At 44.6% G+C, this 59610-nt stretch overlaps 8 protein-coding genes across 8 annotated transcripts; 4 read left to right on the forward strand and 4 right to left on the reverse strand.

Annotated features, from left to right (window-relative positions):
* Positions 1-4557: 4557 nt before the first annotated feature.
* HOO65_070038 (uncharacterized protein) lies at positions 4558-5614 on the reverse strand (the record flags this gene model as incomplete). Its single annotated transcript, XM_071005104.1, has 2 exons — positions 4558-5112; positions 5321-5614. 2 exons carry the CDS (start codon positions 5612-5614, stop codon positions 4558-4560), a joined length of 849 nt encoding a protein of 282 aa, XP_070856756.1.
* Positions 5615-9982: 4368 nt separating this feature from the next.
* HOO65_070039 (uncharacterized protein) lies at positions 9983-10201 on the forward strand (the record flags this gene model as incomplete). The annotated part of the gene is made up of 1 exon (XM_071001229.1): positions 9983-10201. One exon carries the CDS (start codon positions 9983-9985, stop codon positions 10199-10201), a length of 219 nt encoding a protein of 72 aa, XP_070856757.1.
* A 7638-nt stretch (positions 10202-17839) lies between these two features.
* Positions 17840-21262, reverse strand: HOO65_070040 (putative retroelement pol poly protein; the record flags this gene model as incomplete). The annotated part of the gene is made up of 2 exons (XM_071004846.1): positions 17840-20514; positions 20587-21262. The coding sequence occupies 2 exons, from the start codon at positions 21260-21262 to the stop codon at positions 17840-17842; spliced, it is 3351 nt and encodes a 1116-aa protein (XP_070856758.1).
* Positions 21263-22307: 1045 nt separating this feature from the next.
* HOO65_070041 (uncharacterized protein) lies at positions 22308-22976 on the forward strand (the record flags this gene model as incomplete). The annotated part of the gene is made up of 1 exon (XM_071001230.1): positions 22308-22976. One exon carries the CDS (start codon positions 22308-22310, stop codon positions 22974-22976), a length of 669 nt encoding a protein of 222 aa, XP_070856759.1.
* Positions 22977-23642: 666 nt separating this feature from the next.
* Positions 23643-24605, reverse strand: HOO65_070042 (uncharacterized protein; the record flags this gene model as incomplete). The annotated part of the gene is made up of 2 exons (XM_071005123.1): positions 23643-24436; positions 24518-24605. The coding sequence occupies 2 exons, from the start codon at positions 24603-24605 to the stop codon at positions 23643-23645; spliced, it is 882 nt and encodes a 293-aa protein (XP_070856760.1).
* A 1813-nt stretch (positions 24606-26418) lies between these two features.
* HOO65_070043 (uncharacterized protein) lies at positions 26419-26640 on the reverse strand (the record flags this gene model as incomplete). The annotated part of the gene is made up of 1 exon (XM_071001231.1): positions 26419-26640. One exon carries the CDS (start codon positions 26638-26640, stop codon positions 26419-26421), a length of 222 nt encoding a protein of 73 aa, XP_070856761.1.
* A 14122-nt stretch (positions 26641-40762) lies between these two features.
* HOO65_070044 (uncharacterized protein) lies at positions 40763-41368 on the forward strand (the record flags this gene model as incomplete). The annotated part of the gene is made up of 1 exon (XM_071001232.1): positions 40763-41368. The coding sequence occupies one exon, from the start codon at positions 40763-40765 to the stop codon at positions 41366-41368; it is 606 nt and encodes a 201-aa protein (XP_070856762.1).
* A 12660-nt stretch (positions 41369-54028) lies between these two features.
* On the forward strand, positions 54029-54247 carry HOO65_070045 (uncharacterized protein; the record flags this gene model as incomplete). Its single annotated transcript, XM_071001233.1, has 1 exon — positions 54029-54247. The coding sequence occupies one exon, from the start codon at positions 54029-54031 to the stop codon at positions 54245-54247; it is 219 nt and encodes a 72-aa protein (XP_070856763.1).
* Positions 54248-59610: the final 5363 nt, after the last annotated feature.

A 59610-nucleotide genomic window follows, 5' to 3' on the forward strand; every position in this document is an offset into this window, starting at 1 on the left:
CCAAGTATAAGTAATACATGGCCTGCCGCACAATCAATGCATCACTATGGATGTTTGTGAATGTCCAGTTGATCGATGGTCACACACGCTGTGTGCATCACTATCTACACATGTCAGTAACCCAAGTCAGGGTTACCAAGATTGCTGACCCTGATCCAGTTCGCCCAAACGTTAGGGTTAGTATCAGACATCAAGGGTATTCATCCAAGGCCCAAGCGCTCGACCCAGAACATGGTAGTAATGGATATACAAACCGGCCTAGATCCGTCCCTCGGACTAGACTTAGACAGACATAGAATAACATCATTAATCACTCATTCTCCCTCTTTCTCTTCTTCACAGGACATTCAGTACGTCCTCATAATATCTACTGTTATCATGCAACAGGTGGTAACTTAGCCGCTGAAGAAATCATTCAAGAAGCAAACTATCAATAATAATACATGGTAGCTCCTGTTCTCAAAAATGCCCGTGGCTCCCCTTTTTACAATGACCCTTGCAGCTCCTACTTCGGCTCCCGCTTCGGCCTCCGCTACAGCTCCCGACTCGACTTTCGCTTCGGCTCCCGCTTACGCTTCCGTTTACACGTCCGCTTCGATTTGCATCCTCCATCACATCTGGCCACTTGAGGCTCTCGCATGTAGATAGACTTTCTCCAGAGCAGGGGAACTATAGGCCTACTAGAGAGAAAGCGCTGTTGCTCAGTTGCGAGGCTCTGGTGTCTGGAATTCTTTTCTCTTATCGAAACGTAGGTAGATATTCGCCTCGACCTCCCATGTACTTCATAAGTGTGTGAAACAAAAGTGTCTCAACTTGCACCTTCTCAATTTGATGAATTGATTCCCGGCCGATCAGTGTATCATAGATCAGATATGAGACTAGAGCGCCTTTTACCCCTGAGGCCTGTCAACCAATTTAGAATTAAAGCTCTGGCATGCTGTAGCGATCTATACAGTCAACCTCACACCACCATGGCACAAACAGAAAGACATCCAAGCCCAGGCCAATATAATGCCTAAATCATGCAAGTTATCTGATCTAGAGGAATAGATCCTGGGAGCGCAAGATCATCAGGCTTTACTTACCACCTCATTGATCTCATCTGCTTCAGGTGCTTTGGTGTGCATAAGAATGCTTACAGTAGAGACATAGAGCATGTGCTTAGATGCTCTGTGTCATAAAATGACTAAGCAGACATGCAGGACAGGACACGTAACCAGAAACCCAGGTATAAATATCTCATAGTCGAAGTAGTCAAGCGTTGACGAAGGAGACAGTGAAGAATCAATACAAGTAATCCAACAAAAGCTTACTCCTGTTGAGCGGGAACGTATGGCCTCGAAGCTTGGATTACAACTACAGACTCCGACGCCATCTAAGGAGTAGGTTGAACACTTGACCCCTTCGGTCTCAGGATCTAAATACTACGCTCGAGGTGCAAGCCCAGTCAGATTCTCCCTAGAGATGAGTTACAAGACATAAAGGTTGCTCTCCCAAGTCAATTCTAGATGTTATAAGGTCTCCTTCTAGAGAAATAAAGATGACCTCTTGAAAGGTTACGTTACGGCAGGCCAGAGGCAAGGTCTCTGAACAGATGGATCAGATGCTAAGCCAGTCCCAAAAAGCTAAAATTGCCTGACTACATGGAAGAGGGTCAATGACAGTAGAGGATGGAAATCAAGCAACTCATCATTACCACTATGAGGCAGAGCAAACCTAACTTGTTGTGGCTTCGTACCTTTGCACTAGGGAATCTATACTCCGTGTGACACTATAAACTGCTTCTCTGCAGCTTTACATATAGGTCACTAGACTGAGGATTGGCTATATACTACATTACTACTTCAGCTACTTCAGATGCGTTGGATCCTACAGGAAGTCCTTCGTCGTGGTGTATCTGAGCTATGGAGTCTTTCAATCCATATTAGTAATGACTATAACCCACCCAAACTATGATGCTAAGACCAGGGTAACAGATGATAAGGGTAAGTTGAACGTCTTGGTAAGTAGAGAAAGGGTTGCATTACGAGAGATAAAGATCATGACGAAAGTAAAGAATATGTCATAGTAAATACCAGACATGAGAAATTTACTTCACGTTGCATGTGATGATAATACTGACACTGTCGGATTAATCTACTGAATTCAGTTATTCACTTGGGAAGTCACTTGTGATCCTGTACAGCCGCACGTAGAACCGTGCTGATATACAGATTGATCGAATTGGTGAAGCTTGTCTCTTTGTTGCCTTTTCTAAAGCGTGAAGTTCTTCTATCATGCATAACTAAGCTGAGGTATTCATTCTTTGGTTTACTCGGGGTTAATCCTACTGAAGGTGGATTGCCCACAATACTTATCCTCCATGTAGTTCATCCAACAGACACCATATATACATAACATAGGTTCACTAGCATTTTATGATGCGTCATATTTGCTAGTTAACAGTATTCCTGGACTATTCATAAGCTAGTACGATATCTATAAAAGGGCAACGACATGTCCTTTTGTTCAGAAAAGCTGGTGTCTGTCAATAACCAGTCCACATTGGCATTCATACGTCAAATGTATGTACAGTCTTTCTTAAGATATCAAGTCTATGACTACCTGATGAGATTCACATTATTTCCAATCCTTCTACTGGCCGCTTTCCATTTCTTTGCCCATTTTAACTGTTCAAGTGTATGATACCCTTCCGATATTATCCCAGCAACATCAAGTTCTAACACAGTAATTAGCAGTTGACAATAATGCACGCTTGGTCTATTGCTCGTACCTTTGCCTTTACTGCAAGACTATTGCAGCTGCTATCGGAGACGATGTCGAGTGTGTCAAAACACACTCCAACCTTGTCAGAGGTCTTAAGTGATGGTGGAATGGGGGGGGGGGGTAAATTTGCTATTAAGATTTTGGTGGCGAAATAAGCATGTGTGAAAATTCGGCTTCCGTCGGCAGTATTTCTTCGGCTCTGCTGCAAGCACTCGGACCGCAGGGACGGCGCTAAGTGCAAACCACCCATGTCGCATCTTTCCCTCGTGACTACTCTTCATACGTCACAATCGTATTCTCCAACTACTAACCGTGAACTAATGGTTGGAGATTCAGTCACAAGGACAGGTATGGTTTGGAGAAGGGGTTCATTTCCAGGTATTTAAGTAGCTCGTACAATCACTCGTTAGAAGATAGAAGAGAGACAATACAAGATCAACTTTCTACACGCTCTCGCACCTAAGTCTTCACTAAGGACTCAGACTACTCGCTAAGTTGGTTCTAACAGCATGTATTATAGTGAGAACTGCGACGGATAATAATGGGGTTAGTTAGTCGTAACCTTGGTCATTTCCGATTAAATACTGTGGGTGTTACGCCTGCGTCTATGATACGGTAGTTGTAACCCTGCAGCTATTGACCACAGTAAACAAGCGCTATAATCACCCACGTTGATGCGTATAGATACGTGAGTCTCGTACGTATAGCTATCCTAGAAATGTATGTCCATTCTTATGATTCTTAAAGCTTGATGAAGAAGCAAGCCAACTCTGTGACAGACTTCCGAAGCTAGCGCTTCGTAAGTCTATCTCAGAGCAGAGTCAGTGTCAGATTGTTATGTGACTATGAACCCTAAAACCTACAATACTACAAGGATCGGGTGAAGTAGAAAAATAGAATTGAAAAGACTGAAGGATGTGTCCAGCATTAGTGATAACACTTCGACAGAGTCAGGGTTATTCACGGCCTGGCAGTTTAGGAGTTGACAGAGTACCAGCGTGTAACGTGGAAGATGAAAAGATGCAGTTACGTTTGTTTATATTATTCAATGTCTATCTTGTCACGGCACACCGGTGCCTCCTGCCCCGACTACTGCCCCAGCCCTGTGCTACACTGCTAATGGCTCTGTGTTACTATGTCCAGTGCCATAGCCTTGTGCTACCTTGACCACTGCAATAGCCTTGTGTGACCATGCTCACCGCTAGCCTTGTCTACTAGGATCATCGCTGTAGCTCCTATTCACTATTTCAGCTACAATTTACCACGTTCTTAAATTATAACTTTGTTGGATGAATGTTGGATAAACTACATGGAGGATGGGTATTGTGTGGAATTTGCCTTCGGTCGAGTTAACCCTGGGTAAACCCGAGCCTGAATACTTCAGCTTAGTTGTCCATGATGGAAGAACTTAACACCTTAGAGAATGAATAGAAAACAAGCTTCACCATAACGATCAATCTGTATACCAGCACGGTTCCACGTGCGGTTGTACAGGATCACGAGTGACTTCTAAAGTGATAAAATCTGAATTCAGTAGATTGTTCCGACAAACTTCCTATATCACAATCTTCCATATTGCCTTTCACTCGCCACTGCTGAACTCCCCTAACCCTCAGCTTTCAATAATTCAGCACTCACCTGTGCATCAACATATTCCCCCTCTTTGCAGCCAGATTCTTTTGGCTCTGCGTTGCTTACTAAGGATCTCATTTGCCTACCAAAGCTTTTGAATCTCAGACTCTGATAACGTTTTCTTATGCATTACCACTTTTGTTCCCTTACTTGATGACATCAGGGCTTCAAAAGTAGACACAGGTGAGCTGATCTTGTCACTTTTGATTTGTTTTTCAAGTTATCCAAATTGAGGGCTATCTTAAACCATTGTGTTTGGAGTCCTGGAAACACAGGGGCTAGCAAGAGACCGGCCTTCTCCTCAGCCGGCGTTCGAGTCCGTAGCTGCACATTGAGCTTGGATATCCCATTTTCCACATCCAAAGGAGTAATCCTACCCTCTCTGAAACCCCCGTTGATATTGCTCTCTGTCGTAGCTGCTTGGTGGGCAGCATAAACGGCCAGAAAGAAATCAGTCTTGGAAACATGGCTAATCGGGCACTTGATAAAATGCCCAATTTCTCGACCATAGGCCCTCTTGAGTGGTCTAAAGCACCCGACATCAATAGGCTGAAGTAGGTGAGAAGAAAGAGCTGGCATACAAAGTGTGATGATGCAGTTGTTTTCGCAATATTTCTTAAAGTCGACGGAGTGGCGGCTGGCATACCAGTCAAGGATAAGAAGGCGATAGTAACTGTTTGATAGGGCCCTTGTGTAGTGACCGAAGTGTTCGAGCTACTTGAGACGTGTATCATTGTCGGTCCATGTCACGGGTTGGATACAAGATCATGATTATAACCCGTTCGGAGATAGTCAAAGAACATGCATTAAGGAGGACAGGGAATACCTAGCTAGACTGTACTGGCAGGAGAGGGGCTCTTTACAGGTTAAGTCTGTGTGGTGGGGTCTCGCATGGACCAGTGGGCATCGCCCCAACACATACAGGCGCAGCCCTAACAGTCCGTCCATTTTGAGTCGTGGCAATAGCCCAGTCTCCCGGCAGGCTACCTTCGTAGTACGAGTCAGCGGGGTGATATTGGCCTGCTACCACGATAAATGGTGCAACTGCCCGGCCTTCAGCATTAATCGCCTGAATAACGATGACCCATTCCCAGCTTCCAAGCGGAACCGATCTAGCCTCACCAGGTCTTGCTGTACCTGTGACGACAATTTCGCTTTCAATGACATCCATCACAAAGCTAGGCTCGTCAAAGTTGTAGATATCAGCAGTAACCATCTATGGATCATGTGTGGCTCTGATCCGCCCTCACCAAAAAGCCATATCATGTACTAACTACAAGCCCCTTAACCTGGCCGTAGCTTTAGTCCACAAAGAAGATCATTTCGGAAACCGTAGAAGAATGCCTGGTTTCCGATTCACATCAAGGTCCTTACCCAACTGTGAATAATGGCTGGATCTTCGTATTTGGTCCTCTTGTGATCACATCAAGGACTAAAATGCGTCTCGATGTCTGGCTGACACTTGACAAGGTTGAAAGCCTGGGCTTGTTGACGGGTGACGCATGGCGGTTGATGAGTAGTCAGTTGGCGTTTCTTCCTTCAACCCCACGAAGTTGCAGGGGAGACCCTCACGAACACAGGTCGAGAACGGACATGACAACGACCTGCTCCTCTACATTGGATAGTGTAGAATAGCTCTTAATGTTTGTATCAGTTGATTTATTAAAGGTATTACTTCTGTGAAAATTCGCCTCCCGTCGGCAGTATTTCTTCGACTCCGTTGCAAGCACTGGGACCGCAGGGACGGCGGCAAGTAGAAACTACCGGCGTCTCATTTTTCACTTGTGACTACTTTTCATATATCGCAATCTCATTCTCCAAATAGTACCGTCTCACCGTCAATTAGGTTTGGGATTCAGTCACGAGGACAGATATGGTTTGGAGAAGGTGTTCACCTTCAGATATTCATGTAGCTCGTAGAAGCACTCGTTAGGAGACAGAAAATACAAGATCAACTTCATACACGTTCTCGCACCCAAGTGTTCACTAAGACTTTGATTTCTCGCTAGTTGATTCTTTCAACTTCAACACTACGTCCTTGAACTTCTTTACTTTTATAGTGCTGATGAGGGTTCATGGGGATTCATGATAGGGTTGTCAACCCTATCGTGGATCTTCAGCCACAAGGGATGTGAATAAGTGGGGCATGTATGCGACGCCACTTAACCTGGATAGTGCGCCACGCAACCGATAGTCTTAGTAAGATAGGAATGGTATTCCGCGGGACGATGAATGCGATTTTGTGGGCGCCGAAGAGTGTGATGATTTGTGTGGTAAAATCTTCCGGGAGGTCATCGGAGACTTGATTCCGGGTTGCTTTGGACCTTTGGACAGCCTGAAGACGTAGATTACTATTAGCCCCATTTTTTTATTGTGCCGTGGCTTTTAGTCGATAAATGGTGGTTTAATTGCAAAAAGGAGAGATCGGTGGGTTTTTGGTGCGTTCGCTTACCAAGCACGGCACGTTAAAAAGGAAAATAAAAATATCAAACATAATACACCATAACCCCTGTTATAACAAGCGGCTATTAACTCTACTTGTAAAAGTGGCCCTTGCGGCTCACGTTTGGGCGTCTATTCCCTCCTCAGCGTCCATATCTACTTCGGCGTTGAGTTCTGCATCAGTGTCCGTTTCCGTTTCACTATAAGTTTCCGCTTCCGCACTAGTCGGCATTTTTTATCACACCAGGGATCACTTGAGGCTCTACCCACATGGTCGAGATAGACCTTCATTAGAGGAGTGAAAGTTTGCGCTTACTAAATAGTGGGTGCTGTAGCTCAGTTACTCAGTTCTGGTGTCTGAACTTCTGTTCTCTCATCGAGACCCAGGTAGACAATAGCCTACCTAGCCGGGAAGTGGAAAGCCGCAGCTAGCCAAGTTTGCTATGTTTCGATGTGGTAATGATGACGTGCTTGATTTCCTTCCCCGATTGTCATTACTCCTCTTCTCTGTAGTCAGATCCTTTCTGCTGTCTGGCACTGGCTTAGTATCTCATCCACCTGTCCAAGGTCCTTGGCCCCGACCTACTGTAACGTAACCTTACAGAAACATATGTTTATTCTCTTAGAAGAAGATCTGACAGCGTCTAGCATTGGCTTTGGAGATCAAGTTTTATGTCTAGTAAGTTATCTCTCGGGGGAATCTGACCGACATTGAGCTTCAAGCATGGTATTTGGATTCTGAAACCAAAGAGGCTAGGGGTCGTCAGTCGTCTACTCCTCAGGTGGTGTTGGAGTCTGTAGCTGTACATCACGCCTTAACGCGACATTTTCCAGGTCAAGAGGAACAAGTCCAACCCCTCCAAGGGCCGATTTGATGTTTCCTGCCATAGTAGGATTAAATGCACTGCAGAAGGCCGAACGCAACTCAGTCTTGGAAGCGTAGGTTACAGAATATCTAACTAAATGCTCCATTCATCGACCATAGGTATTCACAAGCACACCAAAGCACCTGTTGTCAAGGGGCTGAAACAAACGAAATGAATAAGGCAGTATAAAAAGCCTGATAATTTTGTTCCCCCCGTAGTATCCCTCGAATTCGATCAAGTAGTGACTGTGGTGGCCATGAACGATTATGAGATGATAGACACCAACTCATCTATTGGTTGAGCACTGGTCAAAGTGCTTGAGCCACTGGTCACTTGTCTCATTACTAGTCCAGCCATTTCAGATCACCACAACAGCTCGATAGTTAGAAACGTTACTTCGTCAGAGCTATTTAGCAGGGTGATATTGGCCTATACGGATCATAGATGGCACGATTGGTTAGTCTTCTGCATTGATCTCCTGGACGATGATAATCGTTTTCTAGTCCACACTTATCTCTGCCTATAACGACTAATCAGCTCTGAATCAAAAGCCAGTGTTGTGACAATTATAGATATCGCCTGATTAAATGCCACACTTCGGGATAATGGTTACTACAAGTTTAAACCAGCTATGGATAATAGCTGGGTCTTCACACTTAGTTCTCTGCTGGTTGTGCTTCTGAAAAAACAATCTTGAGCTGCAGGTGTTGCGTGATGAAGTTTGAAGCCCAATATGTGCTGACTGGTGGCAAATGACAGTCTATAAGCAACTGATGAGTTATTTCTCTACACCAGACAGCCAGGGTGGAAAGTCTTATGAATATGGGCCAAGAACGACTTGAACAAGTTTCTTCACCTCTAGATCACATAGCTTGCACGATTTAGGGATAATATTGGCCTGGGCTAACATGCCCTTCTGTTGATGGTATGGTGGTGTTAGGCTGACTGCATAAATTGCAATAGCACATCAGAGGGTCAATTTTACATTTTTTTTTGACAGCCGTAAAGGGTCAGAAGTATTCTAGCCTCATATCTAGACAGTAGCATGCTATGTGGTTGAGGATCAATTGATCAAGGAGAGAAGGTCTAGGTTGAAGGACTCTTCTTTCACCTACTTATCACGTACATGAGCGGTAGTATCAATGATGTGTGTAAGTCTATGACTTGCTTCCATGCAGCATTACATAAAGGTTACTACATTGAGGCTAGGTCATACACTACATTACTACATCGGTTACTTCAGATGGACCGGATTTCACGAGGAGCAGCTCATTGTAGCTTATCGGAGTTAATGATATTTTTACTACGTATTAATAATCGCAACAACCCGCGAAGCTATGGTACCAAGACCAGGATGATAGATGACAAGGGCAAGTTGAACATTTTAGTAATACAGAAAGACGTGCGTGTGAAGAGAAAAGTATAGTTCAGGGTATTCCACATTAATTACCGAGTGACTTCTTTGTAATATAGACTGCTTCATAAAATGTGTTAAATCAAGAAGCCAGTGGGTAGTTCTTCTATCGCCTTTTAGACAATGGGAGTATCAGGGTGCAACTTTCCATACTAATTTATGAACCAGTGGAAATCATGAACCCTACGTGCATCTATTTCGATGGCTAGGAAGAATGAACATTGTCATACGAAACAGAACGTTATGTAGTGATGATCAGATATTAAATAGTCTCCTAAATTCCTGAGCAGACAATCATTCATTTAGATATCTAGAAAAGAGTTCTTGACGAAGGCTGCTAAGGTAAAGAGCAGTGTATTGGGGGCTGTACAATGTACTCTACCTTGATTAAATATGGACGGCACTGAAATATGATAGATTCATTTTAAAGCAAAAGTTATCTATTGTGGTGAATACTCGGCATGACAAATTTATTTGCCATTGTATTTGGTGATAATATCAAGTGGATATCTATAACGTAGGTTCAATAGCATTTTGTCATCGGTGGTATTTTGTAATTAGCAGCATTGCCAATGTTTAGAAGCCACCGAGATCTGTATAAAAGGCATCGACATCGCCTTTTGTCGAGAAAAGTTAGTATCTCTCCCCCCATAGTCTACATCGGCATTCATAGATCACATCTATCTACAGACCTTTTTAAGACATCCGGTCTCAGACTACCTCACAAGATTCACATCATTTCAAGCATTTTGTCGGCCTCTTTCCATTACTCGCCTCATTTTAACCCTTCAAGTGTACGATTCCCTCCCTATATTATGTCTACAATGTCAGGTTCTAACACACAAATCAGCAGTTCGCAAAGATGCACCCTAGCTCTATTGCCCTTATTTTTGCCCTTACCGGCAACGCTATTGCAGCTGCCATTGGAAACGATGTCGTGTCTGCTAAAGCAGACTCTAAGCTGGTTGCAAGAGGTGATTCGAGGTGCTGGTGGGATGGTCCCAGCTGCTGGTGTGAGTTCATTCCGGGTGAACCAAGCATTTACGATGATGAAAACTGCGAAGGAATTCCCAAGAATTAGATAGTCAGGATTTCAATGATTTCTGATTCGCTATTACAATTGTGTCCTGAAGTAGGCTTATAAAATTAACAAGATTGTGTCAAGCATGAAATTGAGTCAGGGTCAATGCTACTGAAGGCCAGGTAAACGATCACTTGACCATGATAGTCTTAGCATGTAACTTTAAGAATAAAAGGTAAAGCGTACCTGTCTAGCATACGTTGCACTTCTACCTCCCAAGTGTACCTTTTCATTTGCTCAACTGATTCTTCAGCCGTTCAATATGTCAGTCACAAATACTGAGCCTAAATTGCTTTCTACATTTTACGAGCCTCACCATGGCCCAAAACTAATCATTTGAAGCGTCGCAAATCTCTTTGTAAAGTCTCGAGATAGGCTTCATCGCCAGCAGAAGGGCTTTTGATTGCGACATAATTGGATCCCCTAATCCCATCGGGTATCAAATCATGACCAGGGGATCGCTGCTCAGTTTTTTGAGATCTCCATTGCTGAGGATCTCCTTCCTGGCTGTGTGGTGAAAAAGCAATGGATGGTCAATTGCTTGCTGACTGCGACACGCTACCACTTGGCACGCATTGGGCTTCAGACTTTGTAAGGCAACCACCAGGCCTCAAGAGACGCTTTTCTTTTCGCAAATGTGGTGACTAGAGAGCCAAGTCTGAACATCTAGCCGTGATCCATAACTGGCGTTTGCTTGTGTAGAACACAGTTGTAAAGTATAGCAAATGGTTAGATGAATTCTGCAATGTTGGTGAGATTGGTTCTATCATGGGTGTATTTCAGAATGGAATGGTTGTCACAGGCATAGATAGGCCTTGAAAGCCATAGTCAGTGCATCCTAGAAAAGAATAAACTAATTACACTATCTGGTGGCTAGAAACAGTGGACCACAGCACACAGTGGGCAGGGCACAGATGATAGTATAGACCTAGGCATATTAGACACATCAAAGAGTCATCCAAGTCTACCAGGTCCCAGGGCATATGTGTATATCAAGATGAAATGAGTGCAGAAATAATGTCACGCAGAAGGAACAAGGTCTCATTGTATCACCCATACCCTGATATGCTCAATAGGGATCAGGTGGTTTTCTCGTGCAGTTATTCAGCTTCCATCTGTCAGTAACCTAAGTCTGGGATACCCTGATCCAGTTCGCCAAAACGTTAGGGTTACCGTCAGACATGAAGGGTCTTCTTCCAAGACCCAGGATGTATAAACCGCCTGAGATCAGCTCTTCACACAAGACTTGGATAGACACAGGAAAACTTCAATAATCACTTATTCCTCCTTCTCTTCTTAACAGGACATTCAGTACGTCCTCCCAATATCTACTGTTACTAGCTCATGTTAACTTGGATAGAATTATTGGATTAACAGTTTAACAGTTTATTCGTGAAAAATGTGTTGTGTTAGTTAGCCTTAAACACCAAGCATAAATACCTCATAGTCGAACTACTCAGCGGTTGACGAAGGAGAGAGGGGAGAATAAAACACGAGCAATTGTAAAACAGTATCCAACACTCCCATGTCTGCACTAAACACATGGTCTTGGAATGGACCCTAGTGTCTGATATTAACACAGCAACTCTAACGTTTGGCGGCATATGGCCAGGGTCAGGAATTCTAGTAATCCCGACTCCGGTTACCAGTGTCTATTCTGCGGACATTTCAACTCTAATTTCCCTTGTTCTTGAATTATAACGGCCCATATCACAATAACCACAATGCCTTTACTCTCCCCCTAACCCTCAACTTTGAATACCTCCGCCCTCACCTGTCTGTCAACATCTTCCCTCCTTTGCAGCTGGACCTTTTTTTGGCTCTGCATTACTTGCTAAAGATCTCATTTGCCTGTCAAAGGTTTTGAATCTCATACCCTAATAATGTCTTCTCATGCATTACCACTTCTTTTCCCTTAATGGCATCAAGGCTTCAAAAAGAGACACACGTGAACTGCTCTTGTAACTTTTGATTTGTTTTTCAAGGTATTCAAACTGGGGTCTACCTTCAAGCACTGTTTTTGGCACGCTAGGGGCCCAAGGGCTAAGGAGATCGACCAGCCTCCTCCTCTGTCGGCGTTGAAGTCCGTATCTGCACATTATGCCGGATATCACACTTTCCAGATTGAAAGGAATAATCCTCGCGGCTCTGAAGCCCCCATTGGTCAATCGAGCATCTGATTGGATGCTCGATTTCTTTACCATAGCCTCTCTTGACTGGTGCAACGCACACCTGACATCAAGAGGTTGAAGTAGACGAGAAGAATGAGCTGGCATATTTAGCCTGACAGGCTATTTTCTTAGTACGAGTGAGACGGGTGATATTGCCCTGCTGCCACGACAAATGGTGCAACTCCCTAGCCTTCAGCATGAATCGCCCGAATAACGACGACCCATGCCTAGTTTTCAAGCTGAACTGATCTAGCCTCTCCACGCCTTTCTGTACCTGTGATGGCAATTTCACTTTCAATGACATCCATCATAAAGCTAGCCTCGTCAAAGTTGTAGATATCAGCAGGAACAATGTATGGATCAAGTGTGGCTTGGAATCAGGAATGAACTCCAAGGACATAGTGTTGGAGTACAACCTTTAATAAATTAACTGATTCAAACAACAAGATCTATTCTACAGTTTCTTCAACGCCATGTAGTTGCAGGGGAAACCCCCCTTGCGAACTCTGGTCGAAAACAGACGCGACAGTGACCTCCTCCTCTCGATTGGATAGTCTTCATGAGTTGTGGATGGTATTCCACAGGCATTGAATGCCATTCTGTCGGCGACGAAGGGCATTATGATCTGTGTGGTGCAATCTTGTCAGAGGCCACTGAAGACTTTATTCCGGATGGTTTTGAACAGCCTGAAGACGGAGATTACTATTAGCCCCATTTGTTGATTGTGCCATGGCTTTTAGTTGATAAATGGTGGATTAAGTGCAAAAAGGAGAGATCGGTAGCTTTTTGGTGTGTTCAGGTGGTTGGTCCGTTCGCTAACCATACACGTTGAAAAAGAAAAAGAAAAATATCAAGCATAATACACGATAACCCCGGCTATAACGCGCGCCTATTAACTCTACTTGTAAAAGTGGCCCTTGCGGCTCACACTTTGGCGTCTATTTCTGCTTCAGCGTCTACATCCACTTCAGCATTGAATTCTCCATCAGTGTCCGTTTCCGTTTCACTATAAGTTTCCGCTTCCGCTCCAGCCTCCACTTTTGATCACATCAGGGATCGCGTGAGGCTCCCACACCAACTGCAAGCTTCAGATAGACTGTCTTTAGAGGAGGGAAACTATGGGCTTACTAGATAGTTGGTGCTGTTGCTCGGTTACTCGGTTCTGGTGTCTGAACTTCGTTTCTCTTATTGAGATCCATGTAGACAATAGCCTACCTAGCAGGGAAGTGCAAAGCCAAAGCTAGCTAAGTTTGCCATGTTTCAATGTGGTAATGATGAAGTGCTTGATTTCCTTCCTCTCCTGTCATCACCCCTCTTCTCTGTAGTCAGATCCTTTTTGCTGTCTGGCACTGGCTTAGTATCTCATCCACCTGTTCAAGGTCCTTGGCCCTGACCTGCTGTAACGTAACCTTACAGAAAACATCTTTATTCTGCTAGAAGAACATTTGATAATGTCTAGAATTGGCTTTGGAGATGAACTTTTATGGCTTGTACCTCATTTCTCAGGGTAATCTGACTGACATTGAGTTCCAAGCATGGTAATTCGGGTCCGAGATCGAGGAGGCTAGGGGGTCAGTCGTCTCCTCCTCAGGTGGTGTTGGAGTCCGTAGATGCACATCAAGCCTGGAGGCCACATTTTCCAGCTCAAAAGGAACAAGTACAGCCCCTCCAAGGGCCGATTTGATATCTCTTGTCATAGTAGCCTTAAATGCATAGCAGAAGGGCCGAAAGCAACTCAGTCTGGCAAGCGCAGGCTACCGAGTATTTAATTTAATGCTCCATATGTCGACTGTAAGCATCCTCAAGCACACCAACGCACATGATGTCAAGGAGCTGAAACAGATGAGATGAATGAGGCGGTGAATAAAACCTGATGATCTTGTTGTCCTCATCACATCTCTCGAATTCGATCAAGTCGTGAATTTCATGGCTATTAACGATCAAGAGATAGTAGACACCAACTGATCTATTGCTTGTGCATTGGTCAAAGTGCTTGAGCCACTCGAGACTGGTCTCATTACTCCTCCAGCCATTTCAGATCACCACAATAGCCTGATAGCCAGGAACGTTACTTCCTCTGTACCAGCTGACGAAGTGATATTGGCCTACACGAATGATAAATGGCATGATTGACTAGCCTTCCGCATTGATCCCCTCAATGATGATAATCTATTTCTAGTTTCTAGGCTATACTACTTTCGTCTATCCGCACTTATCTATCCTTATAACAACTATTCTGCTCCGTATCAAATGCTAGTGTCGTGAGCATTATAGACATTATCTGATTAAATGTCACACTCCAAGTCTGTAAGCAACTAATCAGCTATTTCTCTCACACCACGCAGCCAGGGTGGAAATTCTTATCAATATAGGCCAAGAATGACTTCAACAAAGCCCCCAGCCTCTAGATCCCAGAGATTGCACGATCGAAAGACTATACCAGTATAGGCTTAGATGCCGTTCTGTTGATGCCATGGTGTTGCTATGTTGACTGCATAAATCGTTACAGCATATTAGAAGCTCAGTTTTTCGTGTTTTTAAATAGTTTAAAGACTGAGAAGTATTGTAGTCTCATCATTGGACTATAGCATGCTAGTTGGTTGAGACTGAATTTATCAAATAGAGAAAGTGTAGGTTCAGGAACTTTTGTTTCATCCCCTCCTCACAGCATCAATGATCTGTGTAACACTGTCACCTGTTTCTGTCCAGTATTACATAAAGGTTACTACATTCAGGCTAGGTTATGCACTATAATACTACTTCGGTCACTTCAGATGCACTGAATTCTACAGGAAGCAGTTCATTGGAGCTTATCGGAGTTGACGATATTGTTAATCTATATTAATAATGACAATAGCCCCTAAAGCTATGATGCTAAGACGGGGATAATAGATTACAAGGGCAAATTGAACATTTTATTAAGATGCAAAGACTTCCATTTGAAGAGAGAAGTATATTTCAAGTTATTCCCTATTAATTAGCTAATAATATATTTGCAAGATTGACTGCTTCGTAAATCAGGTTAAATTGGAAGCCAGCGGATAATTCCTCTACCACCTATCAGACAATGAGACGATCAAGGTATATCTTTCCATACTGATTTATGAACAAGTGCCAACTATTTACCCTATGTAAATTTACTTAGCTAGCCAGTAGGAATAAAGCTCTTCATACAAACAGAGTATCATTTAGTGAAGACTGTGTATTAACTAGACCTCTAGATGCCTAAGCAGACAATCATTCGTTTAGATATCCATGTAGGTATTCTTCAAGATTGCTCTCAAGATGAACAACAGTGTATTGAGAGGCTATATAATGTACTCTACCTTTAGTCAATATGGAAATCACTCAAATATGATAGATTCATTTCAAAGCAAACGTATGGTGCCTATCGTGGTAGATACACGGGTTGAGAAATTTACTTGTCATTGCTTGCGATGATAATATCAAGTGGATATCTATAACATAGGTTTAGTAGCATTTTATGACAGGTGATAGTATTTAATTGGCAGTGTGTTTGATGCATTCACAGGCCACTATGATTTGTATAAAAGGGCGCCAACATCTCTTCTTGTTGAAAAAAAGCCAGTATCTGTCCTCCCACAGTCTACATTGGCATTCATAGATCAAATCTATCTACAGACTTTGTCAAGATATCCAGTCTCAGACTACTTCACAAGATTGTCATTCTTTCCAAGCCTTCTACTGGCCCCCTTCCATTACTTTTTTCATCTCAACTTTTCAAGTGTACGATTGCCTCCCTATATCATGTATTCAATGTCACGTTCTAACACAGCCATCAGCAGTTCGCAAAGATGCACCCTAGGTCCATTGTCCTTATTTTTGCCTTGACCGGCAACGCTATTGCAGCTGTTGTTGGAAATGATGTCGAGTCTGCCAAGACAGATTCTAAGCTGATTGCAAGAGAGCCTGATGACAGGTGCTGGTGGCACCGTATGTGTTGCTGGTGCGAGTTTATTCCCGGTGAACCCACTATTTACGACGATGAAAACTGCGAAGGACCTCCTCAAGACTAGATAGTTAGGATTTATATCATTTCTGATTCAATATTACCATTGTGTCTCGAAGCAGAGTTATATAATGAACGAGATTGTGTCAAGCATGAAATTGAGTCAGGCTCAAGGCTACCCAAGGCCAGGCAGACGATTAGCTGACTTTGATAGTCTTACTATGCAACTTGGAGGATAAAACGGTAAAACGTACATGTCTAGTATGCGTTGCACTTGTTCCTCTCAAGTGTACCCTCTCATTTGATCAACTGATTCTTCAGCCATTAAATACGCCAACTGTCGGAATAATCTACTGAATTCCGTTTTGTCACTCATGTAGTCACCCATGATCCCGTACAACCGCACGTGGAGCCATGCTGGTATACACATTGATCGAATTGGTGAAACTTGTCTCTCTATTCCTTTTGCTAAAGTGTTGAGTTCTGTCAGTAACCTAAGTCACGGCTACCCTGATCCAGTTCGCCCTGACGTTAGGGTTAGCATTAGACATTAAGGGTCTTCATCCAAGGCCCAAGCGCTCGACCCAGAACATGGTAGTAATGGATGTATAAACCGGCCGAGATCCGCCCCTCGGACTAGAATTAGATAGAAACAACATAACATCAATAATCACTCATTCTCCTTCTTTCTCTTCTACACAGGACATTCAGTACGTCCTCCTAATATTTACTGTTAAGTTCTTCTGTTGCGTGGCGCGGTATATATGTTAAGTTGGCGTCCCATACGTGCCCCACTTATCCGAACCTATTATGGCTGATCACGTGACATGGTTGACACCACAATACATAAGGTGTAAAAATTGGTCCTTAAAGTTTATGTATTAAGTTAGGTAAAAAATCGTTTACCCCTCTCTCCATTTATCTTCGTCTCCTTTCCACAGATAAGAACCCAGTCTTATCTATTTACCCGAACTTTCTCCGGAGCACTCGTGGACGTTTTCTCAACATCCCCCCCACTTTCCCGGAGCTCCGGAGAAGTGGGTACGTCTGGCCATTGTATTTGTGGATCTCGTACTCCGATCATCAATCTGAATTCCGGCATTTTCTGAGGACCAAGCGGTTTTGTCAACCCGTCTGCCGCCATTTTCGCTGTTGGAATATATCCGATCTTAATCCGACCTTCCTTAATCCATTGCTTGATGGCATGGTGCTGTATGTCGATGTGCTTAGTCGCCTTCTTCACACCCAGGGATTTTGCAATTTTGATTGCCGCTTGGTTATCTCCTAGAACTAGGGTCTCGTCTTTCAAACACAGTGTCTGACTATTCCTAGTTCCAGTTTCAAAAGTTTCCAGGATTTTATTGAGTATCCTTCGAAGATGGATCCCTTCCTTGGCGCATGGAGTTAGTCCGATATATTCGGCCTCCGTGGTTGATGTTGCGATCGCTGCTTGTTTCTTAGAACTCCAGCTTATCGCTCCCCCGAGCCCAACGAAAATTAATCCGCTGACAGACTTCCGATCATTTGCGTTCGCATAGTCGGCATCGCTGTATCCAACGATATCCATCCCCCTCGGCGTGCTTCGAAGCAAATAGAGAATTCGGCAGTATCACGCAAATAGCGTAACACCCTCTTTACTCCACCAAGGTGTCTGGGTGTTGGTCTCGCAGATGCCTGTGCAAGGCTTGACACTGCAAATGCTATGTCCGGTCTCGTCATCATGGCTGGGTACATTATCTTTCCCAGGATTGACTGGTAACTCTTCGAGTCCAAGATCTTCTCGTCCTCATGTGCTGGCTCAATGTCCCCCCAATCTCCCACTGGCGTACGAATGGGTGACCTCCGGTGTTCATCGAACCTCGCTTCCTCCACCATCCTCCGGATGTACTGCCTCTGATTTATCCAGAGTCTTCTCTGTGGCCTGTCTCGTGATACTTGTATCCCGATAATCTGAGTTGTTTGGCCCAAATCCTTGATGACAAATCTCTTCGAAAATAACTGCTTGAACCATTTTATCGATTTGTCGTCCATCGCTGCTATAGTTATGTCGTCCACATAAAGCAAAACCAGCATTTTTCGTCCTGCATGATACAACAAACACGGCTCTGTGACTATGTTCTCAAATCCCAAAGATTTAAGGTACCCTGTGCAGTCCTCATTCCACTGGTATGCTGCCTGTTTCAACCCATATAGACAGCGATCCAGTTTTGCCACCATTCCATTGGGGCATTCAACATTCGCTGGAAGTTCAATGAAGACTTCCTCTTTTATCTTGGATTGCGCAAACGCATTGCACGCATCCACTTGATGGCATTCCATGTTGTACTGGCATACGGTCGCCAAAAACAATCTCAATGTCGCGCTGCTGGGAGTCGGTGCAAAGCTCTCAAAGAAATTCACTCCGTATTCTTGTCGAAAGCCTCTCACCACCAGTCTGGCTTTGTATTTCTCAAGTTTTCCATCGAGGTCATACTTCTTTGCAAACACAAATCGCGTATCGATCGGGACACACCCCTCTGGTTTAGGGACGAAATGCCAGGTTCTGAAGTCCATCAGCGCCTTCAACTCCTTCTGGATCGCTCCTTTCCATCCCTCACTCTCAGTTGGATGTCTAATCGCGTCGTCCAGTGTCATGGAAGGTTCAGACAGCGCTATCATGGCCCTCTGTTGCGTTTCATTCTCTTCGTGTATTCTGATCCTCTGCCTTGGCGGTTGATCCTCCTTCACGTCACCATCTCGGCTCAGTCTTCTCTTTGGTGCTTTCAGATTCATTGACTCGATTATGAACTTCAACCTTGCGTTGACCGCGTCAAGTTGTGTTGTGTCCGTGCCCGTTATAGCTTTTGTTTCCGAAAATGGTTTTAAGGATTGCTCCTCTCCACCATGGTCCTCGACTTGGCCTTGACACACCTCGTTCTCGTCAGTCATCTGGCCCGTGAGTTCTTCCTCTCGCAAACCTCTTGGATTGGATAATCCAGGTTCTTCGGACATATTGCCACTGTCCTGTCCTCCAAGCTCTTCCTTTTCTTGCTGCTTCTTGGGTTTCATTTTCTCGTAGAAATGCACTGATTCCGTGACCCGGACCTTCTCAGCATCAATATCCCACAGAATGTACCGACCGTCGACGTTTTCATCATATCCTAGTAGTAGGGATTCACTCCCCCTAGGACCATGCTTGGTCGTCGCCAAATGCCTAATAACTCGGCATCCCCATCTTCTCATATGGTCGGTTCTAGGCTCAATTCCGAAAAAGAGCGTATATGGGACACCTTGCGTGCTCAATGTCCTGTTTGCAATATACACCGTTGTCATTGCAGCTTCCACCCAGAATCTACTTCCCAAGCCTGTTTCCGATAACATCGTCCTGACGCCATCGTTTACCGTCCTAATAGCTCTCTCTGCTATCCCATTCTGGCTTGAAGAATCCGTAAGCGTATAGGTTGGTTCCGTCCCATTAGCCTTTCTCCATTTCTCGAAGATTTGCTTAAGTTCTGGTGCGTTATCGCTTCTTGTCCTCTTAATGGTTTTACCCATCTTGAGTTCAATCCCTTTTCGCCATTCGTCCAGAGCTCCTTGAACTTCACTCTTCTTCTTCAACGGCAGTAGCCATTTGAATCTGGAAAAGCTATCAACGACTATCGCGTACCACCGATGACCTCTTCTCCCAGTCTCGTGTGGACCAGACACATCCACTGATATGCTGTCGAGAGGTTCCTCTGCAGCTATCGACATTGTCGGACTCCCATGACTCCTTGTCATTTTTCCTTTTGAGCAGTCCTCACACGCGAAATCCTCTGGTCTCGGGGGTGTTTTGTCTGGGTTGATCGCCCTCAGCCTCTTGTCACCAACATGACCAAATCTTCGATGCAAATCGTCGTATGCAAGCAAACATGTACTGGTAACTGTGTCTTCCTTTCTCAATGGAATAGTGATTTTCTCTTTCCCATCGTCAATAATAACTTTCATGTCCTTGAACAAGACTGATTTCCCTTCCTTGAGCAAGGCCATTACTGATATCAAATTTTCGGACAATTCTGGCACATATAAGACTTTGGATAAATTGAGCTTCTCCTTCCCAACTCGAATATCTACTGAACCCATCTTGGATGCCCCAATGCAGCTCCCATCCGCCAACTTAACTGTCTCCTGTGTTCCCTTTGCGTTTTTCAACACTGTTAGCTCTTTCGTCATATGACACGAGCACCCGGAATCAATCACCCAGTTATGGCGTTTGGAACACTTACCGCATTGGTTCTCCTTGACAGCCAGCTTCGCTTTTTGTTGAGAATCGTCTTTCTTCTTAGCCCAACAATCCATTGCCTTGTGTCCTTCCTTGTTGCAGTTAAAACATTTCGGCCTCGACTTCTTGGTCGATTCTTCGTATTTTCTGATGGCCGACTTTTGCTCTAAGCGCTTAACAGCATCCTCTGCTTTTAACTCTTCTCGGTAGCATTCCTTTGCCACCTCTCGGTACTCCTTCGGGAGTCCGATCAAGAACATCTTGAGCACCATCTTTTCGCTCAATTGCTCCTCCGTGTAAAACTCCAAAATCGTCATTTTGTGGTAGTACCAATTCTGGAGCATGTTCATTTCCTTTCGAAGTTGGGTCCGAAATAGCTTCCCCAATCTCTCGAATTCCTGGTCGACGGTATTTGGTTCGCAAACCTTCTTCAGCAACTCATATGCTTCTTTGACCGTACTCTTGTTGACCATCCTGACGAACCCCTCGCCCAATGAAAGTTTTAGCGAACGCATCGCTTGTTCTTCATCAGTCTTTCGCTTTCCTAGACCTCCTCCATCTCTTTCCACACCCTCCATCGGACTCTCGTCGAGTAGGTAATACAACCCATCGTTCTTCAACTGGTGTAGGAAATTCATTTCCCACTCCGACCAGTTGTTCACTCCGAGCTTTTCCGACATGATTAAACAATCGTATGAAGATAAAATGAAGATAGAAGAAAAATTAAAAAGACTTGTTCTTTCAGAACACAATAAGCAACTATCTATGCTTTCCCAAGAACAAAAATCTGTTCTCCGAAGGTAATTCCATAGAGGCTCATAACCTGTAAAAATTGGTCCTTAAAGTTTATGTATTAAGTTAGGTAAAAAATCGTTTACCCCTCTCTCCATTTATCTTCGTCTCCTTTCCACAGATAAGAACCCAGTCTTATCTATTTACCCGAACTTTCTCCGGAGCACTCGTGGACGTTTTCTCAACACTATAAGAACCTTCTTCACGAACTAGCTAACGTATGTGCATAGGAAGTCGGAAAGAAATCGGCACCCTCAGGACAGGATTCTATATAAAATTGAAAAAAAAGAACATGAATCATTTGGAATTGATTACTATTCTGTTCTCTCGACATTTCAACAGCAATTTGACATGTTCTTGAGTTATGGCCACCTGTACCTGTACCTTATCTTCCACATCGCCTTTCCCTCGCGGCTGCCAAGCTTCCCGAACCCCCAACTCTCGATAATTCCGTCCTCACCTGTGCATCAACATCTTCCTGGTTAATATTATCCTTTCCCTCACCTACAGTCATCTTCCCTCCATGCTGTCGTCGGGTTCTTTTGGCTCTGCGCTGCTTGCTAAGGATCTCATTTTCTTGTCGAAGGTCCTGAACGCCAGACTCTATCTAATAAGCTGTTTTGATGCATTACTGCTTTTGTTCCCTTGGCTAATGACGTGAGTGCCTCAAGAATAGATGCAGGTGGGCTGCTCTTATGTCTGTTGATTCGTCTTTTGAGGTATTCAAACTGAGAACTAGCTTCAAAAAAGGTCGCGAAAGAGACGCCTGACAAAACCACCAAGACTCGCGAGGGACGGGCCACGGAGAAAGAACGCAATCTCGCTTTAGCTCGTAGAGGCATCGCTGCGGAAATGAAACAGTTTGAGCTGAGGGCGAATGCCACGCTCTGGCTGGCAGAAATGATTCCAGAGATATGCAACCAAGCTATCGCAATGGCCAAAGGAGACCCTTTTGTGAAGAAGCTGGCTGGCCGCTTTGATGCGGAGTTCAGAGCGAGGCTCAAGCTTCTCCAGGGAGGCCAGACCACAGGCAACCCTAATGTGAATGTCCCAAAAGAGGCGAGGAAGCCCGAACAAGTAGACGCAGCTAAAGACACCAGGACCCCAAACCAGAAGAAAGGGAAAAAGGCGGAGAAAGGGCCCATGTCCTACGCAGCGATCGCGTCCCAGGGAGACAAAGGGACGAACAAAACGGTGGTACTGAAAAGTAAGACCACCACGAAAAAGGCGACCAAGGAAAAGGAGCAGATGGTCAGGGTCTTCATCCGGGGACCGACGGCCGCTAATGAAAGCACCGCCGAGGAAGAAGTGGCGAAAGCCGTGGGTAGCAAACCACCCGAGATACTAATGAAGAAGGTGAAGTCGGGCTGGGCTTTCCACCTTCCCAAAAAAACAGCCATAGCCACGAAGCTCGACCAGATCAGGGAGGCCTGCAGAGCGAAAGCGTGTGAAGTAGAGAAGAAATGGACACACGCCCGCATCGCTAACCTGGCTGACCTTTACATTGTGAGTGACAACGGCCCCGTGACTCAGAAAAAGGAAGAATGGTTTGTGAAGCAAATCGAGAAACAGACTGGCGGCCACGTCAAGTCCATAAAGTGACAGCTAGAAACGGAGAAGTTCAAGGACGCCACACTCCGGATCGCTCTCGAGCTGAACACAACTGGATAGCGCTAGGAGACTTTAACGCCCACCACGGCACTTGGGAGGCCAATGAAAAAGAAAACCCTCAAGGGAGAGTATTGGAAAACTGGCTGACCGAAAACAACCTAGTAGTGCTTAACCAGAAGAGCGAACCAACTCAGAGAACTGGAAGAGTGTTAGACCTGGTGGTTATGCCGCAGAGGGCAGTGGTTGGATTGGAAAAACGTATAGGACTCGTCCCAGGAAGTACAAATGACCATGAAATCCTGAAAGTGGAAGTGGAGGCAAGAGCAGCACGCAAGAGACCGGAAACGAGATGGAGGTTGAGCAAAATGGATCGAGACCACTTTGTACTTGCCTGCGAGAGAGAAGCTGTAGAGCTGAACCGAATGTTGGCGGACGAGGGAAAAGGACCAGACGCGACGGACGAGCTCGCCAGGAAGGTGGTTGCAGCAGTGGAGAGGGCACTGGAAACATCGACACCGAAAACGCCCTCTAAAATCAGCCTTAAGTCATGGTGGAACGAAAAATGCTGACAGCAAAATGCCATGATGAGAGAAGCTAGGAGCAACCACCGCAGGAACATGGATGACGTCAGATTGAACATGGGTCGGGAGGGCTGGCCTACTCCTCAAGCGGTGTTGGGGTCTGTATCCACACGTCAAGCTTAGAAATGACACTTTCAGGATCTGAAGGAACAAGTCCAGCTCCTCTAAATCCTCCCTTGATATTCCTTTCTGTCATAGTGGCTTGATGGGCAGCATGAAATGCTGCAAAGAAGTCGGTCTTGGAAACGTGGGGTATTGAGCACCTGATCAGATGCTCGATTTCTTTACCATATGCCTTCTTGAGAGGTCCAAAGCAGCCAATGTCGAGAGGTTGGAGTATATGAGATGAATGATGTGGCAGACAAAGTGTGATAATGTTGTTGTCCTTGCAGTGTTTCTCAAAGTCAACTGAGTGGTGGCTTTCATGACCGTCGAAGATCAGAAGGCGATAGCGACCACTAGATCGTGCCTTTGTATGCCGATCAAAGTGCCTAAGCCACTCAAGGCCTGTCTCATTATCGGTCCAGCCACTGTGGGTTGTCGCGATAGCCAAATCCCCTGGAAGGTTGCTTTCTTGGTACCGGCTGGCAAGGTGATATCGGCCCACAACTACGATAAACGGCGCGATCACCCAGCCTTCAGCATTGATCGCCTGAATGACAGTGGCCCATTCCCGGTTTCCAGGCTGCACTGGTTTTGCCGTTCCACGTCTTTCTGCACCCGTGACAACCATTCCACTCACAATTGGGCCCATCATAAACCCAGTCTCATCAAAGTTGTAAATATCCACAAGGGTAATGCCATACTTGGCGATTGTGTCCTCCACGAGCCTGAACCAATCGCGAATAATAGGAGGATCTTCGCATTTGGCTTTTTGATAGTAGCATCTACGATTAAATCGCGTCGTGAGGTCTGGTTGTCACTTGACGAAATTGGAAGCCCAGCGCTTACCAACAGGTGACGCGTCACGGTCGGCGAGTAGTTTATTAGCCATTTCTCCAAGACCACGAAGTCGCGGAGGAAATCCTCGCGAATTCATGTCGATGATGAACTGTGCAATAGTCTGTTCTTCTAGATCAGATGGTTTTCGTCAATTGGGGATCCAGTCATGCCGAGATTGAATACCATTGTGCCGGCGACGTGGCTTATAATAGCCCATTTCATGTCTTTGCAGCCTGTCAGGGACTTAATTTTCGGTCTTTTTGAAGGGCTTGAAGAGCAAGAATTATACTACCCTCGTTATTTGGTTGGGGCATATTTAATGGTTGAGAATTGATTGATCAAATGGAAGAAGTAAAGTTGTTTGGTGCTTATCCTGTACGTTACTCTTAGCTAGATGTCTCAATTACTACCTGTCACTTTCTGTAGAATAGATCTTAAATGTTGAATCAGTTGGTTTATTAAAGGGTTCAAGTCTATGCTACGTCCTGGCACGATTCCTTTTGTATTGTGGTGTCAATCATGTCACGTGATCAGCCACAATAGGTTCGGATAAGTGGGGCACGTATGGGACGCCACTTAACATATATACCGCGCCACGCAACACTTTCTGTTGCGTGGCGCACTAAACAGGTTGAGTGGCGTCCCATCCATGCCCCACTTATTCATACCACTTGTGGCTGAAGATCCATGATAGGGTTGACACCCTATTATGAATCCTCATCAGCACTATAGAAGGGATGAAGTCCAAGGACCTGGTGTAGAAGTAATACCTCCAATAAATCAACTGACCCAAATATTAAGATCTATTCTACACTTTCTTGCATTATGACTGGGTTTGCATGGACACTACATTGCTGAACCCCTGGTCGCACTGACCTTCTCTGACCACCGCCGCTCGATGATTCGGCCACGCATCGACATCCATTTGACTAATGGCTTGGATCTTTTCTCCTCTGCTGTCGTTACCCCTGTTCTTTGCAGTCACGTTCGTTTTGCTCTCTGACACTGACTTTGCATCTCACTCGCCTGGTCAAGGTCTGTGAGCATGTGGCGAAGTCATATTAGCTTACACTGATGATGAATGTCAGGATCGCACGGCCATCTACATGGACCACTTGAATGACCATATTTCATTTCTGGTTTCTAGGCTGCACTGAATTTGGCTTTCTATGCCTATCTATGCTTGTGATAACCATTCTGTTCTGAGTTGTGCCCATGATAAAAATAGTCTCATTAATATTGCAGATATCATCTAGCCATGAACCATACTTCCCAACTAGGTCCTCTACATACACAAACTAGTTATGGATAATAGCTGGATGTTTGGACTTTGGCTTTCTAGTCACCATATTTGCGATAAGAAAAGCGTCTCTTGGGGCCTGGTTGTTGCCTGACAAAGTTTGAAGCTGAATGCGTGCCAGTGCCAACTGACAACGTGTCACAGTCGGCAAGCAATTGGCCAGCCACTCAGATACTCAATGGGATTAGGGGATACAATTATATCGCGATTGAATGCCCCTCTGCCGACGACGTAGCCTATTTATAGAAATTATGTAGAGGTTTGTCGAGCTTATAATGCTTAGTTTTGGGTTATTGTGAAGGTCGTGAAGTGTGAGAAGCGTTTTGGGCTCAGTATTTCTGGTTGTCATATAGTGGCCGAAGAATAAGTTGATCAAATGAAAGGGTACACTTGGGAGGAAGAAGTGCGACGCATAGTGGTCATGTACGTTTTACCTTTTTGTCCTTTAAGTTGCATGCTAAGACTGTCATAGTCAACTCATCGTCTACCTGACGTTGAGTAGCCTTGACCATGACTTATTTTTATGCTTGACACAATCTCGTTCGTTATGTAACTCTACTTTGGGACACAATTGTAATATTGAATCAGAAATGATTGAAATACTAGCTACCTAATTATGTGCAGGTCCTTCGCACTTGTCATCGTCAGAAAGTTCTGGATTACCGTCAATATCCTCACACCAGCAAGAGAAATGTCGCCACCAACAGTTCGGATCAGGATCTCTTGCAATCAGCTTAGAGTCTGTTTTGGCAGACTCGACATCGTTTCCAATAGCAGCTGCAATAGCGTTGCCAGTAAAGGCAAGGATGAGGGCAATAGATCTGGGGTGCATGTTTGCGAACTGCTAATTGCTGTGTTAGAACCTGACATTGTAAACATGATATAGGGAGGGAATCGTACCCTTGAAAAGTTAAGATGAATAAAGTAACGGAAAGAGGCCAGTAGAGGGCTTGGAGAAAATGTGAATCTTGTGAGGCAGTCCGAGACTTGATGTCTTGAGAAGGTTTGTAGATAGATTTGATGTATGAAAGCCAATGGAGACTGTGGAAGAACAGATACCAGCTTTTCCCAACAAGAAGAGATATCAGGGCCCTTTTATACAAATCTTAGTGACTTCTCAATACGTTGGAAATATTGCCAGTTACAAACTATCACCTGTTATAACATGCTACAGAACCTATGTTATAGATACCCACTTGATATTAGCTAATTAATACGAAATACCTTGATATATACTCATGTCTTCAAATGCAGGTCTTTCCAACGTACTACAATGTTCAACCTTCCCTTGCCATCTATTATCCCGGCCTCAGTATCATGGCTTTAGGGGTCATTGGCCATATTAATGTGGGTTAAATGTCATCAACTCCAATAAGCTACAATGAACTGCTTGCCATGGAATCCTGTGCATCCGAAGGAACCGAAGTAGTAATGTAGTGTAGTGTATAACCTAGCCTCAATGTGGTAACCTTTATGTAATACTGCACAGAAGCAGAAGCAGGGGGCCCAATTGGGCCACGGGTACCGGTGGTTTTAAAATGACATGGGACCCGTGGGACTTGCGTAAGCTTCCGCCTCCGGCATAGCTCACACATCACCATAATCAAGTACAGTACTGTGATCAATTCAACGTCTAAGTTGCAAAAACAGTTCTATTATTCAATAGCAATAGATTCTATTGCGAGTTGGCGATAATGCAAAAGTTTATCTACCGCTGTTCTTCAATATCCTCATCGAGAGACCGTTATGCTATTTTTGAGAACAGGCAGTGAGTACCTCGAGTAGTAATCTTCCATTGCCAGTTCTTCAAAGCATCAGGAGGCTTACATGCTCTATTACGGGTGAATGGCCGAATGTTCTTCCTAGTAGATCTCCCCATGACCAATCTAGTGGATAAGAATTTATTGATTGTAAAAGTGACTCTCGAGACTCATAGTCACTTGCAGGTGGGAGACAATCGTCAGGGAACAAAGCTACGACTTCGGTCCAAGCTCGATCCATTATTGTGTCATCTACTTCTCCATGGTTAAGGAGCGTTATTGCCGCGATTTACGCGTCGTGTTGACGATTAATGGTGCCGAAAGCGGAAATTTACGCAAGTCCCACGGGTCTCATAGCCCAATTGGGCCCCCAGAAGCAGGTCATAGTGTTACAGATGTCATTAATGCTACTGCTCATGTGTGTGATAAATGGGTGAAACAAAAATCCCTCAACCTGCACTGTCTCTTCTTGATCAATTGATTGTCAACCACCTGTGATCTAGAGGTAGAAAACTTTGTTAAAGTCATTCTTGCCCCGTGTTCATGAGAGCTTCCACCGTGGCTGTGTGATGCGAGAGAAATAGCTGATCAGTTGCTATTAGATCTGAAGTGTGGCATTGTGTCAGAACATGACTAGGCAGACATGGAGGAAACGACACGTAACCATAAACCCAAGTATAAATATCTCATAGTCGAAGTACTCAGGGGTGGAGGGAGGAGAGAGTGAGGAATGAATACAATCAATTCTACACCGCATTTAATCAGATGATATCTATAATGTTTACAACACTAGCTTTTGATTCACAACAGAATAGTCGTCATAGGCGTAGATAAGTGTGGACAGCTGAAATAAGCACAGCGTAGAAACTAGAAATAGATTATCATCATTCAGGAGATCAATGCAGAAGTGGCCAATCGTGCCATTTATCATCCCTGTAGGCCAATGTCACCTTGCCAAGTAGTACTGAGAAAGTAATGTTCCGAGCTATCAGGCTATTGTGGTGATCTGAAATGGCTGGACTAGTAATAGGACCAGTGTCGAGTGGCACAAGCACTTTGACTGGCGCACAACCAACAGATAAGTCAGTGTCCACCGTCTGCTGATCATTAATGGCCATGAATGTCACTACTTGATCAAATTCGAGAGATATTATGGGGAGAACAAGATCATCGGGCTTTATTTATCACCTCATTCATCTCATCTGTTTCAGCTCCTTGACATCAGGTGCTTTGTTTTGGTGTACATGAGAATGCTTATGGTCGACAAATGGAGCATTAAGTTAAATACTTTGTTACATATGCTTCCAAGACCGGGTTGCTTTCGACCTTCTGCACTGCATTTAAGGCTACTGTGACAAGAAACATCGAGTCGGCTGTTGGAGGGGCTGTTCTTGTTCCTCTTGACCTAGAAAATGTAGCCTCGAGGCCTGATGTACAGTTACAGACTCCAACGCCACCTGAGGAAGAGACTCACACCCTAGCCTCTTAGGTCTCAGACCCTGAATACCATGCTTGAGGCTCAGTTTCGGTCAGATTACCCCGACAGGTGAGGTACAAGACACAAAAGTTGATCCCCAAAGCCAATTCCTGAAGTCATTAGATCTTCTTCCACGGGAAGAAAGATATTTTTCTGCAAGGTTATGTTGCAGCGGGCCGGGCCAAGGACCTTGAACAGGTGGATGAGATACTAAGCCAGTGCTAGACAGCAAAAAGGACCTGAATATAGAGAACAGGGGTTATGGCAGTAGAGGAAGGATGTCAAGCACTTCATCACAACCGCATTGAAACATAGCAAACTTAGGTAACTTTGGCCGTGCACTTCCCTGCTGGACAGGCTATTGTCTACATAGATTTCGATAAGAGAAAAGAAGTTCAGACACCAGAACCGAGTAACTGATCAACAGCACCAACATCACCAACTGTCTAGTAAGCCCATAGGTAGCGGAACCTGATGGTCAAACAGAAACGCACACAGATGTCGAGTTCGATGCTGACGTGGAAACAGATGTTGAAGAGGAAACAGACGCCGAAGTGTAAGCCGGAAGGGTCACTATTTGTAGAATAGATCTTAATGTTTGAATCAGTTGATTTATTAAAGGTATTACTTCTACACTACGTCCTTGGACTTCATTCCTTTGACATGGTGCTCATGAGGATTCACGATGGGGTGTTAACCCTATCATGGGTCTTTAGTTATAAGAGGTATGAAGAAGTAAGGCATATACAGGACGCTACTTAACATGTATGGTGCGCCACGCAACACTATTACGGGCGGAGTTAATGTTGCGTGGCGCGGTATACATGTTAAGTGGCGTCCCATACGTGCCCCACTTATCCGAACCTATTGTGGCTGATCACGTGAGATGATTGACACCACAATACAAAAGGAATAGTTCCAGGACGTAGCATAGACTTAACCCCTTTAATAAACCAACTGATTCAACATTTAAGATCTATTCTACAGTTAACAGGTGCTTGTCATGGCAGGGGTTGTCGTTTGTTATTCTTGATATTTTTATTTTCCTTTTTCAACGTGCATGGCAATCTCTTGGCACTTAAGGTTTCTACCGCTGGGCAAAGAGAAAAGATTCGTTTTCACCTTTTAGATTGCACCCGGATAAATGTATCCCCGAGACGGGAAAAAGTTGCGAAACATTGTTCCCCAATGTGCGGCCGGAGGTTTATACACATTATGTTAGACCGCCGATTAGAACCACAAAAAACACGTATTCACCTCGGGAAAAGAGTTGCAGGCCAAGAGCAGATAAACACTGCATATCCATTCGGAGCCAACTACATCCCCATTCCCTAGGGCTGCACAAGCCTTTGGGATTGCAAGGCCCCGGGCCCACCACCTGTGATAGCAACTGTCCATGTATGCATTACGCGAGATTGTAGATGCTAGTCCCGGTTTTTCAACAGCTGCAGAGGCAAACTGCAGAGTATTGGGAACTAGGCTTACACAGCAGGGCGGTGATGGCTTACATGAAAGGAGGGATGGGGAACAAGCTTACTAGAAGGATACTGGTAAATAGGCAGTGGCTGAGTTGTGAAGAAGGTAGAGGTGGTCGGGGAACTTCAACTAATCGACTATTTGTACACCAAAAGACATGGCACGATCCAAATAATGAGCCTGATATTGTTCTCGCTCTTCTGGCCCTCCAAAATAACCCGAGCTAGGTCTCCGAGCTGCTGCAAGGTTATGTCATGTGGATTCTCATGCCCTTCGTCGCTGACAGAATGACATTCAATGTCGGTGAAATACCATCACCAACACATGGAGGCTATCCAATCTAGAAGAGCAACCCACCGTCCGGTTCATCTAGACTGGGAGCATCCCCTAGACAAGCTAATGTCATCCCATGCCACTTGCGCAGGTGACTTCACACATAGCTAAATATCAACTCGTAGACATAAATCAAGTACGCCTGAAGAGAAGATGGCATGTGTGTCAGCAGTGCGGGTGTCAGCAGTGGAGGTACACTAGATATCAGGCCCGAAGAATAGAAGCAATAAAGGACATGTGGTACGCCTTCCAAGAGTTCTAAACGTTGGCATAGTATGAATCTCAGTTCTAGGGGGAAGGGCTACTAGACGAGGCGGGTAGTGGTGCGTTTTGATCATCATCAAAGCCCTGATGCTTTTAGCATCTAATACTATTTAGCTGATAAAACTCTACATGTTGACCTGTGCTAAAAGCAACAGAACCAAGACAGTTCACACTGAGACCTAGCAATCACCATATCTGACACAGAATGGGCAAAGCTTGTTCAGCATGGGGTTACTTGTACATTGTTAAATGTCATATATAGCTCATTCTTAGACTCGGGGAATCTAACGGGGGAGGGGGATGTTGCTAAGCGATACGGATGCTTGTCTTCCAAAACTACACTTCAAAGGCTGAACAGAAGTTAGTATCCTGGACCCATGCTACTATCATATTGGTTACAGCTCCTGTACTAGGGTAATACATTTCCTACTTTGACAATGCGTCATGCTCGACGGTGAATCCATCTGCACTATTGCTGCCTAGGCTGTGGGTGTTCATCCAGCACGAATTATCACATCTGGAATTGCAGTCACTGACAATTCCATTTACGTTTTGTCTAACTCCCATGTAAGCAAAACGTATAGGTGTCGATAGATAGATACATGCTAGTGGTACATCTCGCAGTCTTCTTCTATAGTAGTAATCCGACCGGCAGACTATAACGCATCATATTTTCTATACTTTCCTTCAGTGTCAATATCAAAGCATGCATAACTAGTATCTACTATTAGGGTACATACCTTGCTGCTTTGTTCTGAAAACAAGGTGATTGCGTTACATAAAGCGCAGTATCGTTTAGCACACATACTTTTGATAGATAAAACCGCTGCGGTTATTTGCAAAAGGTCTACACTGCAGGGGGAATGCATTTGAGGCCACTCTCTACTAGAGTCCATAACCAGTCTTTTAGTCTCGCTCTGCATCCCTAACTACGGCATGGCTAAACAATCAAATACTCGATTAATGATTGATCTATTGATAAGGTAGATGCTACGAGGTTAGTGGCACAAGAAGACAAGAGAGCTCTGTAAGAAATGGCTTGCAATCTTGTCCTCTTCCACTCCTACCTCCCCTTCTGCTTCCGCTAGTGCAGTTCCTTTGTCATACACACGTGGTAGACAATAGCATTGGAAATCATGCAAGACAGACTAGTGTAGTGAACAAGAATTTTCATGGGCTCTGTACTGGTCACTGTGTGGTTGCTGACAAGTGAACAGGCATTTTAGGATTGGTCAGTTCATGGGTAGATCGGATCGGCTCTCTGGTAAAACGCGAGAAGGGAATTCTTTACTTTTACCAGCCTTCTATTTGTGGTCCTGCTCAGGAGAGAGAAAACAGACACATTAATAGTGTTGCTATTGCTTTTGTCCGTGGTGTATGTGTTGTGGGTTGCACTTTGGTGCGATCATCACAGCCAGACTGTTGTATAGGAACAGTAGTCACCATCGTGTTGTTGAGCAACAACACAGCAATAGAGTCCTCACCACCAGCTGCTACCTGCCTGACCTTGATTTACAAAAAAGCACAATCAGCAAGGGGAAAGCGTAAACAAAGTAAAATTACTTGTGGGATCCCACATACTGACTGACACAGGGGCAGGGGTATGTATGGTTTCTGTTCGGAGGCTTCGACCCATCTTAGATTAGACAATGCACAAAGCACTAGATGCCCAAGGGGCCAAGCCTTTCTAATATTCACAGCAGTATAGGTGAAAGCGTAAAGTGCGTACGTTTGATAAGCGAGTGCACTGAAAGCCTCTCACATCCCGGTTTCACATCTAGTCAACTATTTGTGCCAACAATCATGTCACATGAAAAAAATGATGCCAATATGCCTCTCGCAGTTGAGGCCCTTCAAAATAACGGGATACTAGGTCTCTGGCCTGCCACAAGGTCATAGTAGATGCATCATCATGCCCCTCATCCCTTGCAGAATGACATTCAACCCCAACGCATTACCAACGTCAAGGCCTGTTGGCAAGCCCTGAACTTTCTACTTCATCTGGCAGTATCCAGAGCTTGTGATGTTTTTCTTTTCGTAAAAATGACTATCTGAGGGCTAAATTCAAAGATCTGATCTTGATCCACGGTCAGTTTAGCCCTTCAGTGAACACAGACGAGAAATATAGCATCAGCCTGGCCAATATCTACAGCTTTGACAAGACTGGAATTACGATGTTTGCCATTGCAACAGGAATCATTCCCACAGGCTTGGAGAAACGCGGAAGCGCGAAATGAGTACAGCGAGGAATGTTAAGGATGGGCTGTAGTTCCACGATCGGCATGGAAGTCACCCTCGGCCAACTTCGACAAGTGTTGTGTAGACAACTGCATTATTACTTTTCGTACGCCAGCCCATTCGTCTCCGCAATGACGAGTGATATAGTGATATGGGGGCGATTTTCAAGGAGCCAGACTTAGTCTTTTAAACGTAGAAAGAGTGATATTGAAACCTGATGTGCAGCCATGGACACCCACACTGATCGAAGAGGTTGGCCCTTTGTTGAGGGTAGGTCATCGCGAACTTCGGAACGAGCGCTTCACACCATGAGGCTCCTACCACACATACAACAGACCAGCTCACAAGAACCATGCACAACAGATGTGGTCACATCAACAATACATCTCTTATCAAGACAATTGAAAACACACGCGGCTCCCTGGCAAATCAACCTAAGTTTTCCAAGTCCTAGGCAGGTGACACCTACCTAAAAGCAGTGCATTTTTCTGTAAAGGACTCAAGACCACCTGTGCATGTCATCATAGATTGTGTTCACATAGATGTTGCAAATGTTGGGTGGACCTCTATCAACGATTGCAAATATTTTGTCGTCCTCACAGATAAATTTACAATATTTCGAATTGCAGCAGCCATTCCCAAGACTACCACATATGCCAGCTCAAAGCGGTATAGCTGGGCGTGCAGTCAAAGAGATCTTGACCAAGCTTCGCGTGGTAGTGGCAGATGGCGTCCCAGAGGGCTGTTAGGATCTGTCACTACCCACAATCGTCGAAAAGATCAACACTGTCGTCTCGCAAGACCAAGAAGCTTCATATACTCAGAAATTGGATAACGAAGAAGGGGGACTTGCAGTACGAATCCGGGGTGTTGTGTGGCGCGTTATACATGTTACCCTAACTGACATCCCATACATGTCCCACTTCCTCAGCCACAATAGCCACAGGAGGTGTGGCTGAACGCCCACTCAATCATGAATCCATGAGCACAATATGAAAGGGATGGAGACCAAGGGCGTAGTGTAGAAGTAAAACCTTTAATAAATCAACTGATTCAAACAATAAGATCTATTCTACATTTTCCAAGGCCATGTGTTTGGTCTGGACACTGTAGTGATGGATATAGAAATTGGTTGAAATCAGCTCTTCAACCTATAATTAGACACATCAAAAGATCAATAATTACTTATTCCTTCTTCTCCTCGTTCTAGGGACATTCATGATGATGATGATGATGATGATGATGATGATGATGAAATTCAGTTTATACTCTAGGGACTATCTGCGGCCCCACTTTGGGAGTCCGGAGCTCTTTCGAGGACCGTATTTTCTGGCGCCTGTTTTTCTGTACCCCTTCCGCCCATGTCTGTGTGGTCCCGGGTCACGGCTTTGCCGTACCCATAGGGGCCTCCACAGGACATTCCCCTGCTGACTCCATCCCTGTAAGGAGAAGAGAGGAAAAAGGCAGGGAAGAGGGCTTCCCGTATTTTCTCTCCCTTCCCCCTTCCCCACCGGTAAACCCCAGACCAACCCTAAACCCAGAAGAGGGGAGTCTGCCCCAACTTCCCCACAATCATTCGATCCTCTGAAAATTCTGCAGTGCCCGGAAATCGTGAAGATCACGAAGTCAGGACAGCAGATTCCAGTGCAGCCTGGGAAGCCCTTTCCATAAATTTTGTCTAAAATCCAGACTGTGTGAGCATCCAGGGCTCATGGTTAGTCCTTCCCCTTCTTCGATGCGCTGCCTGTTTGGTGTGGATGTGACCTCGAGGCAGTCCCCTTTCTGGTGACCTGACCCAAAAGTCACCAGTCTGTCGTCAGACAGGACCGCAAGAAGAACAAAAGACAAAAGGAAAAAAAAACATAGGAAATAATTTGGACTGTGTGAACTCTCAAAGTTTAGTCCTGAGTGTGTGATGGTGTGTTCCTTGAGGTGGATTGGTGTTGCGGCGATGAGGTGTTGACGATCGCGAAAAAGGTGTCGTGGAAAAAGGGGGTGGATCGACGACGAGGTTAACCTCAAGGTTGGGTAAGTTCGGCCTCAAGGCATCACAGCTCATTTGCCATAAAATAATAAAGAATGAAAAAACGGTTATCGGTGTCATAAACGTTTTCCACCAGAAACCTGAAAAAAAGGGGAGGTGCCAGACCTCAAAGGTACCCCCCCGAGGGTTGTAGGAGGGAGAGTTGTCTAGGGACATTCAGTGCGTCATTCTAATATCTACTATAATCTTAGGTTCGCATACATCGATAGATAAATGAAGTCCTTGGCGTAGAACGAAAGAAGCGCGGCTATGGAATGAAGAGAAGATGGCGGTAGGTAAAGGAAGGGACGAGATTGATCAAAAAGGCATTAATGTGCAGGTGATGGCGGAGGTATCGAGGAACGGTGGTCAGTTAAGGTCAGGGCTGGCGAGGACAAGGCAGTGCGGAACCTGTAGTAAATCCAGTTATAACCCGCAAAATGTCGGGCTGTTGCTGAAATATCTGAGGAAGAGAGTAGCTATTAGTCTTAATTAGTTCAATACTACGCTGTGCTTGTATGCCATGTTCTGTCTTGAGAGTCAATGTTTTTGGTTTAGTTGCTTGATGTCACAGGCCACAAACCAGTGCCGAGGAGAGCTCCCCATCGAGCATCCTCGTCAACACCCTGGATACTAGCTCGATTACAGTCCGACAGCCTCTAGGTCCACTACCCCTCTTCCCCTTGTCTAAGCCTTGACACAGATAGCATAACATCACTCGTCTATCGCATTTTTCGATCATTGCCCCTTCATTGTTACACAGAAAGTAGCTCCAAACCAAGCCTCACGAAAGTTGTTTAGTGCACTCGCTTATCTACACGTTGTTATATCCCCCTTACTGTGGAAGCCTCCTTCAAGGCTTTCTACTATATACACTGCAAGTCCGGTGCAATAGTGGTAGTATGATGTAGGGCGTGTCCCTTCTAAAGAGGCAATAGGGAATTAGGCTTAGGAAGTTGTACTTATCAATAGACGCTCTTATATCTCCAACTAAGAAGACAGCTTTCCAAGTGTAGAGCCAACATTAGCCTTATTTGCCTTGCGTATTGCCCAGAGTTCGGATTTTTGGTGCTCCAATGCTAATAAGCATTTGTTGCACATGATTAGCAAGTCGGAAAAGAATCATCAAGATTCTGAGTATAAAATATACAGAACAACACAATAAAACACCGGCCACTTCTCAATCCAAATACCCCGAAAGACGAATCAGGCAGAGCCATTTTTAGCACATATTTTCACTCGTTTTTGCTATTGCGGGATGCTATGGCTTTGGTGGCATAATTACTATTTCGTTTCTTACACCTCGTGAACAGCTGTTCGTATATATGTAGCTCCGATCACCTGTGGAAAGGTCCATGGGAATATGTCGGGGAATACAAAGGAAAAAAAGGACAGCTGGGAAAACTATCTCATTCTGAGCATAGAATATTCAGGTAAGCCCGGAAGTCAGGTTTTCAGGTAGCTGTTTTAAAAATACTTGCTGCCAGCAGCTCTATTTTAACAGGACTCCATCCAATTCAGCAATGTGCTGAAGCAACTCAATAGCAACTCAAATGTGGCTATCAGCAAGTAGGATAGTCAGGATGCTCGACTACTAAAGGTTCCCTTCTCACCCCCGCTACGGACTCAAACATTAATTAAAACTGTCTTCTCGATTTGGCCATCAGCAAGATATCCTCCAGTGAGCTAATGCTGGCCAGCTTCCAGAACGTCTCCTCGTATCTTCACTACGTGCTCAACCATTCTTAAAATGTTTTGAATATTGCCACCCTCCCCTAAACATCGGCCAGTTCTAAATACCAGCCTAGGGATGCTTCTTCCACTGGCCTTTCCTACCTGAGCCACATGCAATGTATGAAGCAAGTATTAGCGCCACAGGAATCAGGTTTCCCAGTGCCTGTGTGGGAATATTGAAGTCGCAAGGTGTACCACTGCCACACACTGTTTTTCTTTATGCTTTGAACATTTGCACCATGCATATCAAAGCAGGAGAAGTCGGAGCTGATAGAGGCCATCGCCAACTCTCCCCAAATAACCACCATTAGCTGTAGCAAGGAATTCATGGCACTATCATAGAATTTGTAGGATACTAGTAAGAGACAGTGGTGCCACCTAACATGGTTGGCGAGTCACCGAACTGCATCACACTATGCTTTCCATTCAACTGATATCAATTGTAAACAGATAACAGAGTTCTGGTGTGAAATACATTCAAGTTCAAGTCCAAAGTTGTTGTGCAGTGTAGCTCGATGATTGTGTCAGGAGCACCATGTGTATACTCAGTGTTTACCCGACTTGGGGTGACAGGTACATGTGCCCCCTCATTGAGCATTTGCGCCCCCATCGGTGCACTTTGCTGTGAGCCCTTGGCAGCACCATCAAGAAGACTACAGATACAGCAGATGCAGCAGTAGCACCAGATGGAGGCAAGCAATGCAGTGAAATTTATTTATTGAATAGCTCTGGATAACTAAGAAGGCATGCTTTTGAAGTCATTGTATGGCCAACCTGATGGCACTTGCTACATTTTGAAGCTTTCCCTTTCATCGGCCCAACTTTCTCAAATCCAGACAGCTCACACTTCTCACTTGTGGCCGGCTGAGTAGGTTTTTTGAAAGTCACGCTCTAATTCTGCGTTGTCTGCTACGTCATCTGCTGTGCCATTGCCTTTACAGCATTTAAAGCCTCTGCCAGAGTGTCTGCCTCCATCTCTATCTGGTGTATCTGTAGTCTGCTTGCTGGTGCTGCCAAGGGCTCACAGCAAAGTGCACCGGGGGCGCAAATGCTCATTGAGGGGGCGCATGTACCTGTCACTGTCGCCTGGAAACTGTGTCACTAAAAACCCAGATATACGTTGTCATGCAGTGCATTGATTTTCTATTGCGACATATGTTTGACTATTCATCAAGGACCAAGTTCAACATCTCTTCACAGCGCTGCATGCCATATATCTACATTGGGTATTCACACGATGTTATTCCAAGTGGAGCTGGAATCTGTTCAACATCTTCCATAAATGTTTAAGAAGCTAAGTTTGATCATCGGGCAACCATGTCAGAGTGTTTTGTACTAGGGTTTACCCAGTGTTAATGCTTGAGGCAGATTCTCGCAACATAGGGTTAGTTCAATCAGCCCATGGAATTTCACGACAAGCACTGGCACACGACACGAGGGGTCCTTGGCATTATGAGTCTTCACTGCTTGTTTTCTCTAGGCAGCTGGTTCCTAGAAGCAACAATAGATTCTAGCCAAAACATCCGCCTTAGCCGATCTATACGTCGTTTAGCAGAGTTGCTACATAGATCAAGGAACTATCTGCCTATTGCAATGCAGACAAATGAGAAAACTCAGAGCTGCTATTATTACATTGGCTTTTTTCAGCAAAGGCAATGGCAATACAAACGTAAATGCCACAATAGTCTGTGTCAATGGTCCATCTGCTTGGATGCGGGTGCGACGGCCGAATACGAATGCAACGGCCCTCTGGCCATTTTGTCGCGCTACTCTACCAAGTGTCACGTTTCTGCATAATCTCCATCTGCATCAGTTGTTTATAATTTTGCTATTCAGCAAGAGTCTCAGTATAGTGTAGCCACTTCTGTCGCTGTAGAATAGATCTTGATGTTTGAATCAGTTGATTTATTAAAGGTATTACTACTACACTACGTCCTTGGACTTCATTCCTTTTATAGTGCTCATGAGGAGTGTCAACCCTCAACCCTATCATGGATCTTCAGCCACCAGAGGTATGAATAAGTGGGGCTTGTATGGGACGCCACTTAACAAGTACCGTGCGCCACACAACGGTCGCTGCCTCCTGTTTTTTTTTTCTTCTTTTTTAGTACCTATGTTCCTGGTTTGAATCAACCAAAACCATCCGTTAAATATATTCAAATTCAAGTTCCTGGTTTTGTGCTCTGCCCTTCCCCTGTCTCGCTTGTCCTTGACCCTAGGTATCAGGCATATTCTGGTGGTCAGTTTACCCTCACAGCCCCCCATCAGCTGCCAGAGTTAGTGCATTGCAAAAAACCACCGCTACACAAATGATGGGAAAAATGAATCTACTCGCGGGAGGGATCCAACTGGCAGAGGCCCATTGATATGCATGCAAGGGCCTAAATGTCAAAGGGTAGTGGTCAAGGAGGATCGGCATGGCCGAGGGAAGGCATTTGTGGAGCCTGTGGCAACAACAGGTATCATGCAAAGAAGCTTGTTGGAAGTTGAAGATCCAAGAGAGGAACATACTGATGAGCCTCAATTAATTGTGTGTTTTGCTGTGTTGTGGTTTATATTGCAATGCATTTCCCCATCAGGCGCAGCACTATCATCGAGTGGAGAACCCATTCCCCCTCACCACCACCATCAAAGTGCTGGAGTTTCTCGGGTTTTCCGTACCATGCTAGTCAGGTTTGAGCTTGTGAGTGATCAAAGTCTTGCAATAGCCATGGAATTAACGGGGTTTTGTTCTTTGTGCTAGAATCAAAAACTATGCCTACCTTGAGGTGATGAAGAAGAAGGGACTGGTTGGACCAGCTCACAGTGGCGTGGTATTTGCCACAATGCAAGGACATGTCAAGTAGTTCGAAGTAGCTTGAATGATTTGGAGTGCTTGGTCGGCGTTGGGTGGTTGAAACAAGCAAGGATCAGTAAGAGTTCAATCCAATTGTTGGCTAAATTATATCGAGTATCTTGGTTAACATTTGTCAATTCATATATCAAATGCAACGATAATAATAAGCACTAGATTTACAGCACCTTCGATTTAACTAATATACATGATTAGGCCAAGAAGATAGCAGGAATATTACGACGTTGTTGGACGAATGGAATCCATCTGCGCTCAGGGTTAGTTAGGGTTTCAGGAAAGCTCTATATAAAGGGAACTTTACAGGCGTTTTGGTATCTGAATACTTTAGTCCAGGTCTACATTCCACTAGATAGAGTATTCATAGGCTGCAAGTCTTGACATGTAGGTGCTCTACTCACTACAAGTAAATATGAAGTAATTCTTAGACCTGGCAGTCATGCATTGTCGCCAAGTAGGTGGTCGGACCACAATCCTCTTTATCTGAGCTTACCCTAGCTACCACCTATTTGCTACATGAAATGGCCCATTCTCTGCACAGGCAAACTGACTAATTATACCAACCTTAATGACCACTGGCGCCAGTATGTTATTCGATATACGGGTAGAGGAAATAGAGGCTAACTGCACATAGACTAGATTGTCTATAAAGTTGATCTAGCCCCAACAGCAAGATGCTACATGGAAAGCGAAGTACTGCTCACTACCTCTTTCATATCTACAACTACCTATCTCCTGGACTTTGAACATCTTTTGTTTTGCCATTCTGCTCATTCCATCCATACTCACTGTATAAAAATGCAGCTTTTGAATCTCTCCCAACTAGCCTTCGTGGCTGCTATGTTCTCCGCCCAAGCCATCGCAGGCGACAAGAAAGTCCCTCCTCCCAGTGATCTTGGTCTTAAAATTTCTGACGGGAAATACTATGGGTGGAAAGACATCACAAGCGATGTGGACTTTTCCGCTTACGTCTACGTCACTAAGGGATTACAATCTATTCAAGTCGAAAAACTAAAAAATCCGGAAAACATTCTCAAGTCCTATGAAGCTGTGCTGAGCATTTGGAAAGACCAAAGCGAGCTCACTCTAGAAGACCTTGATCATATCTCATACAACAATGTCCCTAGCCCCGATTTAGAAATCGTTGACAAAGCCCTCAGGACGAAAGGCCGTGACCCTTTTAAAGAAAATCCGATTTATGGCGTTACTATCTCAAGAGACTCTGAAGCAGACGAGGAGGCCTGGAATCACTTAATTACAGCATCATTTGCAAAGGAGGCTGAGGAAATTTGCGATGAGTATGAAGGGATGAGCAACCGGTACATCAAGTCATTCGTGATTGGTGTAGACTGCGACTATCACAACAGATTTGTTAGTATCTATTTTGGAATTAAGGGTAATTAAAGCACTGAAAACACCCTTCCATGATGATGCTGTAGCTTTCCTCGACCTTGGAAATCATGAATGTACGTTTTGCAGATAGTCTACAGTGTACCAGCGAGGATGGCAGTATGGGAAAGCAAAAACTATCTAGCATAGATAGACACAGGCATTTATGGGCCGTGGCTTGCAAAGAGAGCTGGGCGCAACCAAGTCAAGACATTCTGCTCTCTAGAGCTCTCCATTATCAATTTCCTACATTGCTTAATCGTATCTCATTTGCCATCTCCTTGAGAGCTTGGAGCAAGAATATTAGAGAAGTGTAGTATAGTCTTGGAGTCGTGTGATCTGATCACTTCACCTGAAGCTCATCTGGAACGCTCATGGGGGTTCTCTCAAGATCCCCTCTACTGTCCTAAAGTTCCAGAGAAACAGGTTCTCATGGCCATCATGCTATTGGATCATGTACTCCGACCATTGGTCTACATTTATGGTTGGTGTTCATGTATGGGGGGTGTCTATGGAATAGGGATAGCTAGGGTTCCTGTGAAGATGGATACGATCGCTGGGCTACTATGTAGTCAGTGCTACCAATGCATCTGGCCAGGGTTTACTTCTTCTTCTGACTGAAGAAATACTGATGCTGAGTTTCAGACCTGGTCTCGAGTTATTTCTGAGCTAGGGTAGGCCTCTCAGTGCTTGCTGATGTTTGTGATTGACTATTAGGCTACAGGTGCCAGCGGGGCTCCTTGAGAGCTGACAGTTTCGCACTAGACATACGGCCAAGGGTCTTTTCCGGCTCGACGTAAGATACCCCAGCCAGCTCAGTAAAGTTTCAATCTACGCATTTTGTGTTGTCCTAGTCTGGCTCGGCACTCTAACAGGTATGGTACTATGGGTCCACCTCCTGTGCATTCGACAGCTGAGCAGATCAAAGCAGTCTGTTCTCTGGCCACTCTGGCTGACACAGAACCATTAGCGTTGTCGGAACAATCTACTGAATTCGGGTTTTATCACTTATGAAGTCACTCGGGATCCTGTACAGCCGCACGTGGAACCGTGCTGGTATACAGATTGATTGAATTGGTGAAGGTTGTCTGTTAAGTTCTTCCATCATGCACAACTAAGCTAGAGTATTCAGGCTCGGGTTTACCCAGGGTTAATCCGACTGAAGGCAGATTCCCCACAATACTTATCCTCCGTGTAGTTCATCCAACAAGTGTAGAGTTTTAGCCCATCACTCACTCATTATGTGATAGTAAATCACCTGCAAAAAGAAATGGGTATCCCTAGGTCTGCCAATGCCATGATGACCCCTGTGAAAAGAGAATCCCATGGTGATAGTCTCTGAGGCCAAAGATCACTCCTTGATCCAAAGAATGTGGCCCTTCTGTCCCTAGGCATAGATTTTCATTTAACAAGGCCTTGGGCTCAGGAGCTTCATGCTCATAAAGACGCTGTATACGCCCTTTTTTAGGAATAGGCAGCATGCATGGCCATGCCAAATTTTCATTTCTGTAGTTTCCTTCCTCCTTCCTGTTGGTGGGATGGAGTGATGTGGGTTAAGGATAGAAGGAGACACTTGAGTATATGTGATAAGTGTTTAGTACAAGTAGGCTAATTCCCTAACTGCCGTTGCCCTTAAATTGACAAGTTCGCAACCCCCAAGTATGTCACAATCAGGCAAAGGGAAAAGCATCGCCCTCACCCTACAGGTTCTGTCAGGTTTGTCTTCTGAATTTTTCTGCAAGGATACACACAGCCCTGTCTAGTGTCCCTGACTACGCATGTCTTGTCCGCCCTTCTAGATGTGATACTATCTCTAACCCATGAATACTACATGGCCCAGAGGAGCAGATTGTTGCTCAGTTAATTGGCAACCTAAATTCACCGGCATTTACGCTTGGATTCACAGTATGAAAGAAAATAGCCAACTGCTTGTTTGAAAACTGTGATGCCTAACCTATGAGTAGATGCTGAGCTTATCACTTTATCAAGCAGAATCCAAAGCTGAAGATGGATTTCGTGAATGAAATTTGAGAGAGCTGAGTCGAAAGACTTCAAGGTCACGGCTAGCTGGCTGAGGCTTGAATTATAGTCAGTGCAACCATGAAATAAAAAAGTACCTGAGCTGATGTACGCAACTTTGCTGAGACTGGCGCTATTTGATCGGTACATGCGGGAGGGTTACGTTGTTTATTGTCAGTAACCTAAGTCAGGGTTACGAAGATTGCTAGTTCGTCCAAACGTTAGGGTTGGCATCAGAGATCAAGGGTCTTCTTCCAAGGCCAAAGTGCTTGATCTAGAACATGGTAGTGATGGATATATAAACCGGCTAAGATCCGTCACTCGGACTAGACTTAGATAGACATAGAACAACATCGATAATTACTTATTCCGTCTTCCTCTTCTTCACAGGATATTCAGTGCGTCCTTCTAACATCTACTGTTAGAAGATATAAATAACAGTAAATATTAGGAGGACGTACTGAATGTCCTAGAAGAAGGCCGTTGATGTCTGGTGCTAACCCTAAAGTTTGGGCAAACTGGATCAGGGTCAGCAATCTTGGTAACCATGACTTAGGTTACTGACAATACTGCACATATACGTTTTGCCTTTTTGTCCTTTAAGTTGCATACTAAGACTGCCATGATCAACTCATCGTCTACCTGGCCTTGAGTAGCCTTGAGCCTGGCTCAATTTCATGCTGGACACAATCTTGTTCATTCTATAACTCTACTTCGAGACACAATGGTAATATTGAATCAGAAATGATCGAAATCCTAACTATCTACTCTCGTGGAGGTCCTTGGCAGTTTTCATCGTCATAGATACCTGGTTCACCTTTAATAAACTCACACCAGCAAGAGAAATTTTCCCACCAACACCTGGGATCAGGATCTCTTGCAACCAGCTTAGAGTCTGCATTGGCAGACTCGACATCGCGTCCGATAGCAGCTGCAAGAGCGTTGCCAGTAAAGGCAAAGATAAGGGCAATAGACCTGGGGTGCATCTTTGCGAACTGCTAATTGCTGTGTTAGAACCTGGCATTGTAGACATGATATAGGGAGGGAATCGTACGCTTGAAAAGTTAAGATGAATAAAGTCATGAACGGAGGCCAGTAGAAGACTTGGAAATAATGTAAATCGTGTGCGGCAGTCTGAGACTGGATGTCTTGAGAAGGTTTGTAGATAGATTTGATGTATGAAAGCCAATGGAGACTGTGGAAGAACAGATACCAGCTTTTCTCAACAGGAAGAGATATCAGGGCCCTTTTATACAGATCTTAGTGACTTGTAAATACATCCGGAATACTGCTAATTACAAACTATCACCTGTTATAACATGCTGCTGAACCTATGTTATGGATACCCACTTGACATTAGCTAACTCGTAGGTAATACCATGAAATATCCTTCTGTCTTCAAATGCAGGTCTTTCCATGTTCTATCTTGCTAAAATGTTCAACTTGCCCTTGTCATCTATTGCCCTGGTCTTAGAATCATAGCGTAAGAGGTATAGTCCTTATTAATATGGATTGAAAATATCATCAACTGAGATAAGCTACAATGAACTGCTTCCCATGGAATCCAGTGCATCTGAAGTAACCAAAGTAGTAATGTAGTGTATAACATAGCCTCAACGTAATAACCTTTATGTCATACTGCACAGAGACAGGTCATAATGTTACACATATCATAGATGCTACTGCTCATGTGTGTGATAAGTGGGTGAAACAAAAGTCCCTCAACCTACACCTTCTCTACTTGATGAATTGATTCTCGACCACCTAGCATGCTATAGTCTAATGATGAGGCTGGAATACTTCTTACCCTGTACGTCCTTTAGAAAATGGAAAATTGAGCCTCTGATGTGATGTAGCGATTTATACAGTCAACCTAACAACACCATGGGATCAACAGAAGGGAGGGCATCTAATCACAAGCGGATAGTATCCCTCAACTATACAAGCTATGTCATCTAGAGGTAGAGAACTTTGTTGAAGTCATTCTTGGCCTATGTTCATGAGAACTTCCACCCTGGCTGTGTGGTGTGAGAGAAATAGCTGATCAGTTGCTTACAGATGTAAAGTGTGGCATTTAATCCGATGACATCTATAATGGTTACAACACTACCTTTTGATTCACAACAGAGTAGTCGTAATAGGCATAGGTAAGTGATGACTAACAGTAGATATTAGGAGGACGTACTGAATGTCCTGTGAAGAAGAGAAAGAAGGAGGATGAGTGATTATTGATGTTGTCTATGTCTATCTAAGTCTAGTCCCAGGGACGGATCTCGGCCGGTTTATATATCCATTGCTACCATGTTCTGGGTCGAGCGCTTGGGCCTTGGATGAAGACCCTTGATGTCTTGATGCTAACCCTAACGTAAGGGTGAACTGGATCAGGGTCAACAACTTGGTAACCGTGACTTAGGTTACTGACAATGACAGCTAAAATAAGTACAGCGTAGAAACTAGAAATAGATTATCATCATTCAGGAGATCCATGCAGAAGTGGTCAATCGCGCCATTTATCACCTGTATAGGCCAATATCGCCTTGCCAACTCGTACTGAGAAAGTAACGTTCCCAGATATCGGGCTATTGTGGTGATCTGAAATGGCCGGAGTAGTAATACGACCAGCGTCGAGTGGCTCAAGCATTTTGACTGGTGCACAACCAATAGGTCAGTTAGAGTCTATCGTCTCCTGATCGTTAATGGCCATGATAGTCACTACTTGATCGAATTCGGGAGATACTATGAGGAGAACAAGATCACCAGGCTTTATTTACTGCCTCGTCCATGTCATCTGTTTCAGCCCCTCGACATCAGGTGCTTTGCTTTGGTGTGCATGAGAATGCTTGTGGTCGACAAATGGAGCATTGAGTTAAATACTTTGTTACACATGATTCCAAGACCGGGTGGCTTTCGGCCTTCCGGGCTGCATTTAAGACTACTATGACAAGAAACATCAAATCGGCCTTTGGAGGGGCTGTACATGTTCCTCTTGACGTAGAAAATGTAGCCTCGAGGCTTGATGTAAAGCTACAGACTCCAACGCCACCTGAGGAGCAGAGTGACCCCCTAGCCTCTTAGTTCTCAGGCCCTACATACCATGCTTGAGTCTCAATGTCGGTCATATTACCGCGACAGGTGAGGTACAAGACATAAAGGTTGATCTCCAAAGCCAATTCCAGAAGTCATCAGACCTTCTTCCAAGGAAGAAAGATATTTTTCTGCAAGGTTACGTTGCAGTAGGCCAGGGCTAAGCACCTTGAACAGGTGGATGAGATACTAAGCCAGCGCTAGACAGCAAAAAGGACCTGAATACAGAGAAGAGGGGTAATCGGTGAAGAGAAAGGACATCAAGCACTTCATCGCAACCACATTGAAAGATAGCAAACTTAGCTAACTTTGGCCGTGCACTTCCCTGCTGGGCAGGCTATTGTCTACATAGATTTCGATGAGAGAAAAGAAGTTCAGATACCCGAACCGAGTAACTGATCAGCAGCACCAACTGTCTAGTAAGCCCATAGGTAGAGGAAACTGACGGTCAAACAGCAACGGACACAGATGCCGAGTTCGATGCACGCCGAAGTGTAAGCTGCAAGGGTCACTAATTGCAGAATAGATCTTGATGTTTGAATCGGTTGATTTATTAAAGCTATTACTTCTACACTACGTCCTTGGACTTCATTCCTTTCTATGGTGCTCATGAGGATTCATGATAGGGTGTCAACACTACCATGGGTCTTCAGCCACAAGAAGTACGAAGAAGTAAGGCATATATGGGACGCTACTTACCATGTATAGTCCGCCCCGTAGCACTATTAAAGGCGGAGTTAACAGGTGCTTGTTATAGCAGGGGTTATCGTTTATTATTCTTGATATTTTTATTTTCCCTTTTAACGTGCATGGCAATCCCTCGGCAGTTAAGAATTCAAGCTCTACCCCTTGGCAGCATTATCCGCCCCACGCCTTGTAATGCTTTGCCAAGAGTCACCTCATTCCTAGCTCATGCAGCCCGTGTGTGGGTGTCTATTAAGGTGATCCTTCATCTAGACTGGTCGCGACTTCCCCTCCCACGTCGAGCTTGTAGTGGCTGTTCGCTTGGTGTTGTAGAATTGCTTGTATTGATTAGTTTCTCTCTCTCCTCTGTCCACCCCTGAGTACTTCGACTATGAGATATTATACTTGGGTTTATGATTACGTGTCCTTTCCTCCATGTCTGCTTAGTCATGTTCTGACACTTGGCAGCCATGATGCATCATGTATTTGTAAGCACTCGACCTCGTGTTTCTCAGGTAGCACCCGAAGTCCGATGCATCCGTTTCAGACTTAGATACAGTGTACAGGGCGATGTGTGAAGGCTTGACCATTATTGCCGGCTGGCTCAGGCTTGTAGATAATGCAACCATAACACATGGAATCAGTTTAGATGATGAATAAAATATAACTTGGGCAATATTAGACTCAACCGGCTTGATTCCAAGCCGAGATGCTGTTGTGAGGGTATCAGGGTAGAAGGATTTGGAAATACAAAATCCGTTGGATGAGTGAAGTATAATCATTGAAGCCATTAACACTTAGGCCTGGACAATTGCATTGTTAATTGTAACTGTAGGCTAGTATTGCCATGAAATTTCTTAGATTCCTTACTATCCTCCGTCTCTCCCCCGAGGACTTCAACTACCAGAGGTTCATGTCTAGGGTTACAGTCATGTGTTATTATCTGCACGTCGTCTAATCATGTTCTGGCAAGTATCGCCTCACTAGCTAACACACAGAAAGTAACCCTCTCAGCTTGAGGATTGGGCGACTGTGATGGCTTGGAAAGGCTACACCAGGAATCAAGCTGTACTAGGTCGGGTTCCTTTACTACCAAGGGTGAGCACAGCGCATGCAAATATCCTAGAGATATGTGAAAATTCGGCTTCCGTCGGCAGCATTTCCTCGGCTCTACTACAAGCATGTGATCGCAGGGATGGGTCTGAGCGCAATTCACCCATGTCACATCTTTCCCTCGTGACTACTCTTCATACGTCACAATCGTATACTCCAACTACTAATCGTGAACTAATGGTTGGAGATTCAGTCACAAGGACAGGTATGGTTTGGAGAAGGGGTTCACTTCCAGATACTTAAGTAGCTCGTACCATCACTCGTTAGCAGATAGAACGGACAGACAATACAAGATCAACTTTACACACGCTCCCGCACCTAAGTCTTCACTAAAGACTCAGACTACTCGCTAAGTTGGTTCTCACAAGATATTCAATCGTCTCTCGAAGAGGGGCCTAGCATCAAAAACCCACCACGCAATCTGGTGTACTTGATTGGTACAGGGGTTGTGCCTGTGGTGTAGAGTGGATAGCAGTCATTATCGACATGTGCAACGCTCTCTCATATTGCAAGACTCGCCTTTACCTTGACACAGCTTACGTTTGTTTTAATTCCCTTCTCTCATTTGTTCTCCTCCACAGAAGCCTTCCGGCAATTCTAAATTATCCTCGTTCTTTCCACGCACAATCTTCAACTTCTGCTTTCTCTGCTATAGGCTGTACTGATAGCTATGAGGATGAAGAGTGCTCGAGGGAAAGAAGAGACGAGCGACAGAAACTCTGTCGTTGGAGATACTAGACTTGGCTCAAAAGATTTGAGGTCAGAAAGGGCCTCGTTCCCCTTCAGTACCTACCCAAGTATAGCAGGAGTTAAGCTACATGAAAAAGAAGAATCTAGATTGCACCCGGATGAATGTGGCACCGAGACGGGAAAAGTTACAAAACATGGCTCCTCAATGTGCGGCCAGAGGTTGATACATATTATGTAAGACCGCTGATTAGTAACACAAAAGACACGCATTCACCTCGGGAGAAGAGTTGCAGGCCAAGAGCAGATAAACACTGCATATCCGGTAGGGGCCAACTACATCCCCATTCCCTAGAGCTGCACAAGTCTTTGGGATTGTGAGGACCTGGGCCTACCTCCTGTGATAGATACTCTTAGGGTATATACCTTGTTGCCTTCTCCTCCCGCTTGTGCAGCTTCTCTGCCATACACACGCGGTAGACAATAGCATTGAAAAGCATGCAAGAGAGACTAGTGCAGTGAACGAGAACTTTCGTGGGTTCTGCACTGGAAACTGTGTGGTTGCTGACAAGTGAACAGGCTTTTTAAGATTAGTTGGTTCATGGGTAGATCGGATCGGCTCTCTGGTAAAACCCGAGCGGGGAATTCTTTACTTTTACAGGCCCTCTATTTGTGGTCCTGTTCAAGAGAGAGAAAACTGACGCATTAATAGTGTTGCTATTGCTTTTGTCCGTGGTGTTGGTGTTGTGGGTTGCACGTTTGTGCTATCATTACAACTAGACCGTTGTATAGGAACAGTAGTCACCATCATGTTGTTGAGCAACAACACAGCAATAGAGTCCTCGCCACCAGCTGCTTGCTACCTGAGCTTCATTTACAAAAAAGTAGAATCAGCAAGGGGAAAGCATAAAGAAATTATGGTTACTTGTGGGATCCCACATACCGACACAGGGGCAGGGGTATGTATGGTTTCTGTTCAGAGGCTTCGACCCATCTTGGATTAAGCAATGCCCAAAGCACTGGATGTCCAAAGGGCCGAGCTTTTGTAACATTCACAGCAGTATAGGCGAGAGTGTAAAGTGCGTGCGTTTGATAAGCGAGTGCACTCAAAGCCTCCCACATCCCGTTTTCACATCTAGTCAACTATTTGTGCCAACAATCATGTCACATTAAAAAATGATGTCTGTCGCTCTTGAGGCCCTTCAAAATAACGTGATATTAGGTCTCCGGCCCGCCACAAGGTCATAGTAGATGCATCATGCTGCCCCTCAACCCTGGCAGAATGAAATTCAACCCCCATGCATTATCAACCTCAACTCATAGAGACTATTTGATCTAGTGGGACAAGTCAATATCTAATTTATTCTGGACCCGGGTTCGTGGGGGCTTACCATGCCACTGCGTGATGTTGAGAGAGTGGCCAACTGACTGCTAGCCGACCGCGACAGGCGACCTTTTGGCAAGCCCTGAACTTTCTACTTCATCAGGCAGTGTCCAGGGCTTGTGATGTTTTTTCTTTTTGTAAAAATGACGACTATCTGAGGGCTAAATTCGAAGATCTGATCGTTGTCCACGGTCAGTTTAGGCCTTCAGTGAACAAAGACGAGAAATCTTGCATTAGCCTGGCCAACATCTACAGCTTTGACAAGACTGGCATTACGATCCTTGGCAGCTGGGTTAGAAGTTAAAGTAGTTCCCTGGCATCAACTCTTGAGACACTTCCATCAATGCGAAGGTCAGCTCTAAGATAGCAGTGAGCCTGCAGCGGAGCCAAAGGAAGTATGAGTCTTCCAGTCTTCACGCTCTCGGTGACGATGAGGGCATTGGTATGTTGACCACTCCAAAACAATACATCCATTACATTACTGCTGAGTGTATAGCAATTGGCAATGCCAGCCCAAATACCAACTCTATGACCATAGATGCTTGACGTAGATCACCGACACTAGGGCAACCACGCACGCTATCTGTCATGAGGAGGACTTTGTTGAGGGTAGGCCATTGCGAACTTCGGAACGAGCGCTTCACACCATGAGGCTCCAACCACACATACAACAGACCAGCTCACAAGAACCATGCACAACAGATGTGGTCACATCAACAATACAGCTCTTATCAAGACAATTGAAAACGCACGGGGCTCCCTGACATATCAAAGTTTTCCAAGTCCTAGGCATGTGACACCTATCTAAAAGCAAAAGCAGTGCCGCTGACATCTACTCTTCAACCATCATCGCCAAGCTAAGAATTAGATGCGATTCTCGTTCGCCTTTCTACCACGTGAACATCAAGGAATATCCAGTCGGTAGTCTAGTGTGGTATAGCGTAAATGTAGCGCTACAGGGAAAATACCAACTCGATCAATACTGTCAATTTGAATATGTAAGTCTTGAGCTATCCATTCAACAGATAGCTAACAATAATAATGCGATATGCCAGCACACGCCTTACTTGGCGGTAGCTTTATTCGCCGATTCCCAGCAGGGTGTAAGAATTGCTGCGCATTTGCAATAATATGGATGTCCCAGTATATAACGCGCGTGATAAGCGAGCGACGGAGATAAGCAAGCAACGCACTTTCATCAGGCCTACTGTCTTATGCTCTTGTTGAAGTCGCCGAACACTTTCCTGTAGTAAGACCATCCCATGCATAATAGCGGCTATTGCCTACTCAAACCGCTTCACAACTTCACTTATTGATTCCAGGGAGCTGCTCTTATGATTTCTAATCTATCCTTGCAGATAGATAGAAAGCGATTGGGTCTCTAGCACTGTCTTTGAGGTCCTTGCAGTTCAAGGGGTCGATGGTATCGTGACCTCCATGGGAGACGTCGGAGTCTGTAGCTGCACATCAAGCTTCAAGATGACAGAAGGATTAGAAATTATAAGAGCAGCTCCCTGGAATCAATAAGTGAAGTTGTAAAGCGTTATGAGTAGGCAATAGCCGCTATTATGCATGAGATAGCCTTACTACAGGAAAATGTTCGGCAACTTCAACAAGAGAATAAGACAGTAGGCTTGATAAAAGTGCGCTGTTCACTTATCTCCGTCGCTCGCTCATCACACAAGTCAGCAGGAATCTGTGATTACGTGACTATCCCCAATATGGCCTCTCACCCCCATCAAAAGCTCTGTATCGCAAAGATGGAAGGAGATAGATAATAGCAAAACAACGGAACATAGATCTGGGCGCAAGACAGTACAGGTGCCTAACAACTACTCACCAGCTTCTTAGTATGTTGAAATGATGTTCGAAAGGATTCACACGGTAACCTTTGGCCTTCGCTTATACTTGCGATGCTTCATCTCCTCCTTTACCACGGCCCTTTCGCTAATGTATCCCACTATGCCATGCACCCTGATGATGCCCTTTATAACAGCAGCACTCGATGCGAGTCAATGTGACTGTCACTGAGCACATTGCGGTATTACTAGCTATAGCTAGAACACGTGTGTGTGCCTGAGTCTCATGTTATGATCTACAATAACCGGATGTCACAATTGTGTTAAGGGGGGGCTGACAATCCCTAAGCTTGGAGCTCTACTGATTGAGTAAGAAGAACAAGGGAATCGAGTACCAGGTATGACTTGCCTACAATCTCTTCTATATACGAGACTCAAGATGCAGCTCCAACGGACCACTTGCATCCGAGCAAGTCGGACCTCTTTCTCGAAGATCACCATAACCCTACAAGACGATATTATCTATTTTATCCTTAGAATGCTGGCAAGGCCTTTGCACTGTCAAAGTCAAGGGCAGGCATTGATAAAAGTGCCCTCGAATAAGATGAGGGAACTACAACATAGAACACAGAAAGGCCTGTCGCATGAAATTATCTTACTCTAGAATTAAGCTACATGTAGGCACTGCCTCAACCACAACCAACGTTCTTCAAGGACATGATATATGGCTGAGTTTCGGTCTGCAGAAAATCTGCTCGAGTTCAGACTCAAGTATAGAAGGGCGTCTAGAATCACATGCCGATAAAGTGACTTATAGCCCCCTGTATAATTGTCTCAAGCGCATGCTTCAATAAGGGTGCTTTTCTTGTTTAGTAGATGAAAATACAGTTATAGGGCCCAGGCTACTTTGAGTCCTTCAGCCTACCAAGACCAAAAACACAGTATCCGACAAGCTCCTGAACTCTACAATATTGAGCACAAATACATTGGGGAGTAGAAGAGACGGTGCACTCAACGCGAAACTCTTGCTAGTTTTGTGAAGCTTGCTCTATCCATTGAAAAGCCCTGATTCACACTTATCTCAAATCCGCATGCATGAGGCTCCTCGTGCCCCCCCCCCCCTTTCGACCGAGCGGCGTGGAAGGTATAGATGATCAGTCTCCTTCCAGAACACCAAACACAACCCATTGGCAGGCATTAGGCCTGCAACTGTGTTTGCCCGCCTGTGGGCCGTGCTTTGTAAGAATATATTGATGATATTGATAGAGGAAGATGACTTGAGACTAACGAAATAATTATATAACTTAATGAAAAAAAAAGATTTATTCTCAGGCTAGACGAGAACACAGGAAGGGTAGATGCAAGGGCTTCTACAGAAGATAAGGTCAGTCATCGTCCTCCGTTGGCCAGACTAAAAGCTGAGCTATGAAATGAGTTCGGTATAATTGAATGTCCAGTTCCCCGGAAACATTTCAAAGACCTGACTTATAGAGATATATGGGAGCTACGGCAACTCTGTTATCGTGTGCCTCGATGCCGAGGTGAACATAGCTGCTACATATCGTTTTTAGATGTACGGCATTCTTGATTTGGTGACCCTCTTTCACATGCTTGATGCCGATGTGGCTCTAGCGATGTAGAAATAGTAGCATAATTGAACGTGTTTAGACCTACTTGAACACCGTCCGGACAAGTATATAAGAGTGCCTCGTCGCAACATATATCTCCTTTTCTTCTTTCTCCAGAACATCGGCTTTATACTTCTCATACCTCGACTTCGCTCACAGCCTCTTCTTGGGCCTTCTTACTACCCTCTTCTTCAATCCTTAATTCTTTGCTACAACATCTTTGCCATTGCAAAGTCCCCTCTACAAATCATTGACCAGAAACTACCACTTGACAATCATGCAACGCTGGACTGTTACCCTACTTCTCGCCTTTGCTGCCAGTGCTCTGGCAGCCCCTCCTACCAACGTTCAAAATGTTGGCCAGAACAAAAAGCTTGACGGTGATGTCGGTGTTGCCAGACGTGAGACAAACTGCGCTTTTGCAGGTGAGGTTTGTATATGCACTGGCGATGATGGTGTATCCTTCGAGGTTCCTGCTGGGTGGTGCATGCAGTAGGAGTTTGCCAGCCTTTGGTAGAACTACCCTGTCGGCATAGAGATAGCTAGGACAAGGATAAGATTGGTGAGGAATAGCAGTCATAACCTCTTTGTCAGTAACCTAAGTCAGGGTTACCAAGATTGCTGACCCTGATCCAGTTCGCCCAAACGTTAGGGTTAGTATCAGACATCAAGGGTCTTCTTCCAAGGCCCATGTGCTTGATCTAGAACATGATGGTGATGGATATATAAACCGGCTGAGATCCGCTCCTCGAACTAGACTTAGATAGACACACAACAACAATGAACAATCACTCATTTTTCTTCTTCTTCTTCACAGAACATTCAGTAGGTCCTCCTAATACTTACTGTTACTCTTAAACTACCTTTCCGACAAATATTTGAGTTAAGCTGTACTACTATAGAAATATATTCGTATATGGGTGTCTAAGAACTGCTCGATGCTGGACTGTTGGAATTCTTTGGTGAAATTTTGAATGACTTGTATTCGGCGTCGGATTTTGGTAAGCTACAGTCCAGCAAGTTGTAGCAAGATCCTAAACTGAACTTGAAAGAACTGGTGATCAATTTCCAACTTGGCATGTTAATCTCACCAAGTGGTAGAGCCACAGTTGCTGCAAAAGAGATGAAGATACCGTATGTATCCTGTGCTTAGTTGTCATGCTGTATTGATTCAGTTCATATCCCTTGTGCTATCTCTAACCTTGAACACTAATATTTTGAGTGTAAACAACGGCAGTCAGACAATGTTTACCGAGTCCACATCAGTCATTCAACTAGTCGTAACTTTGATTCTTTAACTTCAATAGAAACATCGCACAGTTAAATCCTTGGGATGGAACTTTTCGCCGATGTCGTTCCTCAGTATGCCCAGCTTCCTAGGTCAGCGTGTTTCAATCTCGAATAAATCTTGGTGTTCATTAGAAAGGAGAAAGGGAAATAAATCAGAAATACTGTCCAAACGAAGGCATACTATGCATGTAGAAATCGAAGGTCCCAATCTTCTAAATACCATTTCAAAATCACGGTATCCTCTTGTGTGGATTCGGCCCTGCGTTGGCAACATTTCTTACACTTGGATGCGCGAAGCCAGTGTATTGTGCTTGGTTCTTAGCTAGCACAAGGACGTTTAGGTCACATCTCTTAGACTTTAAAAGGCATTGATTCGGGACAATAGAAGGTCGTCTTCTCCGAGACGAACATTGGCCACTCCTTGGAAAAGGCTCTCGGGAAACTAGGGTACTCTATATTGAGGTCCTGCTATTAGCCTCAGCCATGGGTTGTATGAAGCAGGGCTTACACTATAAGAGAGTCCGAGTCACTGAACGGTAAAGCCCAAGAAGAGAGAATTAGAATACACATGAGTTTCATTACACTTCAAAGCGTTGTGGTAGAAGAGAGTGTCACCGATCAATACTCTAAATATATATGCTACTGGCTTCAAGAGAGGCACATGTCTTCATCTTCTTAATATCATGGAAACAAAGAGAGGCATGTAACTTGAAATGGCACGCAATGGGGTAGAGAGAGGGTTTTTTGACTGCTGCCACCAAGCTAACTTTTGCTTGGCTTTTCAGCAGTCATGGATGGCCTAACAACCTTATTAGTGCCATCAAGTGCATGATTGTCAAGAATAGGATCATGCCACAGTGCAGTACAGCCTCGATTGAGGGCACGATGCTCCACATGTTTCACAGTATTTGTTCTTGGATCCTAGCGCAAGCATCTAGGATCATACTTGGGATATTGCGTCCCACGAGGTCCTCATATTGATCATTTCTTTTCCATACTTCCATCATGATCATGGTCTACTTGGAACTAGCACTGGTCTCCTCAAATAATGTGAATTACAAGCATGTGCTGCAACCAAGTATGCGTCGCACCCCCTTTTAGTACCTTCAAGATAGAAATCACGATTGAGACATTACAAACGATGTAATCAACCTGTTGGTTGAGCTTCATAGAAGATGAGTATTGGAGAGAATCCGGGTAAAGCTGAGCCTGAATACTCCAGTTTAGTTGTGCATGATGGAAGAGCTTAACACTTTAGAAAAAGAATAGAGAGACAGGCTTCCCCAATTCGATCAATGTGTATACCAGCACGGTCACACGTGCGGCTGTACAGGATCACGAGTGACTTCAAGATCGATGTAACTGGATTCAGTAGATTGTTCCGACAGTTGTCATATTTACGGTCGAAAATTCAGTTGATCAAATGAAAGGGTACACTTGGGAGGAAGAGGTGCAACGCATACTGGACATGTACGTTTTACCTTTTCGTCCTTTAAGTTGCATACTAAGACTGCCATAGTCAACTCATCGTCTAGCTGGCGTTGAGTAGCCTTGGCCATGTCTCAATTTCATGATTGACACAACCTTGTTCGTTATGTAACTCTGCTTTGGGACACAATGGTATATAGAATCAGAAATGATCGAAATTCTAGCTACCTATTTAATTATGTGGAGGTCCTGCGCAGTATTCGTCGCCATAAATTTCCGGTTTACCAGGAACAAATTCACACCAGCAAGAGAAGTTTTGCCACCAACAGCTGGGATCAGAACCTCTCGCAATCAGCTTAGAGTCTGTATTGGCAGACTCGACATCGCGTCCGATAGCAGCTGCAAGAGCGTTGCCAGTGAAGGCAAAGATAAGGGCAATAGACCTGAGGTGCATCTTTGCGAACTGCTAATTGCTGTGTTAGAACCTGACATTGTAGAGATGATATAGGGAGGGAATCGTACGCTTGAAAAGTTAAGATGAATAACGTAATGGAAGGAGACCAGTAGAAGGCTTGGAAGTAGTGTGAATATTGTGAGGTAGTCTGAGACTGGATGTCTTGAGAAGGTTTGTAGATGGATTTGATGTATGAAAGCCAATGGAGACTGTAGAAGAACAGATACCAGCTCTTCTCAACAGGAAGAGATATCAGGGCCCTTTTATACAAAGCTTAGTGACTGGTAAATATATCCGGAATACTGCCAATTACTAACTATCACCTGTTATAACATGCTACTAAACCCATGTTATAGATATCCACTTGACATTACCTAATTCATAGGTGATATCTTGGAATATACTTCTGTCTTCAAATGCAGGTCTTTCCATCTTCCGTCTTACCGAAATGTTCAACTTGCCCTTGTCATCTACCATCCTGGTCTTGGCATCATAGCTTTAGGGGTTATTGTCCTCAGTAATATGGGTTGAAAAAGTCATCAACTCCGATAAGCTACAATGAACTGCTGCCCATGGAATCCAGTGCATCTGAAGTAACCAAAATAGTACTATAGTGTATAAACTAGCCTCAATGTAGTAGTCTTTATGTAATACTGCACAGAAGCAGGTCATAGTGTTACACATATAATTGATGCCACTGCTCATGTGTGTGATAAATGGGTGAAACAAAAGTCCCTCAACCTACACCTTCTCTACTGGGTCAATTGATTCTCAGCCACCTAGCATGGTATAGTCTAATGATGAGGCTAGAATACTTCTCACCCTTTAGGTCCTTCAAACAAATGTAAAATTGAGCCTCTCATGTGTTGCAGTGATTTATACAGTCAACGTAACAACACCGTGGAATCAACACAAGAGCATCTAAGCCCAAGCCGATATTATCCCTAAAGCACAGATGCTATGTGATCTAGAGGTAGAGAACTTTCTTGAAGGCATTCTTATTCTTACCCTTTGTTCATGATAACTTCCACCCTGGCTTTGTGGTGACAGGGAAATAGCTGATCAGTTGCTTACAGATCTGAAGTGTGGCATTTAATCAGATGATATCTCTAATACTTACAACACTAGCTTTTGATTCTCAACAGAATCGTTGTCATGGGCATAGATAAGCGTGGACAGGCGAAATCATTACACCCTAAAAGCTACAAATCGATCGATTATCATCATTCAGGAGATCAATGCAGATGTCTAGCCAATCGTGCTATTTATCATCTGGGTAGGTCAATATCGCCTTGCCAACTAGTACTGAGAAAGTAACGTTCCCAGCTATCAGGCTATTGTGGTGATCTGAAATGGCCGCAGTAGTAATAAAACGGGTGTCGAGTGGCTCAAGCATTTTGACTGGTGCACAACCAATAGATCAGTTAGAGTCTATCGTCTCCTGATTGTTAATGGCCATGAAAGTCACTACTTGATCGAATTCGGGAGATACAATGAGGAGAACAAGATCATCAGGCTTTATTTGCCGCCTCATTCATCTCATCTGGTTCAGCCCCTTGACATCACGTGCTTTGCCTTGGTGTGCACGATAATGCTTGTGGTCGACAAATGGAGCATTTACTTACATACTTTGTTACATATGCTTCCAAGAGCGGGTTGTTGTCGGCCTTCCGGGCTGCATTTAAGACTACTATGACAAGAGACATCAAATCAGTCTTTGGGAGGGCTGTACTTGTTCCTCTTGACGTAGAAAGCATAGCCTCGAGGCTTGATGTACAGCTACAGACTCCAACGCCACCTGGGAAGGTGACGACTGACACCCTAGCCTCTTAGCTTTCTGACCCTGAATACCATGCTTGAGGCTCATTTTTGGTCAGATTACCCCGACAGGTGAGGTACAAGACACAAAAGTTGATCTCCAAAGCCAATTCCAGAAGTCATCACACCTTCTTCCAAGGCACGAATGATGTTTTTCTGCAAGGTTACGTTGCAGCAGGCCAGGGCTAAGGACTTTGAACAAGTGGATGACATACTGAGCCAGTGCCAGACAGCAAAAAGGACCTGACTACAGGGAAGAGGGGTAATGGCAGTAGAGGAAGGACATCAAGCACTTCATCATTGCCACACTGAAACATAGCAAACTTAGCTAACTTTGGTCTTGCACTGCTCTGCTGGGCAGGCTATTGTCTACATAGATTTCGATGAGAGAAAAGAAGCTCTGACACCAGAACCGAGTAACTGAGCAACAGCCCCAACTGTCTAGTAAGCCCAAAGTTAGCGGACAGTGATGGTCAAACAGAAACGGACACCGATGCCGAATTCGATGCTGAAGTGGAAACCGATGTTGAAGAGGAAACAGACGCCGAAGTGTAAGCTGCAAGAGTCACTCTTACAGGTGGAGCTAGCAGGTGCTTGTCATAACAGGGGTTATTGACAGTAGATATTAGGAGGACGTACTGACTGTCCTGTGAAGAAGAGGAAGAAGGAAATAAGTGATTATTGAAGTTGTTCTGTGTCTATCTACGTCTAGTCTGAAGAGCAGATCACATGGTCCCTCGAAAAAGACCCTTCATGTCCGATCCTAGCCCTAACGTTTGGGCGAACTGGATCAGGGTCAGAAATCCTGGTAACCCTGTGTGAGTGTTACGCCTGCGTCTATGATACCGCAGTTGTAACCCTGCAGCTAT

The sequence above is a fragment of the Ceratocystis lukuohia genome, assembly GCF_044167205.1.
Source record: "Ceratocystis lukuohia strain C4212 chromosome Unknown Supercontig7_pilon, whole genome shotgun sequence".
In the NCBI taxonomy this organism is placed as follows: domain Eukaryota; kingdom Fungi; phylum Ascomycota; class Sordariomycetes; order Microascales; family Ceratocystidaceae; genus Ceratocystis; species Ceratocystis lukuohia.